Raw genomic sequence first — 71,787 nt, forward strand, 5'->3', positions numbered from 1 at the left:
AAACACTTTGCTACAGAGAAAACCCAACTGCTACACCGCCCGAGAGATGTGCCGTGGAGGGCTGGTGGTGGCTGGGCACCAAGCTGCAAAGGAAAAGGAAAAGAAGGAGCTAGTCTGGAACGACTCCCACTTCTGCTTCATCCAGGCTACCAAACTAGGTGGGCAAAGGGGAGAGAGAAGAAAGGCATCCACGTTCCTCAGCTATAGTTTGGCAGCTCTCCAAAGTGAGAAGCAAAACAGAATTATGTACCTTACAGAGGCACGCGCTATGCAGACATTCCAGTCCACAAGTAATGCTGCTGCATGGACTGTGTTTCAGACCAGATTATAAACTCTGGGCCTGACCTATGCTAAGCAAAAAGGCATCACTGCAACTGACTGTTGCTTCCCCTGAACTTCCATTGCCTCAGAAAGACTTGCCTTCCACTTCAGTAGGAAACCAGTGTGACACACGCTCTGATTTAACTCCACTACCTTCAGTGGACAAATCTGGCTTCAGACAGACTGGATGGCTCTGAATCTAGAGCCTGTGGAAGAGCTGAGATCCTTTCTTGGACATCTCTGTAGGCCAGGAGTTATATTAATACAGCCCCAAGTAAAATGAGAAGAAAAACCCCATTATCAACCGACAAAATCAAAACTGAACATCTGCCTTCCTTTTCTCCATCCCTCAAAAAGAAACCCCAGTCACAACAGGCTGGGGAAGAAAGTAAAAACCACACATGGTAAATTCACCTCTAGCCAGGTGTCCACATCACTCTAAAGAGTTTCCAAGGTTTATAGTGCAATTTCATTTGACCTGTAGTGGAAAGACCAGTCTCCATCACTTTGGGTGATAAAGCTCTGCTGATCCCTTTGAAAGGTGCATAAAACAAGTTCCACCAAAGGCTTACATTTTTAAAGGAACCATTCAAGTAATCAGACAGTGGCACTGGTATGGCTGAACAGTTGGATGTATCTGCAGAAACCAAACCCAATCTGCCTTGTGAGTATCATGCAAGTCTCTAGTTAGTAACTGCCTGCTCTTTTTCCCTTCTTGCATTTAGTAATATTGAGGAGATTCATTCAACAATTGGCTGTAATTCCAGCACTCACCAGGAAAATGCAGATATCCCATACAGAATATTGATGTGTGCTAACAAACCATGTGATAAATGCCCAGGCTCAAGGTGCCCAATGGGAGCCCAAGCAGTGAAGAAACTGCAGGGTCCAGGCCAGCCTGCATTATAGTACCTGCTAGATTTAATACCAAACTAATCAGACCGTTCACTTGTGAGCTTTTTAAGCATCTTCTTCCACACACAACTGTGTTCAAAATAATCGTCCTCCCCTAAGTTAAATATAAAAATAGATCCTCCATCTTGACTCGTATAATGCAGCTGGCAGACTACTACTGCTCTCCAGAATTTCCTGTCCTGTGCCTTCAAGGAGGGGGAGGTAGCTTCAAATCCAACAGGCTGTAGGCAAAAATGTTCCAGAAGATGGCAAACAACACGAAGATTAGATAAATAGAAAGGAAGATCCACCATAAAGTCTGATCTTGGAGTCTCTGCTCATAGTTCCTCAAGATAATGACACCGAGGGTGATTCCAACCACCACCCCTCCCAGGTGAGCCATGAAGCTGGGGTGTGGGCATGGAGGGTAGGCAGAGGGGTGGAATCGCAGCCACACAGCTCTTCCGAATTCAAAACTCACTGGAACAAAGAGGAAAAAAGAAATTAATTGTCTGTCCCTTCTTAAGTCCACCTCTTGCAGGCAGCACTACATCTTCTGGAGGGACAAAAAGAGTAAAAAAGAAACTGGCTTGTATGGCAAGCACAAGGAGGCTGGGAAGCCATGGTTATGTAAGGTCTACCCAGCAGTCTGGGCTTCTGAGAGTGCAGATAGGCAAGGGAACATGTCTCTGTCAAGGTTTATACCAAAAAATAAGAAAAAAAAAGAATCAGAATTTGAAGACAATTTTCTGTTGTTATTACACAACCTAATTTCTCTCATCAGGCCATCCTAGGGATGTATCTGGAAGATGATTCACTGATGGGTGTACAACGATATTGCCATCCCAATTAGAAAGTGCTCTAGGAAGCCTAACACGAGCATTATGAATGTATTGTTTGTGAATTCGAAGAGGAGATGCTTAAATCCCCGATCTTCACAAATGCCACTACAGATGCTGGTTAACAACAAATCCTCATTTAAAAATGCTTATGCTGAAAACCAAAATTGGCATTTGAGAGTGATGTGACTTCTGCTGGCAGAAGGTCCAGCTGCAAGTTCCTACCAAACCTGCTGCAAAGTTAAAACTCCCTGAATCAGCACAAACCCTTATGACAAAGACAAACAAGTCAGGACTGCACGTTTACCAGACAGTGCATGACACTCACTACAGATCAAGGCAACAGCCATGCGCAGCAGTTTGAATTGGCACTTCATTCCTGACCAGTTCTGGAAAAGAAACAAGGAAAACAAAGTGATGCTGCATGCAGACCTGCGGGCATTTTACATTCAAATCTGTACTGGAAGAGCATATTTTAGGCTTGATAAAAGTACCACCACACACACATGTTTTCCAGAGCACATACAACAAACCTTCAGCCTTTACTGCAGCCAACTCACATTGTCATCTCACACAGATCCCACTGGGGCTATATCACCATCATTTTTTATGGTTGTTCTGCTCTGGTGTTGCTACCACAGGACAGACGTGCATTCCTGGACCACCACACTGAAATCCTAACCATGGCAAACAGTGTTATCAGCAAAACCACTGCTGTCCAGTGGTAAGCTCAGGGGTTGCCCAGAAGGACATACTGGGCTTTGCCACAGCCCTTTTAAGGACCCTGGATGAGCTGCTGCTTCTAGATCTTCCAGAAATTACAATGCTGATATTCACTGACCTTTATGAAGTACTTCATGGGGTAAAATTGCTAAAAGATAGCATCACTTCTGTGACCAGGATTCAGTGTCAGTTTGAGTTTTATGAAAGGGGATAAAGGATATTCTACACAGCATCCAACAAATACTAAATTCCTTTACGTGATCCCTAACATGATATGTCGCACTGCAGACAGAAACAGCTCTGCAACTTTCATAGATACAGTCAGCTCCTTCTCTTCCAAACAGTTCTCAATTTATTCAAAAAGAGCTGATAGCTTGAAATATATTGATAAGTATTGAATTAACAGCATCTTTGGCTTCTCCTTACAAGCTGACAGTCACTGATGCACCAATCCACCAGCTAAAGTGTAATATTTCCATTCCAGGACCAGGCCACTGGGGAATGACTACTGAGCAAGCTCTGAATGACCAACAGCTTGGTCAGGCCCTCTTTCCAATCCCAGACCTAGGTGGATTCACTCACTTTCCAAGAGGTTAGAAAGTCATTCTGGTACTCACCATAACAATATTGGCCAAGTGAGCTGAGACAAGTGCATACACACCTCCAGAGGAGCCCACCACAGGCGCAGTCATATCAGTGACTGACACTGCCAGGGACCCTGGGAAGAAGAACAAGGGATTGCCAAAATTACCAGCCAAATAAAATCACTCTTTCCTACTATAACCTCTACTTCTGCGTTATCTGCTGCAGATCAGCAATACAGAGATAAATAAAAGGAATGGGGAAAAGAGAAATCAATCCAATTCCTTTGCACCTACTTGGAAAGACTGCAAGCCAGCCAGCATGAAGGAACAATGCATCTTTGAACCTATGCTGCATACTCTGACCAAAAACACCAAAGAAGATGGACAGGTGTCTTTGGCCTGTTCCTTACCTAAGGATAAAATAGAAGTAGTTCCTGTACTGGCAAGATAAATATTTGCAAAGCAAAAAGGAATTGAGAACTGATCACTTAAACCCAGGACTCTGATCAATGCTCAGCCTGATACTTATAAAACTGCAGAGTAAAACTTACTAGAAAAAACCTGATGGAAGCAGGAAACACAAGCTGGCAAAATGTCAGTTCAATCACATAAAGGTACCACTAACAGAAATACTTTCAAATGTAGACACTGCTTCTCTTTATCTCAATTAGAAGTTCTGCTCCGAGTTCCCAAATTGCAAACTTTAGAGGTAACTGAAAAGATGAAGAGAGACAAAGGCAGACTTGGTGCCACAAAGCAGGAGTAATTAAGATGTTTGTGATGAGCAGAAATGGGGAAAAATCACGGCAACTACTCTTGAGAGAGTCATCAGTAGTACAGAATCTCCAATAGACTTCTTGGCTAATTGTTCAGGTGATTCTGGGTCAAATTAGAGCTGAGGTTCCACCAGCCCATTCTGCTCATAGCTCCCTTCTTCGCCATATGGGCCTGAAACTTCACAGCTCTTAAACAATGCCATTATAAGGGACATGTTAATCAGAAGTTAATAAAGGAGTAATCAGAACCCACATGCCCAGTGCAGAATCCAAGCACTGCACTGCATCCTCTCAACCTGCATTTCCACGTATCCTTTTATCAAAGCCATACAAATGAGAAAAGCATAAAAGTAAGGAGTGGCTAATGTGGGATGTGTCCACATTTCACTGTTTATTCCTGATTGTTCAGGAGCTGCATTATCTTTATATTGCCACATCCTCAGCATGTGTACTCTTCTTCCTCCATTTCCTGGCATATGTCAAAGAACAAAGCACGTTAATAACTGACTACTGACTCAAACAGATAAAGATATCATGGAGCACTTCTTTGCCTGGGAATGTCTGACCACATTTAGAGTTCCAACTTGCACTAAGAAGAGAATTTTCCCTTTCCTATTAGCACTTTTATTTATTTGGCAATGTATAGGTTACCACTCTGCAGAGCCCTGGCTGTTTCTTTCAGCCCAGGGCAACCTGCCCTCTGGCCCTGCACATCCTGCCAGCAAGTCTGCAGATGTTGGCATCTGGGAGCAGACAGCAACTTGCAGTGCTCACCTGGGCTCAGTCACTGCAGATTCAGTGCTTGTTTGCTCTGCATACCTGACACAGACGTGCAATGTGTATGTCCACAAATCAAGCCCCATGACTTAGCAGACTGATCTACACAGAAAAGTTTGTGCCTGCAAAGTTGCAGACTGACTGGGAACCACTTTAATGGTTATTAAAATAATAGGCAAGGGACATCAGAGCTGGTCTGCTTACTTCTTTCTTTACATTAATGAGCGTGGTGTCTGTGCCATGCCTTGTCCTGTGCCCTAGTCCAATTATTCTTTTCACAGCCTCTTCCAGGAACACAGTCTATCTCACAATGATTTTATCTGCTCATTATTGACAAAATAAAATTATGGTGATTTTTTTTCCCAGTTACATAAATCTTGAACTACGTCAGTCAGTTCTTTGTTCTGAGATCCACTGTGAAGCCCTCTGCTGTTCTCACTCTCTCCTCTTGTTTTGATTAGATGTTGATCTATTGTCAGCTAACTTTCATCACCTCCAGAGTGCAGGAAATGCCAAACATAAACAAAAGCACAAACTAAAAATCAATTAAAACCTACAGCTTCATGATCAAATTAATTTCCAGATTCCTGTGCACAGCTCACAACATAGAACCAAATTATTCTTTCTTACCTAGGCTGTAGAAACCAGACAGTACAGGACAAATGAAAGAGCTGGCACAGGACCTGGGGGCAGGGAGGGCTGGGACAAAAGCTCTTCATGCAGCAATGTGGACAATGGAAGCCTGTGACGCCATGTTTCTTTTAGCCATCTATGGGTCATGAGGAAAGGTACGATGTGGCCAAAAGTCTCCTAAACTCTGAGCCTATGGGCAGCCAGAAACAGACATCAAGTAGCATGTTTCCTCTTTCAGCCTCCAAGGGAATTTCAAACACAGAAGATCAAACTGCTCTTCTCCTATACACAAACATCACAAAACGTTTCTTCTATGCAAAAGTCATCACAGACGATTTTCAGATGCCACTCTGGGCACGCAGAGGTGTAACCTACCTGCCACAACTCCAGCAACATACACAAAGCTGATCCTCGCAGCTCCATGCACCATTTCCAGGGGAACCCCAACCAAGAGCTGAAGGACAACATTGAGTCCAAGGTGTTCTATCCTGCAGCGAGGAAAAACAACAGTTGTACCCTTTTCTAACTCTGTCTTCCTTCTCTAACCTTGTGACTATCTCTGAAGGAGATCAGATAACATCTGTTTCGTGGGAGTAGATTGTAACACTAGGACTGACTGCTTACAAAGCAGGTAGATTTAGATGACACAACAGCACACCCTCAACACACAATGCCTGCACCTTCTGTGGGAAAAAGCACAGAGTAGCTAATGCACTGTAATTTTATGTCATGTTTTATACAAGAAACAAACTGCTCGCGGACAGATCCAGCAATACTGGGTTTAAGTTCTATGAATTGTCACTGTTTTGGTCTTTCTTCATGTTACCATAGCGATTTCCCATATACATCAGAAAAAAATGCTGATGGCAAGATGCACTAATGCTAGAACTGTCTCATGAAGGAGAATTTGAAGTTGGACCAGAAGACACTGCAGAAAACTGACCTTTCCAGATTTCTTAATGGGTTTGTTATCACTTAAATTTTTCTCTAGGAGTAAATTTCTGTCCCTGCACAGGATGCTCAATTCACCATCGTCAGCAATTAAAGAACGTAATCAAATCCAAAGATCATTCTGCTCAGTGCTCTTGAAGCTGTTACATTCCAGCACTCATTCTGATCCTGGATGTTCACAGAACTTGGGAATTAAATTAGGAACAACGAGCAAAGGTCAAACCGAGATCACAGAAACAAGTCGAAGCACCCAAATGCCCTTTTACATGGGGAGGAAAGAAGCTTCAGCTGGCAGATAGCGTCACGAGGCGGCTCCTGACATTTCCACACAAAGCACTGGGAGTTACTTTTCAAAGGCAGCTTTTGTGCAGGCTCAGCAAAGTTTACCCTCGACTCTAAAGTGACTGCCCCGATCCACAGCTGTTCTTAAAAGTCTTTTCCAGGAGTGATCCCATTCACTCCTCCTCCCCATCATGCTAATAGCATTGAAGGCTCCATAGTCAATAAGCACCCATAAAATATAATTAGCCTTTGCTGGTGCTGAATGCGTCATTCTTGAAATGACAATTTCACTGATTTATTAAAGTCTTTCTCCCTGCCTGGGACCAAACAAATGGGACTGAGAATCAATGCAAGTCATTAGTTATGGCAGTGTTACAAATGTGCGGGCCTCAGATAATCAACGTCAGCTTTCCATGAAAGCAGAAGGGCAGAATTTACAACTTTGCCTGGCTTTTCAGCCCTTGACAAAGCTCCCTGCATCAGGACCATCACAAAGTCCATGCATTTTTGGGATCTTTCTAGAGAAACAGCCAGCCAAGCCTTAGCAACTGCTGCCTTTTTGGACATCTTCTGCCTTTCAGTTGTTTAAAAAAAAAAAAAAAAAAAGCACAGACCAAGAGCACTAAATTAAGCAACAATCCACATTACCATCTTAAAGTCTCAGCTGGAAACAGGACAACAATAAACTCCATGACATTGTTTTAACCTCTCCTTTGAAAAACAAGAGAATGATGGACTTCCCCTACAAACATTATTACTTTTCTAAGATTTATCCACCTTCTTGATATGAAAGGAGATTTACATGTATGTGTTAGCAATAAACCAGCAGTTAGCCTAACTCCAGACACTGCAAGTAAGTCATGGGGTCTACTATGCCAGCAGGACTCATCACTGTTTTGAAGGTTAGCATAGCTAAAGAATTTACAATCCACAAAAGCAATGAGACTTTTGCACAACAACTTCACCACTGCTCATGGCAAAGCCAGCCACAGGAGAGAAGTAAACCTGGCGTATTTTTCAGACAGTAAGAGTGGAGAACGCAGAGCACTGCCTGCAACAGGCAAGGGCAACTTTGCACAGATAGGAAAGGATGCCACAGGGGACCCAGGAAGATATTTAAGTGCTGCAAAATTATAATTGTGCAGGTGCTTCTCTTAAATTAATTCCAGAGCAATCTGTGGTTATAAAAGTGAAACTGTAGAACAGCAACAGAAATAGAATAAAAATCAGATACAAATTAGTTTGTGTGAGTTCAAATTGTTTTCCTTCTTTTCTACAAACCCAGTTTTCCTCACCTTTCTAATTCTCATTTTGCATAACCATTTGAGCCCAACAGTCTGCACTCATAGACTTTATTGGAGGAATTTAGAAGGCAGAGTACAGATGTCACCACACTTAGAAGTTTCCTCTAACTTTTTTCCTACTCCCTCCTTGGGTCAAGTCTGCTCTGTTCCAACTATGATTTCTATCCAGATATCTATGGCACAGTTAAACATGGGTTGGTATTCCATGGCAGAGAAGGGACAACAGCTTCCTGGTGGAAAAAGGAAAAGATCTGCTTGATCTTTTTGGCCTTTTAAAGGAGAGCATTGACTGATGGGAATATAAGCTTTCTATTTAAGAACAAAAGTTCTTTATTCGGTTTCAAATTAAAAACCACTGCTAAAAAGCTTGTTACTCTGATTCTTCAATGACAGAATTAAAGAAAATTGCAATTATCTGCCAGGAATGCGTGAGTATAATGATCTGAGAAAGCACACTGAGGGGGTAGAGTGTTTTGCACAGAGGTGAACTTCTCTGTGACACTCACTCATCACCATGGCATCACAAACATCATATAATTAAGTCTCTTTGAATTCTGGGAGGACCAGCACAGTCCACAAGCACAGAATTAGAATCCCCATTCCTTGCATTCTCTTCATTCTGCTACATACCTCCCATGGGATGAAGGACAATACATTTTACTGTGCACCTTCATTTTGCCTGAGATGGACTATTCTCTGTCCATCTGGTCAGATGAGACTGTCAGCTCTTAAGGAACACTGCTGTCAGTACAGTTTGTACAAAATGGGAGTTCAGTCTTGTCTCAGATTTCTAGGCATTATTCAGTCCCTACAGAAGAGACAGCACTACTAAGAGATGCTATTCAATAGGCATGGGAAATTCAATTGACTTTTCCAACCTTAACTAGAGAGTCTAGCAAAAATACAATATGTAGTTCTTAAACGCCAGCACAGCATCTTTTCAGACTCATGGCATCCCTTGCACAGCTTCTCTACATACTGGGCTTCGGCCTGGTCAGTTTTAGGAGGTACATCCAGGAAAGTGCATGATAAGAGGTTGGTGTGATCCCAAAACTGCAGGGAGAGGAGCAGCATCTGTTAACTTCCTTATGTTGCTTCCTCCCCTTAGACAGCTGTGAAGGTTTGCCTCTCACGGCTCAACACTCCACAACAGCTTCAGATTTTAATAGAGTTCGTTTTATCTGAGCATTTTCCATTTTTTTCCAATTGATTTCTGTGTTGATTCAGTCATTTTTCTCCTTCCACCCTCTGAGGAACCTGAACTGTCTCTGTGAAATCTCTGCAGTTCCTAAGTACTCACCCTGCATGCATGAATATGTAGGTCAGGTACCTCCAAGCCTGAGCACGGAGTTGAGGATGGTAAAGTAATGCATTTTTCAGGTATAAGGGATGGGTGACTTGCAGCACAAATCTGTCTAGCACCACTCCATTGTAAAGAAAAAAGGCAACCTAGAAGAGCAGGAAGATTCCTTGGTTAGCAAATGCCTTCTCTCACTGAAAAGCACTTTGCAACTCAAAATCATGAAAGCAAGTCAACTGAAAAACAAATCTTTCTACCACCTGACAGCCATGCAGCATGAAAACTCCCTGTTCTGAGGAACCTGCAACATATCAGCCTAACATGTCCGCATGTGGCTTTTCATAACAGGTCAGACAACAAGTTAGAGAAGCTCAGAACCCTGAGAGTGCCATAGGATATCTTTCTCTATGTCTATTCCAGTGCATCACTTTAACTATCGTACAAAGATCTTACGTGAGCAAGAAATGAGTAGGCCAGAATTTTTAGTACAGTTTCTGTTCCCTCCTCTTACTTCTCATTCAGCGAGCAGGGGTAGCCACAAAGGAGTTTCCTTCTAATTCTATTATTTGAACTACTCTTTAAACTGCCCAGATTTTCACTCTTCAGAAAGTTTCCCAAATTCTGTAGTTTCATACAGAAGTTGCCTCCATTTACATACACACATAGGTAAGCCAAAAGAGCCATTTCAGCCTCATGCTTGTCCTTGTCTGGATCCAGACCTGTCCCATGATATCCTTTGTACCATCCACAGCAAAACCTGGGTAGAGTGGGGTGAATTCCTCAAATCAGGACACTAAGTAAAGTACTTGCCTCTACGATGGTGATGGTAATCATGAACCAGGGTGGAGGGCAGCAGGTATAGCTGTCGTAGTACCACTTGCGGTCTATCTCTCGTGGCAGGGTCTCGTACGCAACGTGTCGGATCAGCCTCTGAGGCAGGCTCAGCCCTGTTTCCTCCAGCAGTGCCTTGCTGCACAGCCTCCTGTTGCCCTGAAGGATGGCTTGGCGAAAACTATTCGACCTTTTGTTGCTCATCTGTGTAAAAATAAACATAGGAAACCATGAGTTCAAAGGAAGGTTAGCACCAATTTGGCAGCACCAGATTCATGCAGTCAGGTGAACCACCATCAGGCTTGAGCTGTAGGAACCAAGCCTCAGTCTGATCACAAGGTACCCAAGAAAAAACAGTTTCAAGACTTAATATTCAATGCCAATAAATGAGGTCAGGGTAGAACACTGGGAAGCAGAGCAGAGGCTGCTGATGCACCCAGCTGACCTCTCCAGCCCTTTCACCAGCTGCCTTCCCTTGGCTTCCCAGATATTATGATGCACTACATCCTCTTTCTCTTGGCTTCCCCAATGTATTGAACTTCCCTGTACCTGCCATCAACAGGGGCAGGAAACTTCTTGAACGTAGTAGGTACATTCACAGCACCTAACCCTTGCTGGCAAGGTCAAGGAAAATTATCCCCTTGTGTAAAACCAAAACAACTACGATGAGCAGTACCAACAGAACACACACTAAAGTGGTGAGCAGGCTGTCTCAGCTGCCCATGAACTTGCAAGAAGAAAGGATCTGTTCTCTAAAATGTTATACTCAGAGTGGGTGGATTTTGAGAAGGTGCAGACTTTGGAGGGTATGGCTAATTTGTACTGCGTTATCATGAGATGTGCGCAGATTTAACTATCTTTTGAGTATACACTTTCCCAATTTGGATGCATAATTAAGGCAATTGAATTCACAAATCAGGCAGATGGAACTTTATGTTAGCCTGCTTGGGAGGAAAAAAAATATCTGGTCTGAAAGTGCTCGCTCCAAAATTTATGTAATTGATAATTAGCCCTGATGTCAAACAAACCTGCTGCACCATAGCCACTGTCTGGACTGGCTGAACATTTGGCAGAGAAGGCTTAACAAGATAAAACCTCTAACTATGCTTCCTGCTCTGCATTACTGCTAATGTTGCCCAAAGAACTGAAACACCAGTCAGAGCAGTGTGAATTCAGCCGGGTGATGTTCCTGAAGGCAGTCCTCAAACATAACAACCACTCAGAAGGGAAAGGCCTTCTTGTTTTTGACAAGAGAAGGATATTGCAGGATCACCGTGGAACTCACATCTCAGACAAACCAAGTCTCTGGCTCTTTGGAGGAGGTGAGCAGCACTAAGTGACCTGTCCAAGGCCATACACCAGAGTTAGTAGAAGAATATAGGTTGCAAGACTTCTCTGATTACTAGGCTGCACTGACCTCAAGCCCTTCTGTTCAGTAGAGTTCTGCCTTTCTCCTCCAAGACAGGAAAATAAAACACAGGACTGTCTACATGATAAAATGGAAGCTTATGACAATAATTTCCTCCACAGAATAATGAAAGACAGTTGTAGCTTTGTTCTCTCAACTACCTGTTCTCACACTCAATTATTTTTACAAGGTGTTCCATATTGGTTGTTTTTTGGTCACATCTGGATGATAAAACACTAAGAGTTGTTTTAACTGGTAATGAAGGGAAAGCAGTAAATGTTGATATTACAAGAGAAAGAGAAATCCTTGGGCAACATGCTGGTAGCTCTGTGGGGAGCAAATGTGGCTGCTGGAGAAAGATCTTGCATGCCTCAAATACAAGCAAGGTTACTTCTATGCACCATGAAGTGTCGTCAATCAGTAGCCTGTCCAAAAAACAATATGGATGCACCACATTAACTACACTTATAGCTAACTTAGACATGAGGCCATAGGATCAGAGTATTTAGATGTGGAAAAGACATTTGAAACTAACTTCTTAGGTGGCTGGACAGAGGGTGTGCTAGGTATTCAAATTCACCAGCTCTTAGCAAAGAGACAATGACGAAATTGCCTGCAAATGAAATGGAGCAAGTCTTGAATTGCTGCAGTATTGCAAAGCATATGAAAAAATCCAACACCATGCGTATTCTTCACAGATTACAACACACACCATGCTCCTTCAAAGGGAGCATGACTGGCAGTGAGTATGCAAGAGGTTGCCTGTATCTACCAACAACAGCAGGTGCTGTGTCAGTAGGAGCTAGGTTTCGATTCACCTAGAAAACTGAAAGCCTTTGGTAATTACAACTAACTCTTCAGAGCCCTCAGGAGCACTAGCTAAACCTCCTGCCACCTTGGGCAGAAACACACAAAAAAATATTTATCAGAACTCCTTCTGAGCAGAGGCTATGGGAAAAAGGCCAGGTTCCCTATACTGCTATGTAGCCTTGGCATGGTTTTACACCCAAATTAGGCAGGGACACAGAGTATTGGAAACAGATGCTCAAAAGCACCCACAACCCTTAAGATATGAATGACTGCATGTACTCAGCACTTGCTAAAATTAAGCCTCTCAATAAGAAGACATCCTGCCAGCCTCAACCTGCACTCATTGACCACCATGCCAACAGGAAAGGAGCTTCCAAGAGGCAGCACAGCTGGCTTCAAGCAACTCCAACAGTCTTGGACCTACTCAAGTAACTCCACAGGCCTTAGAATCGTGCATTTCAAGCTAAGTGATGAGAAACCAAGGCACAGTGAAAGATGGAGGATTAAGTCACTACTGCTACTCTCACCAACTCTTGATAAGAGGTCTGTTTGTTTCGTAGACTGACTTGAAAATACCCAAATCTTCCCAAAGAGAAAGTCTCCCATATGGTCACAATTTGCTGACTTAATTTTGGAATCACATAATATTGGTACTTATGAGCCAAGTATTTAATCATCAGCTGAAAGAACACTAGCCCATTGTTGGTCTGTATGCTATTACAAGCCTGGAAGCTCAGGGTAGCCCACCCCACATCTCTTCATACAATTGATGTGGGACTTCTTTAATAAGCATGATATTAAAGTTGCAGGCAGATGGGTAGAGAAAATAGTATACTGGGAATTATGGAGAGAGGAAACAGCACATTCCCTTTGTCCTTCATGCCTGCAAATAGTTATTGTGCAAAGAGAAATTTCTCTTGCAAAACAGCCAGGTTGATGTGACCTATAACCATGCACTGCCATCTCTGCCCTTGGTCTTAACATACCAAAACAAAGGAAGGCTTAGCTCTGCTCAAAGGATGTCTCTGATGCAGCTGATAGGAAGGATAATTTTTGCCCACTGAGACATGAATCTGTTTTCCATATTTAAACTGCTAAAATTTAGGATGAGTCTCTAGAGTCTAGAGTGAGACAGTGGAAACTTCACAGGAGTACAAAGTCCTGCTTCTGTTCAGGACACATCAATCCAGAATTAATCTCAGATAACCTACAACTTGCAATAGAACCTGGTTAATCCTACTAGCAGACCGATTCCTCTGAGTTTCTTGGCTATCTGTTACAACTGTTGCTGCTCCAGCACAAGAACATGATAATTAATAGCCAAATCATACAGTATTTCCCCACCTCCTGTCACACAGTTTGTGTAGGCCACTGTACCCTTTATGGTTTTTATTCAGCCCTATGCAGGAGGTTTAGCAAACCATGGACTTCTGCCCACTAGGTACTAGCATCTTTGACGTTGGTCTGCAGCTATCTTTAAATACTCAAGACCAAGACAGGCCAGGCATTCAGCACTCCAGCTCTGATCCTCCAAGATGCAGAAAACTAAAATCAGAAGTGAGCACATGCTTTTTAAAAGCTTCTGTCAGCTCTAGTTTTATAACCCACTTTACTTACAAATACAGCTTTTCCAATCAATTCTGCTTTCAAGATTCACATTTATTTCCTTCCCTCACTACTCACTCCTATAAAATGCTAATGTGGGTAAAGACTGCTTTGCCCAAAACACATAGCTCAGCATTAAGTTCATCTGTCACAGATGTTCATATCCTCTGCACCAACCTGGTAGCACTCTCCTTTCCCAAAAAGTATCAAATGGAAACTGATTTTCTCTGACCAAGCAGTGGTTTCCTCTGAGGATTCATGGAAAGTCAGAAGCAGGGAAAGCCAAATAAATTATTGCTATTACTGCAGGAGTATTCCCTGCTCAACGTTTTGCCTATTCCAGGCTTCCAGCACTTCCATTAGAAAAGATAAACCATGTTTGTTTTTCCAGGTTAAGCACAGGAGTGCCTGCAGACTAACTTACTGCGTCAAACAGTGTTGTGTTCTGTCAACATGCAGCAAACTTTGAAGCCTCAAAGCCCTAACACACGTTCCATTTTTTTCACTGGTACTGGGAAGGATTCTGCATCTGAAGTGAATCCAGATTTTATTTTCTGAAGCATTTTTATTTCAAAATGCCTTTATAATATTTCTCATTCATTTATGTACTTTAGATACATACTCAATTGAAATGACCATTTAAGTTGACATTGTGTTTCTCAAGTTTCAAATGTATATGATTGGAAACAGCTGAGGAATCATGGCTAAGGATGAAAATTTCTGTGCTAAGTTTCACTTCAATTGGCACAGTGATTATTTGCCAGACTAGTTCACTTGGAAGATAGTGCTCTTTTCTGCTGCTACATGCAGCCAGTACTTAATGGACTTAGATCAATGCATAAGCAGAACAGACTCCAAAAGCAGCTCTTCCATGCCAGTTATTCAGTTTTAAGATACTCACCTGACCATCTGATACCTTTTTTCCCCTCAGGAGATGCACGTGGCTCTTGGAGTGTTAGAAATGATACAACAATAATTTTCTCCAAAATGAGAAGGAAAATAACACCAAGGCAGTGCGAGGAACATTTGTAAGGAGGGTATCTGGCTCCTGGATGTACTCCCTGGAGTAAGAGCTTTGCACCCTAGTAAGGGCTTTGACACCTTGAGAGGTAAGATATGGACAGGGACACAACTAGATGACCATGAATTTGTAGAACCATCTGTCTATTAAGAAAACATCCTTCTTAGCTTAGCATTATATTAAAACAGAGATTTTCAAACCTTTTTAAAATTAATTATATCTCTGAACTACAGTCAGGATAAGAACTCAAGAATCCTATAGTGTCAGTCAAAACAGTGTGAATCAAGGGCAGAGAAAGCACTTAAATGGGTGTCCCATTGGACACGAAGGAAAACCTGAGTCAGCCATAGGAGTCATCTTGATGTTTGTCACAGTGCCTGCCCTGTTTCAATCGTGCAGCTAACGGGAAGCACAAAACAGCTGAAGAAACACAAAACACAGCTTTTCCTACAACAAGCCTTTCCAGGTTAGTAACAGTGTTTATTGTTTATAGCTTTGTTCTCATCAGATGAGGCCACTAGAACTGTAATCCAGGGTTATTCTGCTTTTTTTAGACTTTCAAGCTTAAAAACTCACTAGAAAGTGAACAAGAACTTAGCAGGAAGGAGATATTCATTTAGGCAGACTTTTGCCTTGACTGAAGATTCCCCTGAGAATCAGAGATTTAGGGTTTATTGCTCATTTTCCCAGTGACTCAGGTAATAATTATATGCAGTTTCTGCAAAGCGTTGTTCAGCTAAGCCCTCAATGCAAGTTGTCAGCTGGTTCAGTAAAGGACAAGGAAAGTCACTGGAAGTGGAATTTATAGCTGTTTTATGACTGTACTGTAAAGTAATTCTATGCACCATTAGAAAAAAAAAAAAAAAAAGTAAAGTTTTAAAGGACCTCTCTCACCTCCCCATTATCTGGAGGAAAAAAATACAATATATAAATTCTTAAAAGCTCACTTCCACAAAGATAAGAAAGCCCTCCTGATGCTATCACATACATACTTACAAAGCCAGAAGATAACTTTTAACACTGAATTTTTTCTCTTTTCCCAGCAACAATTCTTTTTCCCCTCTTTTCTCTCATTTCAGCTCAAGACAAGTTGGAGGAAGTACCTCCAAGCAAAACTGCTACCACTGCAAGCACTGAAACTGCAAGGAGCAAGCTACTTTCCTTCCAGAGCAGAAAGGATAGCCACAAAAATCTAAAGGCACGCAGAGTCCTCACAAGGGACAAACCAAGCTCTGCTTTTATCACCAAAGTGTCTGAAAAGAGCAAATGGCTTCCAACCATACAATACTGACAAATGTCTTAAGATAAGAGCAGCTACATTTGAAGACATCAAAAGCAATGGAAAAGTAGGCAGCAGCTAGAGCAAGAGGGTAGAGAGCTGAGAGAACAGCAGGAGGGGTTCAGCATCTTGCAGAACTGGTCCTTCTGACATGACTGGCTATTGCCCACTAAATCCTGTGTCCAGCTGGAGATGTTGCCCCATCTTCACTCTGTTGAGTGAAAACAGCATATTGAGAGTTTGAAGAAAAGTTCTTTTACAGACACAAATTATGTGAACTTTTCACTTGGCAACTGCTGACAGCAAGGGTGTGCTCCAAGTTCTCAGCAGAAGGAAAACTCCCAAGTCAGAGAAGCTGCCTTAAAGTCCTCCTTTACCAGCACACATGGCCAGCAGAAGGTCTACAGAACAATGGCTGAAAATGCATGCATAGAAACAGCAAAACATCACATCCTCAGCCAGAAGTAGCTGCAAAGCTCTAAGACACATATATTTTAACAGTGACCAGGCTACATGCTATGTCCTTCACAAACCAAAGGGAAAAGCACTGTGGAAAATAAGAAGCCCTAAAAGTTTTAGATGTTGGAAGTTGGTAGCAACTGGAAGAAGAGAGAGAAAAGAGATGCTACTTGTAAGTAATGTTCTGGCATTTGCATTACCTATTGATTAGCAAGGGCAAAAAATGCAGATGAGGAGGATAGAGGAGCTGATGATAGAAAATCAATGGCTTCTTTACAGAAGTCATTCAATAGAGTGAAGGAAAGTTGCCTTCCTGCAGAAATCACTTCAGGTGGATGCAGATGGTACTATCTCCCATTTCCCAAAGGAGAATGCTGCCCACATCTTTCTCAATAGCTTACACAGCTCCAAGCTCAGTTGAGCAAGGAGGGAGAAAAAGCCCAGTTCTACTCCCAACACACTCATTGGCCTTGGGCCATCATTGCTCTAAAATAATTCAGAAGATACCTCTTCCCACTACCTAAGTGTTGTGCTGCTAATGCTTACGTGGTACTTAGCAAACTGCAGAACAAGCAGTTGTTACTATAGATACACAACTGACCACACTTTATTAAGCTGGAGCTGAGGGAAACCTCAAACTCACTGCGATCTATTTGATAATTTCTTCATTTGTTTTACTGCATGCTTAAACACGTTCAGGGGGCTAACAAGGCAGCTTGACTAGGTCCAGCAGATCTACTTTATGTCATTGTATCACCACAATTTCATCTTCATAATGACCACTGGTTGACTGAGTCTGTAACCTGGATCCGTGACAGCTGTGCCTTGCCAGCCGGAGCACTCACCAGGTTGACGAAGTCCTGGTAGCAGATCCTCCCCTCTGAGTTGCTGTCTGCAAGGGCCAAGAGGACCTCCAGCTTGTGGGGGTCCAGCTCTGAGCCATGCCTCTGGAGAAGGGAACGAAACTTCTCTGTGCTGATGTAGCCGGTGTTGTCAGGATCAAACTAGAATAGGAGGGGAAAGTGCCAGGATTAACCACTCTGTGCTGTGCAGAACTCTGACCTCCTATGTATTCATTATGTGCTGCAAACCTACAGAGATCCCGGGGGCTGCTGTACACTTTAGTGGCCTCCAGCCTCTTTTCACTGCCCAGGAAACTACAGAGCACCCTGCTGCAGAGATGAACAAATCCACATCTCATCATCCCACTTCTACACAGGCTTCAGCGAAGTCATCTCTCCTCACCTTCCCTCTGTATCGTTTCTCTTGGCTATTTTTCATATTTTATTCTATCTGGACTATCAAGCAGATGGGAGATGCAGCCTGTGAGACAAAGCATACTGGAACTATATTTCCTAACACAGTTTCATCCTGTGGATGAGGAACGTCATCCCTCCTCACATACTTTGTGTTCAGTTTTCATGATAACTTTCTAGACCATCTTCAACACCTAAGTGCTTTCAGTTCTGAAGAGCTCTTTAGAGATGGATTGGAAAGAGGCTTTGGATAGAAAGCAAAGGAGAGGAGCATTAAGTCAAACTAAAAATGGCAAGGCAGCCACATGCCAATTTCAGAACATAAATGAGACTTATCAGAAGGAAAGTCCTAGGTGAGATATGGAGGGAATCCCACTCTGACCGAAAAAAGCCACCGTTTTCTGTCAGACTAAATACCTCATCCCCTAAAAGCATCACTGAACAAAAGCAGACAGCTCTGCAAGGTTGTTCCAACTCAGAACCCTTGCAGCCCCTAACTGACACGGAGCTCCCCAGGGCACTCAGCCAGGGGCTGCCAGCACTCCGGTGGGCACGCTGCCCCTCGAAGCCCACGCTGGCACCACGCTGAGCGTGTTTGTTTCTTTTGTGCTTTGAAACGGAGCGCGTGCAAGCAGCCAGACAACCCTGCACTAGCTGCGGTGCAGTCTGATCTCTGCCAGCTCTCAGTTGCTGGGAGATTTGCCTTTGATTTCCCAAACTTGGCTCTGAGCAGCCTGGTGCTTGCTAGCCTCCTTTTGTAGATAATGATATCGAGCTTGTTGGCTGGACTGAATGGCTGTCAGGGGGCAGGGTGGTCAGGAGGGAGTCTTTTCATGGAAACATTTGGGACACAAAGGGCCTTGGCAGAGCCCAAAAGTTCCTGACAATCCTCACTCTTGCCTAAGAGAACAAAAGCTGAGCAGGCGCCAGGCCTTCAATCAGATGCAGTAAAGGCTGCCTTGGCAAGGGAGCGGGTGTGAAGAGGGATGTGGTGGAGGATGCAGGGCTGGCACTGCTCTGCCATCAGCAGAACAGCTACAGCACAGTGTCCTCGAGCACAGGCAGCTTGTTTAAAAGCTTCAGTGCCACGTGTGAGGACCTGGCTCCAGCTCCTCCTGGCCTAAGCCAAGCAATCTTCTCCCACTGCTCCTGGTCACTGCTATCACTGGCTGCTTTGTAGAGGAGGAGCTGCCTCAATGGAGCAGGAGAGGTCACAGGCCCTTGTTGGAAGAAGCTATTTTATCAGTGCAGAAGAAGCTGCTGGGGGACATGGATTACACAAAACAAGAACTACGTGACCAGCGGGCAGCCAGAGCTGGGTGCTCATCATCTACAAAGAGTTGTTCCATCCTCGTGAGGTGGCCTGGATGTACCCTTCCTGACAGCTGGCTCTCAGAGCCAAAGGTGGATTTTATCGGCTGTTTACAGTTAAACAAAGGCTTAATATTAATCCCTGGGCAAGTTCAGCTCCCCTACTCCAGGCACCTCAATTTAATGCTTTGAATTAAACTGAATCTTAAAACCAACCCAAATATTAGGGCTTCTCCACAAGGCTCAGCTCCAATACTTTCTGGCTCTTGCTGGGAAGTCTCAGACAGCTGAATTTTGTGGTGCCTAATCCCAGAGGCAAATAGAAGAAATGAAGTATTATTAGCATAATACCTGAGATGACCTTTCTCAAGGGGAATCTGCAGAAGCAGAGAGATGGTTCATTCAGTGGATGGATCTAACGCCTCCTGTACCACAGACAGCACTGTTTTCATCCTTGTCTCCTTAAGACATTTGGCCCAACCAGAGCTCTACTTAACCATAACACTTGAACTATATCTGGACATTTAGCATGTATCCTGTCTAGGACAAAACCTTTTGCTCTTTGAAGGCTTAAATGCCTCCCAGCTTGAGGGCCAGCGGGAAGAAGAGTGGGAATCTCCCCCATGCTGTGTGCTCACTGTCTGACTTTGTAGAAAGACCAATGGCCACAGCAGTGGGAAACATCAATATTCCTTCAAAGGTCAAAAGAGATACTAGTGCTGAAGTATGCAGGCTCCCGGAGCACAAAAAGCTACTCAGGTCACAAAACACTTTTCCCAGCCTTTGTTCTGCTTTAAAGCATGCTGAAAAGAAACATTTTGTGACCAAGAGCAGAGCTGACACAAGTACTTCAGAACTTGGAGCCAGCCCACAAGGACACAAGGTTCTGCTGCTTCTCCCATCAAAGCAGTGTCTGAAGGCACTGTCACTGTGTTAGGCAGCATGTTCCCCTCCTTCACGTTGCTATGTCTAATTTCCATTTTGGTGAAGTTATTGATAACAATTAGAAATAAGCCTGAACTAAAACAGCGGATGTGCAGAGCATGAAAGAGCAATAGGTGAACAGTAAATAAGTAGCATCTGAATTGATAATGTCTGCCTCAGAACAGGGCTGGAACACAGCATCCATGGACAGCCTGGAAACAGTGTTTTACTGTAAACCACAACTGTATGGGAATTCTCTTAATTTTGTTTAATTATTTTTTCTATCAAGTAAAATAAGGGCACTTGAAACTCATCTGTCACCACAGCACTCAAAATCCATCCCAACAGTGCAAACTGCTTCAAACCCCATTTCTCCTATCACAGCGAGCCACAGAAATCAAGGAGCTGAGCCAGCCCTGCAGAACAAACCTCTCCACACACAACAAAAGCAACCTGTGCCAGCACACTCACAACACTTGGGACCATCAATTACAAAAGAGGCAACTGACCTTCGCTAGGCGCTTCATGTACTTATCCATGATGATCCACTTGTCCCACAAGCTCAGTCCAGCACCTTTGTCTCAGAGAGGCTGGATGATGTCTGGCAGCCAGCAGGGCTGCACTGAGCCCCACAGGGCTGAGCCTCCCAGCACCAAGGCAGCCCACGGACCTCCTGAAGCTTGGTTACTTGTGCCTCTGCCCGTGTACTTGGACAGACAAGTGCAACATGAACCACTGCAGGGCTGAGGAAGGCTGATCGTCCCCCCTCCACCCCCAAACAATGGGATACTAACGGCAATTTCATGCAAGGTTTCCTCCACATTTCAATGACAATCGTTCTTAACTCCCTTGATCCTCAACCGGCTCTTAAGCAAAAATGTAAATATGTTAATGACTGTAGCAGCCATCTGACCCAAGATCTTAATTCCCAAGCCCAAAACAAGCTGGTTTTGTTTGTTTGTTTTCCTATTTCTTATTTTAGCAAATACCCCATAAAAGTAAGGACACCAACTGCAAGACAAAAATAGGAGGGGGCTCAAAGCCTGATAGAAATAGGAAACCAGATTAGGAAAGAAAATAATCTCACTTTGTTCCTTCTCTTTAATTAAAGACACATCAGCCACGGCTGAGCGAGCAAGTAGGGTGGAGGCTGATGCTGCAGACAGACAATGGGCGTCTTGGGAAAAGGCAGGCACTTCACACTGCACAGCCAGCTGCTTCTCTCCTCCGTGGCAAACAACCCTATGGGGCAGCAGGGCAGCTGGGGAGACAACAGCAGAACCAGGCACAGTGTGAGCGTCCTTGGCTGGGGTTGGAATTTGAGAACCAACCCAGGAGCAGAGCATTTCCTACCAACCATGGTTTCTCACACTGGAAGGGCTTTGTCTTGGCATGGAGAGAATGTATCACTCAGATCCTAAGTTCTCTTCACAGTGGGCAAGGCTCCGAGAAATTTATCTAGTTTGGATGCTAGCTGGGGGTGGAATCACTCCCTTCAAAACAGAACTGCTCCACAGTTCAGCAGCGCCTTCGCTTGTGGAAGAGATTGGCCTGACTTTCACAACATCTTAATGATCCCGCTGACTCTTCTAATAGGAGAAAGCACATGTGAGAGGAGGAGTCCTCATCCAGAAGAGAGGAGGCCAACTTGTACTCTTTCACCTCGAAATTGATTTTTTCACCATTGAGAGTCTCATGAACACGTGTGGCAAAACATCAGTGCTGTCTTCAGTGATGTACGCTCTCTTCCCTTGTTAATAATGAGTTCAACCATCACTGCTCAGTCAGTATGAAGTGATGATGGGCTGTACAGCTGTACTTTCAACACATGCTAGATTGCTTTAACCTGAGGTGAACTTGAGGACTGCAAACATCACCCAGCTATCAAAAGCCAGATCATACTTAAGCACGGAGGAAATACGCTCACTAACTCACCAGGCAGGGCCTCCAGACATCAGCCACTCCATAGGAAAGCTGCTGTAAAGAGAACAAAATACCTTCCAGCTCAGCGTTTGCACTGTTGCAGAACAGACAGCCCATCGACCTGGATTTGTATAACTGTTTCTCTGTGTGCAGGACATGGCAAAGTGGAAATGGAGGGAGCTGGTCTAAAATTCCCTTTTATTTGAAGATTCAGGAATTCACCACTGTTCAGTTATTAAGCAAAGATGAAAGAAGGTTTTGGAACCAGGTTTGATCTTTGGTATTGCAGACTTCTGGAGTGAGCCAACAAGTTCTCTCACAGTGACTTGACTTCCACGATGGAAAAGTGATGTAGCTGTGCCTGCATGACCCAGCACAGTGAGAGCCAGGTAGTAGTTACAGAGCATGACAGGGTGATAACTACAACAGCAAAGCACAATTAGCAAGCCACAAGACCAGGCAGCACAGGGAGAACATGAACACAGATGGCCTTCTGCCAAGGTTTCACACAGAGAAACTAATCAGCCTTTCCTAAACCAAAGCCAATGACAACTGGGACGAGGGCCCATGAGCCAGACACCACAAATGACTCCTGCCCTTACCTCCTTGATCCATAGAATTTCAGATCCTGGTCCAGTCAACTACAGCTACACAATGGACCAAGCAAAACCTGCATTCAGAGACCCCAGGAAATCTTTTCCCTTCTGGGAAAGACTATCATACTCAGCCAAACACACAAAATCCATGCTTCCACCACTAAGAACATTTTTAAATGCAGCTTTTCTCCTTCCCCTGTCTGTGGGTTTCTTGCCTCCTGAGAGGCAGAGAGGAGAGAGCCAAGATGCACTCACAGGGCCTGTTGAATCAGCTTTCAGTCCTCTGCTGCCTCGATGACCCAGCACTCTGAGCAGTCCTGCTGCCGTGCTGCAGATCAGCCTGCTGGCAGAACACTTACAGGAATCAGTCTCCAGCCTCAGCTGGGAAATTACACAGTCTTCAAGCCACCCGGAACTAAATTATTCAAAATATGCCACTGTGCTGGCTTTGAAACCAAAGCCACACCCTAGAAGGAAGCCAGGGTAAACAGAAGCTCCATTATCAGGAACGCTGATGAGGAAGAAGATGCAGCACTGAAAGTGAGGGAGATAATTACATGATTAATGAGATGGCATGGGTGGCAGGAGATGCCCTCCATTCTGCCACAAGACTTCATGCAGAAAGATGTGTTTATAGACTGGGCCTTCTCCTGTTCTGCTTCTTCCTCTTCTATTATTTATGTAAGTGCATTAAGACTAATGGAAAGAAGCTGAGGCACTTTAAAGCATCTTTATTTAATTATTTATTTATTTTTCAGGTGGAAATATGGTTTTTAATCTTGATCAAGCACTGGTCATATTGGACATTTTGCTGGATAGACATTCTCAGCCCATGCAACAGGCCAGGCAAGAAGGGCAGCTTACAGCCCACTCCTGGAAGTCATAAATCCAGCCCTGGAGCTGACTAACTGGACAGCCACAGGCCAAATCTCCACATAGCTTTGTCTCTTTGCATGGTTTGCTGGTCTAGGTCTAGCATTTCCAACAGCAACAAACAGCCCAAATACAGATGTTTAGAAGAAAAAGGCAGAGAACCATACAGGCAACAACCATAATTAGAGAGCCAGCATAATTGAGAGAAGTCACATTCCTCAGCAATAGAAAATTTAAAGTGACTCCCCCATCCCCCCTAAACCCAGAACTGCAACAAAACAAAGGAGAAAACAAGGCAGGATGGACAGACAGGAAGATCAGACTGAAGAAAAAGAAGTTTAGGATGTGGCAATACTTCTCTTATTCATACATTGCTCTTGCAACACTGGGAAGTGGGAAGAGAGTGGAAAAAAGTCTTCCCACCTGCAAGTGTAATCAAAGAGAAATCTTCCTCAAACAGTCCCACTGGGGATTAATTAGCCCACCAAGCAGGATCAACTTCTAGCAGAGCATCCTCGTGGAGCTTGCTGCAGACTGCTGCACATTGGATGGTCACAGAAAAGGGAGGGTGCAGACACAAAAGGAGGACTGGGGAAGGGGCAGGAGGAGAAGGCAGCTCAGGCAGGCTGAGAGGAAGCCTAAATGAATGGAGAAAGGCAGGCAGGGATGTGAATGAGCAAAAAGGTGATGAATGGTAAGGAAGGCATGGAAGTTTTACACAGGGCAGAGAGCAAAGACAGGCCTGAATGGGGAAGAGTGAAAGATGCTGCTTGAATGGAAGGGGGAAGAGGGAGGAGAAATGAGGCAGAGAGAGAGCAGAGTGGCACACAGTGAAACACTGCAAACAGAATAGCTTCCCACACAGATTTGACAAGGCCTTAAAGAGAGGGAGGCAAGTAACACAGCATGAACTTTAATCCAGGAGCAGAAAAGCTGCCTGGAGCAGACAGCATTACCATCGTCTACCCCTGTATAATCCCTCCACCATCAGACACTTTCTTTGCTCCCAGTCAACAGATTCTCATGAACCCAGCACAACTCAAACAGCAGCCACCAAAGGTCAGAGGGTGCCCATCAAAAGGAGCTGTAGCAAAACTGAACCAGTGACATGGAAATAGCAGGTGGGATAAAGCAGCAAGATAATTGCAAGGATCAACCCAACAGATGCAAGTGTAACACTATCCAGCTACATACAGTTTGCACGTGTGACATAGAAACACTGCTCATCACCTGTGCTGTCTGCAGAGCTTCCCACCAATTTCTAACACTGGGACGATTTTTTCCAAAACAAAACTTCTCCAAGTAAAACTTGGAGATTTCAGTCATGCCAAGGCTTTCCCAGGAATCTGCCTTACCGGGCAATAACATTTTCAATATTTTTCCTTAGAGAATTTTCATTTGTGTTTAGGTCAAGTGAACCCAGAGCAGAGGCCTAAATTCACCTAATGATACAGGAGGTTTACATATTACAATAGGTGAGACGAGTTGCCTGTGCTCCAGCCACCTCCATAAAGCACTGCCACGTAGTAACTGACTTGTAAAAACTGGAAATTGTTAAATACTGCTGGGGGGATTATTAAGTAGGGTTTAGAGCAGACAAAAGGTCAAAGCACCCCCAGGAAGTACACTAATGTTGATGACTTCCACAAACACGATATATCCAAGTGAGTCTCTGTTGGAAAGAGGAGGGATATGAGACTGATGTGTGTTTGCACAGGAATACATGAGCACACAGTGCCAGAGGGAAAGCAAGGGTCTGCAGAAAGGCTGCTCTGGCAGGCAAGCTTGAACGCTGCAGCTTCATAGGACAGTTGAGCCCATGAAGAACCATAATTGCAAAAAGAAGAGCATCTTACTTTTCTATCCACTAGCCTGATTACTAGCACATCACATTACTCACAGCACTAAGCAGAAGGGTGAGAGAACATGAATAATTCTCAATTCAATGAATGTGAGCTGTGCAGCTGCTGAGGTTCAAGCAAGCTCTAACAGCACTAGCTATTGCTTTGGGTCAAAAGATCATACCATTTCAGCCTGCTTCCTGATTTGTACGCCATCCCAGCTGCCTTCCTCTCCCATTAGTGCCTGCCTGCAGGAACAGCTAGCTCTCTGGAAGAAATCCAAACACAAGCAGGAGAGGTTACACGTGCTGTGGGAAATGACAACTCAAGGCAGTTCACTACTTAGTCTAGCTAGAAGCATTCAAGCAGGGTCAACATCTACTAAAAATAAATACATACATACATAAATAACATGCAGGAGAAGGATTTCTTAGATGGGATGGCCAGGAGCTCAGGCTTGCTTGAGGTTGCTCGAATCCACATCTCTGGGAAGCTGCAGCTGTCACCTCTGAATCAGACAGATTTGTGCTGCCAGCACCTAGTGACTGACAAGTCATCCCCTTCCAGAAAGGACTGCAGGATCCACGAAGGAAGGGACCAAACTGCCCCCCTCCCCACACACCCCAACCCACATCCAGATGGAATTTTAGCTCTTTTCTGCTCCCCAGATTTAAGTGTCCCATATCAGACAGCCACAGCAAAAAAACACTATCGCAGGCTGGTCGATCTTCTTATGCAAATGAACTCATGACACTTGAAATGAGTCCCTGACAACGCTGATTTTTGTATAAGTCAATAGTAAATACAGACTGAGCTGCTTTCTAAAGGTGGGATGCAAGAGGGGGCTGAGAGGAGGACAGCGATGATAAGGAAGCAAGTCCTGTCTAAAAGCAGTGATGTTCTCAGAAGCGCAGAGCTGACGGGCAAGGAAGGATGCAGATACTGCAAACAAAAGTCATTGACTGGAAATCTCAAAAACATTTGGGGAAGTGTAGCCACTACAACAGATCCACGGAGCTGTCCCCCACCTCACAACATTCATTCCACAAAAAGAGAAGCTTTCATAGCAACTATCCAGCTAAGGATCTCAGTCCACAGAATTCAGGCATCCCAGAAGAGCTGCCACAGAGCCTAATCCAGACATAACACAAACACCTCACCCAGATCATCCACACGCCCAGCCCTGCAATGACTGCTCTGCCTCTGGGTTATCTCAGCACTCTTCAGTCCCAGGAATCTCACATACGCACCCTATTGTTGTTGTAGCCTTCCAGGACCCGTGAAGCAGCCGTGGAAGAAGCCTAAACAAAAAGTCATCGTCCCCTGAAATCCTGTCATACAAACAAGTCTCTTCCCACCCATCACCACATGGACTGAATAGAGAGGGACTGAAACCCCCCCCCTCCACCCCTGCTTGGTGGTCTTTTTGTTCCGTGACCTTCCCCCACACAAACACAACCCCACAGCAATCAGACAGGCAACATAATGCACCAGCGCTGGCTTTCCCAGCCCTTCAAGACAAGCCGAGGAGGGAAGGGAGGGAGAGCTGGGGAAAGCCAAAAGGACACGGGGACTAAGAACGCATGGGATAGGCAATGAAATAACAAGCAATGTCACAATTCCTACTTGCACAGTTCCAGAATAAGAATGCCTTTAATGAAAGAAAAAAAAGAAATGCTATCTCAAAGAGCTTAAATTGACAGGGGAATACAAGCCAGTGGGATTTTCATATAGTAGTAATATTAAACGATATTTCTAAACCCTGTGTATAACTTTTAACTTTTCCTCCAAGCAGCCCTAAAAATTGAGCCCCATGCTGCAAGCTCCACTGGTTTTACTCATCAGTCTTTGACATTTAAATTTACAGAGGTATTAGACGTAAGGTTTTACTTTAAACTGCTAGAAGATATAGGACTTATTTATTTATTATGTTTTGGAACAACTCTTGCTGTTGAGAACACCAACACACACAGAAGCCCTACCTGGTACAAGAGCCTTAAAGTACAGAAAGTTTCTGCCAATTTGTCCTAATTATGGGTTACCACAATTGGAAGCAAGGAGTAAACGTGCCTTCAGGCCCCACAGCATCCTCGCGAGGAAACAGATTCAATTTGGTTAATGGTAGGACACATAACCCCCTTGGGAAAGGCCAACAAGAGATTCTGAGGTCTTGTCAGGGGCAGATCAGAAAACTAACACAGCAAGAGGACAACTCCTATCTCCTGAAACATCAGTGGATTCTCCCCAGCATCCTGTGCACGTAAAGGAAAAAGCAGACTCCACAGGAAAGCAAACCAAATAAAGCAAAAAGCAATATAATCTCTCAGGGCCTGGATTCAGTGAGCTTAGTGGGGCCTTCAGCTGTGCTTCAGGGCACTGGAAATATAGACTAAGTATTTTCAGAAGGGCAGGAGCCTGTGCTTTCAGAAATCCTGGCAGACAAGGTGGTAACGGAAAGCAAGCAAAGCTGCAGGAAAGCACTTGTGTGATTTACAGACATACTGCTCCCCTGGGGAGCATGTTACAGTAGGAAATGACATCTCAACTACTGGCCATGCCCTACAGTACTGTTATCATTACCCACATCCTTGATCAAAGCACTGCAATTGCACAGTAGAAAACCACTCCATGATCCAGGTATGACGACACTTCCATGGGGTGGTACAGCTGAAGGAAAGAGTTTTGTAGAGCCACACAGCTGCTGGGTGCGTGAGGCCATGTCTGAGTAGCTGGCCCCAGTGGGGGAGTGACTGTGACCTGATGTGAACTGGAGTAACTGGAAGAGCAGCAGCAATGAGCCTGCACACAACTGGCAAACTTCCTTGTGCAAAGAGACTGCCTCTTGTCAATCCACTCCAGCCTTAATCCTCTGTGGAAGCATCCCATCAGCACCATGCTAAGAGGCAATCTTTCAAGCCAGATGCTAACAATTAACGACAGCAAAGATGAGGGATGAGAGGACAGATGGAAAACAAATACAACCAGGTTCTGCTCATCACTGTAGAAATCTTGGAGGAGCTGGACAGCAGACATACAGGCAAGATTTTTAGTGCTGTTCAGCCCCACAGTAACCACTACATATAGACACGCACAGGACAGTGAATACACTGCACCTACAGCAACAGACATGACACAGTGACAGTCAGTCTCACTATTTCTTCTCATTTGAAAGAAAGTAGATGTGGCCCAGCTGTAAGGCTGCTCTGAGATCTGCATTCCTTCTGTCCCACACAGGACAGATGCAAAACTGCTACTGGTATGAGATCTGAACTATGAGTCTGGGTACTTCCCCATCAGAGAGGGAAAATCTGTACTTTTCATTCAGGTCTTTCTACGTACAAATGCCACCTTCAAAAATGGGGTTACTCACACAATAGCAGAACTTCAGCACAGTTACCACGAGAACTACTACAGTTACCAGCCATAGCAGACTGCAAATCCCTGCTGCCCCCACCCAAAGCTTGGTGCTTCGTAGAATCCTCAGGGAAAAAGGCTTGAATGATCTTCCTCCTTGGCACAACTCCACCATGGACATCACAACGTTCTCTGTATATATGCTGGTTCCATTTCTTATCCCAGATTTGTATTAAGTGACAAAGAGCTGAAGTGTTTGTGTCTCAGAGCTCAAGGGAAAAGTGAGAAGCAACAATTTCAGAGTGCTGCCTCCTAACATTACCACCACCTCACGTGCTTGAAAACTGAAATTTATCACATGAACACTTTCCCAGGAGGGGTATATGCTATGGTTGCTTTAATAAAATCCTCAAAAGAAAACAAATATTTCCGTGCCTTCATGCTTAAAGAAACACTGTAAAATCTAAATCAGGAAGTGTCCTTACTCTTCCAAAATTTGTAATGAAATCAACATGGGGCCCAAAGGATGCAAAGGGGCGGCCCTTCAGAGGGGCCATGATTTTATCTTGTGTTTAAAACCCCACAGTGGCAGATGAGTACTTACTTTAAAGACCAACGGAATCCTTTTAGTCACATACATCCCTCCATGAAAGCCTAATAATGAAAACACATCTACTAAAACTTGGCTTTTCCTGAAGAACAGTTTATGAACACTTCACCGATGACTTATTTCTATGGACACTGTGAATCTGAACTGCGATGCTTTGTTTCCAAATATCATTGAGCTTTGCATTTTCACAGCTTCTTTGGAATAACATTTGATACACAAACAGTGTAAGTGATACTCACAGATAAAACAGGCACCCCTCTATAACCATATGGCCTCTCTATGTGTATTGCTTTTGTAGCAAATATAGCCTGAGCCACTAAACTCAAACAAGAGATCTTCAGACAACTTAAAAATTCAAGCAAGCCAATGCCATGCAACATTAAATGCATTCATTTGTATGAGCATCAAATTCCATCTATTGATGGATCAGCCAACCTTTGCAGCTCCCAATTTACATATCCAGCCTGCAAGCTGCTGAGGGGCCACTGGACGTTACATCTGAAAAAAGGAAACTAAAACCCATCATCATTCAACTTAATGGTCACATTTTCTTCACACAAAGCACCACAAAGTTCATGACTTACAAACACACACCCCATGAAGGCACCCCAGATGCAATGAGGGACCGAACTCTCTATTCAGAGATTGTAACTGCAATGCATGCAGTGTTCACAACTGAAATGCATTCAAGTTCCATGCAAGGAGGGAACATCCTACATTCACCAGGTCACTAAAGCCTATGCTGCTGCAATTTTTAGGGATAAATTCCAGATAAACTCTAATCTCTTTTGCCAAACCAGACATTAAATATCATCATCCTTAACGTAACAGCTCTTTTGATCTTGTAACAGTTAAAGTAGCGCTGGTACATCTATTCTCTGTCATGGTACAGAGCAGAGATCTGATATCACACCTACAATTCACTTCTTTTGTGTGCACAGCTCTCTGGAAACAGATGAAAGAGAAAGCTTCTCAGCAGCACACACACTTCCTATCATCCTAGATAGGTGAATGATCCTCTCCAGTGTCCAACCCAAGGCAATTATAGCTAAAGCAAGAAGAAAGATTTCTATTTCAAGTCTGTTGAAATAAAAGTCAGCAGAAGGATGAACATGGGATAAACGTCACATAAAAATATTTTCCTTTTTCTTAACTGGGCACCATGCAGTTAGGCAGCACCTTGGGGAGTGAGGGACAATCACAAATCCAAGGGTCTCCAGCCCCTTTTAAAGTCTGTAGCAGCCTGTCTTCCACTGTAATGGGACGTGATCGGTGATTTTATTTCCTGCTCCAACTTGCGAAAATAAACGAACTGACACTGGAGAATGAGCTTTGAAGTCCTTGAAGAAGGCCCTGAAGTAAGGACAATTCCCAACAGCCCACAGCCACTGCTGTGGTATAAGCAAAAAAAAAAAAAAAAAAATCAATCTCACAGTGCGGAAGAATCAGACCCTAATATGAAACTAAAATGTTCAGAAAAAAAAATAGAGAAAACTGAATACAGAAGGTTAATGCAGAGTTTCATCAGCAGTCCTTCCCAGTCAGCAGTCAGGTGCTCCTTGGTCCAGCACCCAGGCTGTTGGGTGAGAGGCACACCTTGTTTACTCAGGCACATCTCACAGGCATCAGCTACTGAAAATATGCAGCAACGAAGGGCAGAGTTAGGTGAACAGCGAGGAAGAAGCAAACACCACTCATTTATTCATGGCCCTTGCTACTCTCACTTGTTGCCTGCCTCAGATGTCACAGCAATAAGCACCTGTTTAAGAAAACAGCAAAAAAAATCCCTGCATGTAATCCAATCAAGGCACACAATAAAGTCATAGAGGTTAATCAGATCTGAGCCATTAGGTCTCTTTCTGCTACTTCTGAGTGACATATCTGGCATGCAGCACCACTGGGATGAAGATGAAGGTCAGGCAGAAACATCAACTAGATCTAGCGAGCCCCAACATCATGACTTTTTCCCTTCCTGTAGGAAGTTTTCTCCTTCCTTTAAAGGCATGGAGTTTTACAGCAATCAGCCATGAAGTCTGTCAGGAGAAAACTACATTTAATACTCTGGGTTTGAAACAGAACATTTCAGAGTAAAAATAGCTCAGTTTTTCACTGTCTGCCAGATCTGGAAGGGAGGTGAAAATCTACAGGGACTTGATTTGATGTGTGAAAAAGCAGTATTCTATAGCAGTGAGTATGCACACACTTCTTTTAGGTCAAATAATAGCTCTGCAATAACACTCAGCTTGGAGGAGAAAGCCAAAGCTTGGGATAGATGTGTGCTATCTGGCACTGACTGCCATGACAATTCCAAGTGCATCCATTAGAAGAAGAGGGGAAAACTTTTAAATAAATATATATATTTTTAAATCTCATCACATCACAGTTTTTCTCTTAGAGATGGATTCTTTCAAATTCCAAGTATCTGCTCTGCTACTGGCAATCACAACAATTATCTTACCAAAATACGAGGAAAATACGTCAGTATGAGGTGTAGACACAGCACACAACCCCGTGCCCCATGACAGGTGAGTGCAGACAGGCTCAGGTTGTTTTAGACAACAAGAAAGCATTTAATGCATCTTTGCATCAAACCTCCACCCATATGTCAACTATATAATTAATAAGGATGAAAGAGGATGTTATCCCAAGCTGGTGTTCAGATCCTCAGCCAGTGGCAGAGCCTGTCATATACTGCTTGGCCTCGGAAGTCAGCAGAAGAAACATCCTTCATGCATCTACTACATGCTTGGTCATTAAATACAGGCTTGTAAGCCAATGAAGTCACTACTGCTTGCAAGTGCAGAGTAATTTTTTGCATGAACTAGTTTGTTTTGTGGTAGGCCCAAAATTTAATTAGTTTTCTCAGTTTTATTACTCCACATGGTCAAATAACAGCCTGGAGCTACCAGTCAGCTGGAACCACATAAGGTCCAGAAAATTCTCACTGTGCTTTTCAGGACTGTTTACTACAGCCATAAATCAGCAGTAAGCAAATGACTTTGTGCTCCAGCTCTTCTTGGCCACCAGCACCAATCCTAAATGATCCCATAAATCAGGGCAGCAAGGGCAACTCTCAGCTATGGGGACACCAAGGGAGTAATGTAGGAAGATCTGTTTCAGACACACATGGCAATCCTTTGAGAGACATTCCAGCTATCATCACTTTGGGAGAAGCCACCCTAAGCACCTGTCCTGCTGAAGAGGACTCTGCAGCCCTGACAGATTCAGCTCTCACATGATGTTAGGCTGCTACCTGCTACTAGTCAGTCCCTGCCAAAAAAGCTGTTTCCTATTTAGTCCATTGGGTAGATAAACTGGCCTCTGCACTCATTCATAAAAAGATGTGGCCTTGTCCTCTCCCCATGCTGTGGAAGACAGTTACTCCAGTCAGGAGAAGGACACAAACCACTCAGCACAGCCTCTGGGATCCAGGTTGACCGAACAGCACTGCAGTCACCCTCAAGTGGGGATGCCCAACACTTCCTCCAGAGGCCTGGGATACATCTCACACTTGTTTCTAATTGCTTTGCTAGACCAATCCAGGGCACACAGCATGAAGTTTTCCAGTAGTTTTTGTGAAACTTCCCATTTTCCACCTTAGAGAACACTGATCCTCTATCAAACAGTAAGCATTGAGAATGTGGCTCTCTGGCTGCAGGCTGCCATCAACAAGCAGTTCCACCACAATTAAACATCACAAACAAGCATGCCACACAAAGCAAGGCCTTCTTCATCACTGGTACCTAACCGTGAAGGTCACAGAAGCAGAAGGTTCCTCCTTGGGGAACAGCTCCCTGAAGAAGTGCATGAGATCCGAGCTTTGCTGGCAGTCACAAACAGCTTTGCCTCCAGCCTCCTTGCTTATTTTTTCCCCTCATGCAACTCAGGGAACTCCAGAGCACGCACCACTTACAGAGGATGTCAAGTATCAAAGAACATGAAGAACAGTTCCTAGGGGGAAGATTGATCTTGCTTGTTTAACATCAGTTTCATACATCATTACTCTTCTCACCAACAACACGGGGTCACTGCAGACAGCTGTTCCTAAGCAACAGGAACGTACACTAAGAATACATACATTCTCTGCATCTTGCTGGTGCTGGGAATTCAATGCTTAGAGTTGAAGGCACTCAATTCAAGGTCCACGTGAGATTTCTGCACATTCTGCTCATAATTCCCTTGCACAGAGAGCAACCTATTGGTTCTGTTAATTAGTACCTGCTAAATGAGGTCACTTCCAGAGATCCACAACTGGTTTGTGCTTTTCAAACAGGGAAGAGAAATTGCTATCAGGAAGTTCTGGGTTGGTCCCAGATGGGACAGCAGCAGCAGCCCTTGCACAAGACAGCCCAAGGCAAAAAGTCAGCTCAAGCCAGCTCTACTCCAATAGAAAACCCCCTAAGTAAATAAATAAATAAGATCAAACCCACTAACACACACACACAAACACTTTACAGACTTACAATGACCAGGTAGCTGCTGGAAGGGTGCAGTGTGCAGGCCAACACATCGTAGGATATCTAATGAGGTGGCAGGGAGAGATCACAGCTTCCTCAGCTGCTGCAGATCTCAAACATCCCCAATGCTGCATTTAATGTGCAAACGTGCCCACGTACATTTGTGTTCACTGCAAATAGAGGAAGGCAGCAAGAACATCATACTTCCTACCACAGAGAACAAACACTTACTCTCCAGGTCTGGTAGAGAGTAAGTTTAAAAGGCCTGTAAATGCCAAGTCATAAATGCTGATGGCTTGGAAAAGCACCTCCAAACTGTTTCAACTTGCTATGCAGCTGGGTTTGTTCCTCAGGAGACATGATGATCTCTTCCCCCTCTCTCCCTTCTACCATAACAGAGCACATAGCTAGAGCACAATGCACCAGCTGATTTGCAGAATGGCATCAAGCCAGTCTGTGTTTACAGCTTTTTTTTCCCCCCTCCTTCCTTCTTTAAACACTAAGGCTTAAACGTTCTGTTTGCTTCAGTGATTCTCTGTGTGCAAGACAGGATTTGAGAACAATGCATTAGCAAAGATCTATGGGCCTGAAACCCACCCAGCACATTCAGCTGAGATAGCAGAGAGCATGCTACCAAAGCCACTCACTGCAGCTGGGATCAGGAGGCAGCAGGAATATAGTGGTGTGAATGCAGCTTGCTGTCCCCCTCAGACACTGCTCTCTATCACACAGGTTTTCAGAAAGCTCAGACAGCAAAGGTACACAAGTGTGTAATGAGTAGGAAGACTCCTGAGGCTTTTACAAACCTAGAGACATAAAGCTGCCAGTAACTCACGAGCTGCGTAAGACTGACTCAGCCTCCATGTGCTTTCCAGTGTGTTTCTTAAGATTCCTTAAAACATTGCAGGAGATGCCTAGTTCTACCAGCACGAGCTTCACCATGCTGCATTCGTTGCACTGTCTGGTTCATGCTGATGGCTTTTACTCTCAGCTCAAGACTATTGAGCAAAGCCAACTGACAGCATACAGGGGAAGTGTGGTGGGGAGTGAGGAGAGGAGTATCCCAACAGCCAGGGAAAGGGGAGATGGTGTGGCTGATCACAAACCATTCGTGCTGCAGGACTCATAAAATTCAGGGGCTGGCTGGTGTTCAGTATGCAGTGGTATTGCAATATGAAGCAGGAACTTGGGGAATTTTTGCTGCTCACCCTGCAAGAAGTGGGAAGATTAATGATCTCCAGGTAGCTTTCTCATGCTGAGCAATCACTCCAGGCTATCGTGGCTGAAAGCCAAATCTTGGCATAAGCCTTGAAGTGCTGGGAGATTGCCATCCACCGTAACAACACAGGGGACAGAAACAGCCTAATCCAGACAGGGTAAAAGACAAGGCATTACCCAGCAGAAGTACTCACTGCTCAGTGCCTCAGTTTCCCTCCTTGACTGAAGGGAAGATAAATTCCCTTCTTTCCTTTTCTGGGGACTGCTGCATTTCAAAGAGCCTCTGACAGAAGGCAGCAAGGGGCTGATAATCCAGACAGCATCTGCAAACCAATCTCCTTCAGCAAAACCAGATCCTCTATTACCAGCCCATTCTTCCCTTCAAGTCTGTCCAGAGGGCAATGAATTTGAAGGGAATCTTTTTTTTTTTTCCTAACCCCATAACCCAATGTGAAGGAGTCAAAGGGTTAATGCTGCATGACAAAGGTCAGCACAGTTTAGGGAGGGAGGAGAAAGGCAAGCATTGTGGTCACAGACAGCAGCTCCCTGCGCCCAAAATGCCACTTGAGAAATGTAAAGTGATGGCGTTGCTCAGAAAAAAAAGGCCTGAGAGCCCTTCCTAAATCCCAGGGCTTAATCATTCATAAAAGCCCAGCCCCTTGAGTCATTAATCGTGTGCTCCATGGCTGGGTGCCTCAAAGAGCAGCAGATGACACATGCCCAGCTGCCACTGCTGCCCCTCCTCAAGGTAGCAGGGCAGAGGCAGGTGCACTCCCAGTGCCCTCTGCTCGAGACTAATCTATTCTCCCTCCTTGTCCTCTGCCTTTCATCTCCTTCAGCAGCCCACGCTGACAACTGTAAATGAGATTAGACTTCAAGGCGTGGGGCAGATGCAGAACCCCCTCTGTGCATTGCCAAGAGAGCCTCGTAGCTTTTAAAGTGCCTTTCCCCTTTACAATGCACAGCTTGGTAGAAGGGGGGAAAGGGAGAAAGTCTCTTGTCACATTCATAGAAGCATTCAATAAGCAGAGAAGGCAGATCCTGGTTTTAGGGCCTGAGTGCTCATCTGTTATCATAATGAACAGTCTTTCCACCAGCACCTCTGATTCTCCCTTCATATGAGAAGACAAAATAACAAACTTTGACTATTTCCTATTTCTAGTTCCCATATCCTTCTCTTTGCAGCACCACTCTGCTCCAACGTGGACGTAACGCTCTGATGAGCCCTGATCTAAAGAGAGCACAAGTCCAAAATCCAGGTAACGACCTGAAGGCAGCACATGACTCCTTCCCATGCTGCTTCTCACACAGACATCATTTCCTACTCCCCACCTTGCAGTTTCTCCTCTACCTGCTCCCAGTGATCCATGTGAACCAGCAAGGCAACACGAGCAGTCAGAAAGTGGTGAAACCACCAGGCATGAACCAGTGCCTAGAGAGAGCTCGGAGCCCTGCCTGGCGAGGGCTTCCAGACACGGTCAGCAGCCCTGAGCCAGCAACAGGAGCCAGGGAAACCTCTCAAAGGGAAGTGTGATGTTTAGTTCAAGTGTCCCAGTAAACAAAACGGAATTTCTTTTATAGCATGGGAAATAGCTCAGCTGTGTTAAAGGCTATCCTGAGAAAAGGGGCACGGCTCAAATAAAAGATCATAAAGTTCAAAATAATCCCCATCCTTAGTTCCCACCAACCACCATCACAGCTGATTTTATGGATTGCTTTTTGCAGTTTTGGTCATGAAGGAACCGGCCCTGGATTGAAGGCAGCATATCTTCAAGAACATTTTAATGCTTTAGAGACTGCAACAGAGCAGGTTAAGCTGCACCCACTGCTCGTAGTGTCAGTGTCAGCAACTGAACTCTTCCTGACAAGCAAAAACTCTTCCTGCCTGGTCCAAAACCATGCAGTCTCATTTCTGAGCTCAACTTTTCCATTAGCTGCCTACACAGAGCGGGTAACTTGGCATCTCTCTGCATTCCCCATAAACTCTGTTCATCTGTTGCCATCACACCCACGTGCAAGTCTCAGGAAATAATCCAGGATTCCTAAAGCAGCTGCAACAAAAACACAGCCTGGATTGACAAGCGATAGAATCAAGGTGCTGTGCCAGAGAGGAGGGTCTTCGGGGAGAGTTGTGTGCGGGGCTATTTAAAACAAGTTTGTTGTCATGGCTACACACTAAGGTATGGGTGAGAAGAAGTGAGGATGCCAAGATGAGGGCTGATAATATAAATTCACCCTTGAAATCACAGCAGCCCATGGGGATGGGACAGAGATGACATGAGCTCTTGGCATCCAACAGAGCTAAAAGCCACCTTTGGAAGGTGGGTTGGTCCTGATAAAGAACAGCATCCTCTTAAGTCAGACCCTTTCACCCAGTATGGCCGAGCGCTGCGTAATACCGATTAGCTACAGTGTTCTCTAAAGCAGGGACACTGAGGACACTGAGGCAAAGAAGGGCACCCCAGGCCTTACGAAGGACACAGCAAAGCAAGAGCACCCATACAGCTTGGATCCCAACAGGACACGCATGAAGGCAATTAACAAGGGATCTTAGCAGCACGCAGAAGCCTGAAACCGCCAGGACCAGCTACTGGGATTGTCTCACTTTTAAGATTACCTGGAGATGAGCAAAACAGAACGTTTTTGGCCACTGAAGAATAAGTGAATACAGCCACGGAGTGCAAAGAAAGGCAATGCCTCACTCAGCTCAGAGCCTGGATCCCACAGACCGCCGCGCTCAGCGACAGCACGGGCTCTGCAGAAGGCAGCAGACGCAGAGTTAATGCGTGCGTGGGGGTGTTTATGAGCACAATAAATAAATGTATGAAACCCTATAAAAGTTCCCATATAAAAGTGAGTTAAAGCTGCCCGAGGGCCATGGCCTCATAATAAATGCATCTCTCCAGCATGGCATGAAGCAGCAGCTGCACTGTAACTTTCCAGCATTGCAAAGCTGTCTGTCTGCCAGCTTCCAAATCCCTGGGTGACGCCTTGACTCCCCTAAGTGCAGGAAGGGCTTTGGTGCTCAGGATTTTGTTCTGGGGAGGGCTTCTCTGAACATCAAAACCTAGGAAGCAGAGCTGGACCTGCTGTTTTGCTGAATTTTAGTTTTTACTTCTTAAAAGAGGCAATCTGGCAGGAGATTGTGGCTTCAGTCCCTGACAGCTCCCAGTGTGACAGAACAGAGCCACATCAAAACAAATAGGAAAATTCTTCCAGAAATCAGCATCTTTCACTTCTCCTCCAAAATAAAATAAGAAACAATGTCACTTTAAGGCTGAGCAGCAATATTCACCTAGAAGTTCTGAACTTTTAATTTAAGAGGATGAGATGGGAGGGTCAAAACCACCAGCAACAAAATCCTTCGAATTGTATATGTCTATATAGAAAACTACTTTTATGTCAGTAAACCCAAAGGAAAATTTTGCAAATCTCCCTCCCTGCAACACCTGAAAAAAGTAAAAAGCATTACTACTAATTTCATTCTCACCACTGCCAAGGCCAAGGGAAGGGGACTGCTGACCCCTCCCCTGCACCATTTACCATCATACTAAATCACCCTGGAAATAAGAGACACGCAGGCTCCCAGCCTGTGAATTCCCAACTGCTCCAACACTTCCCCCAGGGCCTTCTCTTGCTCTGCTGCTCTCCTGGGAGGAGCTGAATGCAGAAGCCCACATGCCCAGCTGAACAGATGACTTAAAACTTTGGTCCCAGCCCACGAGTCACACTCACACAGGATACATAAATCTTCAGCCACTCCTTTCCCCCCTACACACACACACAAGGCCAGGCTGCACCTCCCAGCAGAGCTGCAGTAGGACTGTCCTCACGCTTCATGCAGATGCTGGTATGGGCTAAACAAAACATTCTCCTTTCCTAGCAGCACAGAGCTGCTGGGGATAGCAAGCTCGTACCACAACAAACAGCATCTTGCAATTCACTGCAGGGCTAATTGCATTGCAGAGCTGATACTGTGCTCCAGGAAGACGTCAGCTCCTCAGCTTTGCCCACGGGCAACAAGGACCTTATTGATGCATTCAGGACTCACGACCAGTAGTCACAGGTTGCATTCTCTTTGATAACAAAGCCTTACAGACAAGGCTTAGATTTCCACTGCACTCCTAATTGAAACATAGCTAATTATCAGAGTCCTGTCTTTGCAGCCCCCCAAAAAAAGTCATCAACTATTCAGACAAGTCCAGTGGGAAATTACCCACTCCTTTCTTTCAGCCTGAGGTAGCTACCAGCCAAGATCCCCATCTCACAAGGACTCAATGACTTCAAAGGATGCTTGTAGAATCAGACTCCAAATTAGGTCCAACACCAGAGACGGGAGGGAAATCCAAGTGGCTGAAGCAAACACTCAGCTCAGATCACAAACAGCTTGTCTCGAACCCACGTTTGGAGTAGCAGCATTTGCTACGAGCCCCGGCAAATTCAAATACACCACACAGCTTAGGTGTGATCAACAATTCTAGTAACCTAATTCCTTGCTGCCACTCATTTGACTGAGCAACATCAAATGTACTGCAGTGCAGACACGTGGGTTAGCAGCTGGTCATGGCTAAGCAGCTGTAAACAAGCACTCACCAGAACCACAGTCTGGTTTCTAGCTGAATGATAACAAGACCCCCAAGGAACCAAGAACACTCTTCTGCAGAGTGCACTGCAGCCTTCATGTCTGTAGTTCAGCTACACAGAAGCAAGATTATCTCCTCACAGAGCGGGGACGAGAACCCATCCAAACTTTAGTAATGCCATGACAACGCCAGCATCAGAGTAAGTTCACTCATAGAAGGTGACATCTCACGGACATGCAAGAGCACCGAAGTTGATGACATGCAGAGCATGATGCTGTTTAGAAGCAAGTCAACCCTAGAAAAATCCTTCAGTTTATAGCTGCTTCACATTTCAGCCTGGCAGATGGAAGGAACACCACAAAGCAAACACATCAGTTAAAGCAGCTAAAAGCATAATTTACAAACCAGAATCCGCAGCCCAAATTCTCAGCAGTTATAACTCAGAGCTCTACAGAGCTGGGTGCATTTCACCTGCTTACAGATCGGACCAACAGTGCTTATCTGATATGAACACAGCCTTTGGCAGAGAGCAGATGCTTTGCTCGTTCAGAAGTTAAAAGCAGCAGAACCTCTGCTGGGACAAATAGATGCAATCCTGCACAGGTCAATTTAGAAACCAGGGAACCGTTTTAAAGAATAGAGTGCTGGTTTTATAGCACTGGTCCTTGTCTGCCAGCCCCAAAGAGTAGGAGATCCTTTAACCCACTGAGCAAGGCTAGAGCAGCGTGGTGATCAGAGCGACTGCTGCAGAACCTCTGCTCAGACCTGTGCTAGGAGGGGTGGTCAGCCTGGGCCCACTTCTGCCCCTGGCAGCTCTGATGAGGAACAGAGAGGAAGGCCCAAAGCAGTAATGATGATAATGAATGGGAACGGGGAACATGGAGCTCCTCGATGGTACGTTAAAAGCACACAAAATCTAGTACAGAGGAAATTAAGTGGGGGTTACACTCCTCGCTCACAAGACAGAGACAATACATCAGTTGTTCACATACCTGATCAAATAGAGCTTTCCAGTGCTGAGAGGCAAAGCATAAAGGGAAGAAAAAGAAGAAAAAGAAGGTATAAGAGCAACGACATAAATATGCAGTAAACTGTAGACATATATTCTACAGAGAAATAACCAAATGATTTAGTGCCATTTCCAACATCCTTCTTCATCCCAGAACCACCTACCCTTCCGGGGGGAGGAGGCAGAGGGACTCTACCAACCACAGGGAGTAGAGTTTTCATTTACAAATCCAAATTAAGAGGAACTCAGAACATTCATGTGTTAATTCTGTTTTCTTCTGCTTTGTCTACTTGCAAGCAAGTTAAGGAATAAAAGGGTTTTTATCCACAAGGATCAAGACAGCTTGGTGTGTGTTGAGGGGAGGGAGGAGTCAGCAGTGCTTTTACAGACCACTGTGGCCCAGCACTGACCCACAGACTGCCCTGCCTAGTTCTCTGAGCCTTGCCCTCTGCCTGCTCCTAACTCTGGCAAAGATTTGCTGCAAGGCCTCTGATAACCCATCAGCTTTCTGTTCCTCATGCTTCTGCATCTAAAAAATGGATAATTCTTCTAGCATAACATAGAAGGGGCTATTACAGGGATTTATCCCCTTAACTCTTGTTCCAGATCTGTCTTAAAAGCTGTGCATAGAAAGAAGCTCCATTTCGATGCAGACTATCGTGTGAACGCTCTGCAAGTTCTTCTGACTTGGGTCCAGAAAGAACAAGCTGATGACTGACTCCAGTTTATGCACTGTACAAAGACCAACCTCATGCCACCTCCCACCCCATCCATCCTTGCTGCCTCACAGCCCCAGGGAATATAGGTAGTTCCTAATGAAGTGCTTAACTCTCTCTTATCTCCTGGATTTGGGGTCAGATGAGAAAACATCCCATGGGGCAAGTGACCTGGGTATCTACTGGTCTGTATTCCTCATAAACCTGCATGTTCTCAGCACTCCTTGCCTGAAGTGTTGTTCAGCACAACACTATTTCTTGCCTCACTCATCCTCCCAGAAAACCAAAATGAGAAAATTAACAAACGTGAGACTCACATAAGCAAATCTCCTCACTATGATATATGCAGAGCAAAGCTCTGGTGAGAGTCATATCCAGTTCTCTTAAGAATATTTTCTTTCCCCTGGTAGACTGATCTAAAGCTATTTGAATTGACTGGAGACAGTGGGGTATCAGGCCACTGAATCTCATTCCATCAGTTCAGCTGTTGGCTCCCACCTTCCCCATATCCCCATCCATTTTACAAACTCCCATTCGTCATCTAAATCAGCCCAGCACTTTGAAGAGAACATTTTGGGTCTGCCTGAATCCTGGCCTTGTGAAACACTGCTCTGAGAGATGTAATGACATCAGAGCTGAGCTGTCACACACTGTTGAGGCTGTAACAGCCAAATATCCTCTGTGTAATATCTTTGTGGCTAATGACACACAAAGAGCTAACCTTGTGTCAGCTCTTGCTGGCCAAGCAGAAGAGCTCACGTCAAACTCTCAAATGTAATAACAGAAAATCAGCCCCCAGTTGGGTCCCAGGAGAGCACGCTCCCAGCACTGAGCAGTCTGAATTCTCAGGGATGATGCTCTGTAGGCTGCTGGTTTCAGCAGGAAATCCTTGGCTGTGGAGAAGGAGGGCATTTACACCGCTTCCTGCTCTTCTGACTTGCAGATGATACATGATACCCCTGGCTCCTGCCATGTCATCTATTGCCAGGTCTCAGCAGCTTCCCATAAGCAATGCAACTGCGGGCTCTAGCTATGCTTCCTGCAGTCAACAGAATAAGGTACAAGAGTCAAATAACAGTGCAGGTCCCAATGTAAGCAACACTGTGAGCTGGATCAGACCCAAGCTGTCCTACCTCAAGGTCAAGCAGCATGTCAGTAGCAGAACTAGGATGATAATCTAGATTTCACTGAAAAAAGCTCACAGTTTGAGTCAGGAGCCCAATCCTGCCAGGCACTCAGCACTTCTCCTGGGCACAAAAGCACAACAATTGTAGAATACAAGGTCACAGTCGGAGGCAAGCATAAGGATTTGGAAACACGCTCATTGGATGTTCCTTGAAAGTCATTCTTTCCTATCAAAACTACATATTCCCTTGATTGGGAGTGCTCCAGCACCAACTGCCCGGCAGTTCTGTAGCAGAGGACAAACTGCAATGCATGATTCCCTCTGAACATACAGCACTAAGGAATACAGCCCGGGGAAAGCAGCTCGAGCAGGCAAGTGCACTTCCTCCACTGCCCTATGGGAGGAAAATTCAGCAGATTCTAGGGAACTCGGATGGGGTTGGGGGATCAGGAGTCAGCACTGCCCCTAAGCAGCCCCACGAGGGTGCCGCTAGCGACATCATAAAGGCAGAGGGCAAAGGAGATGTGCCATTGCTGGAGGTTTAGCTTTAACCCCGTGCAAGGTCCTAAAGCCAGCCCACTTCAGAAAGGTTCAGTATCACCGCTTCATCCTTCCGTAGGCAGGCGCAGAGCCTGAGCTTATCTCTGCAGGCTGAGCGGACACTTCCCAGAGTTTGCTGGGAAGGAGAGCTGCAAGCAGTCCTAGGATGCACCAGGAATGCAGGATCTGTTCGTATTCACTCCCCCCCCCCCAGACAGGTGCAGAGCGAGCTCCTGCCTCCGGCAGATGCACAGCGACCAGCTCAGCTCTGCAGGCTTTGCTGCTCAGCCCGGCAGGAGCTGATTCAAAGCACGCAGGACCACTTGGTGTCCTTCTAGGCTGGGCGAGCAGGGACAGAGCGGTGCCAAATTAACCCATCCTCAGGTGCAACCGGAGCCCTGGGAGTGGAGGGAGGCTGCGGAATTGGGGGAAAAACTTGCTTCTCTGATGCTCGGGAGCTGGAAGAGGAAACGGGGAGTGCTCTCATCAGTCACCTCTGAGAGGCTGGGACTCTGGAAAAGCCCTCTGTCCCCCTCCAGCCAAGGCAGCAGCCCCTCTCCTGCCCCTAGAGCCCCGCTGCCCGCAGCCCGGCCAGCCGCAGCTCGTCCGGGGCTGTGTCCCCTCCGGCTCCGGGTGGGGAGGGGACCCGGACAGGACACCGCAGTTGGGGCTCTCCGGGCTGGACGAGGAGGAGGAGGGACGGCTTTCCAGGACGGGGACGACTGCCGGCACCCGCATTCGCCCGCGGCGAGGGGAGAGCCGGGCAGGGAGCGGCAGGGACAGAGCCGGCGTCTTTACCTCGTCCTGGAGGGTCACCGGCCCTATTCCTCCTCCCCCCGGCCCGGACTTCATTTATAAATAGCTTGAGCCGATTAGCCGGGCCCGGAGGAAAGGGGCGAAGACATTGAGCAAAGGAAACTTACATCCTCTGCGGCCATAGGTAGGACATCCTCGGAGTCGAGCACCTCGATTTCTTCCGCTTCTGAGCTGGCAGCCACAGCAGGGGAAGAGCTGGCGTGAGGCTCCGGCAGCCTGTCTCCCATGCTTGGAAACGGTCCCCCTCCAGCCCCCGCCTCCCCCCCCCCCCCCCTTCTCCCCAGATCCTTAAAGAAATTAAACCTAGCTGCCGCTTGGCAAACTTTCAAGCGCAGCCGAGCCTGCCTTCATGACTCCCGCAGCCGGGAGGGGAGGAAATCCTCCATCCAGGGAACATCCAATTAGCGCGGGCAGGCAGCATCCCGGCGGCCGGCTCCGGACGGGGCAGGTAACCCCTCCCCGCTCCTCCCGCCCCCGCTGCCGGGCGCGGTCCCCAACCCCGGGCACGGCCCCCGCGGGGGGACCGGGGGGATCCGCGCGCGGCCCCGGGGGCTTTCGGAGGCTCCGCAGCCCCCGGCCCCTTTATCCCCGCCGGTGCCGTTTCCAGATGCCCTCGGTATCGCAGAGCAAGTGCGGGGAGACGGCAAAACGTTCGGGGCTACCGGGGCTTCTTAAAGCTAACTTCTGCATCCCCGGGGAGGATCGCGATCCGGGCTCGGCGCGGCTTTTTTTTTTTTTTTTATTTTGTTTAATCCTTCACCGTAATTATTTGTCCCGATGGGTGCCTTAATCAGCTGGAGCCTGGATTAGGAACTTGAGGAATGCCCTGACGGAAGGCAGAAATACGGCAGTTTCGGCTTCTTCCAATCAAGTAGGGGAATAGCAGGTTGGAGGGGGGCAGGGCTGATGCTGCCGCTGCTTTCTGCAGGCGGAGGAGCACGGGGCTGGGGGGAGAGGGTCCTGAGCCTCCGGCCAACACCGTGTGACACAGCAGCTCTAATACCACTACACGTAGACCTCAGCCACAAGGGCAGAACCGAGCGAGAATTCCCTCTTTGCCTAACAGATTTGCTTAAAAGACAACCAGCAACAAGAAAGCTAAATAATAATACCACATGAGCTCAGACAGAATACCTCCGGAGCTGCAATAGGATCTTCCATCCAGCAGAGCACGCAGCAGAGATTCCCTCTTCCATCCACAGCTGTCAAAAAACTCCACGCTGTGTAACACTTTTGATCTGGGTCAAATGAGTCCCACAACCCAGTGGGTCTGGGTGCTTAGCTGCAAGCCACAGCACCCAAACCACAGAGCAGGGAAGAGCACAGCCCTGTTGAAAGCAAAGGCCCAGCCATGCTGCTGGGCAGCTGTCCAGAGCCCCTCCAGCCTGCTCCTCCAAAACATAAGGGCAGGCCACCAAATCCAGCACTTTTGAGAAGCATCAGCCACTCATAAAACACCATCCCTGCCAAAATATTCCAGGCCACGAACAGCTATTATAAAGACAATCTCTTTTTGATTAAAAACCGAAACCTCATCAAAACTTCAAAACAGATGGACGGGAAAAAAAAAAAATACCATGCCAGCAGAAAGAAAGATGTCTTTAGGGAGGAAGGAGGAGAGTTTTAGATGTAAAGAGAGTAAATGAGATGTATTTCAGGGGTAACAGGTTCTGCACAGCTGGGGAACTGCCATGTCAAGCACTCTGTATTCCAGGAGCTAGCAGGAAAATGTTAACCATGAGTCTAACGTAAACGCAGTAAGCAACAAGGAGAGCTGCAAAAACCTTCACACCAAGTCCCCACGAAACTGGAAAACTGCTTCAAAATTATAAGTTCACTTTTCTTCTCTAAGGAATGTTTCCACTTGTGGCAATGAAGGCTTTGGTATTTTTTTTTAATATTTTTTTTCCCCAGGGAAATATCTCTGCACATTGCACATATGAGCTAGTGCTGCACTATAATTGTCACAGAAAGGAAATTAACAGTATTCTAACGAGGAGTTTTGTTACAGACAAATGATCATCTTCCAAGTCTGCGAGAGCCTCTTAATTTAGATTGTCATTTCTCCCCACTGCAGACCCTGGTGATTCTGCCTTGGAAAACAGTAATTGCTGGAGACACTGGGGAGCTGTGAGCCACCACAGAGCAGATGCAAGCAACACAAGGGGTTACAGAAGGGACTCAGAGAGATGAAGCTTGAGATAATAAACCCCAGTACATTTTTGCATTCAGTTACGTAGACAATCCTTGACATGCCTAATACCACAAACAAAATGTAGATACAGGTCCTTCCTGCATGGGAAGTGGCTATAAAGGTCAACTAATGAATATGCAATTTGAAAGCCCTCAAAGGGACCAGCCAACATCTGTTAGCCAAGCCTCCTGGAACCAATCAGAACAGTTGGTTCGTGGGTCCTTTTTCCACCCAAAGAAGCCCCAAAGGGCTTTTACAAAACTGCACAGCTCTCACAGCTGAAACCAAATGGAGGAATCTATGCAGCTTGATGACTGCATTGGAGCTCTGACAGAGACTGAAACCTGGAAGGTGATGTCTGAAGCAAAATGCACTATTTGGGATCAGAAGCCAAAAGCACCGTGCCCTAGCAAGAAGCTCAGCAGCACATACAAAGTCACAGCTGCATCAAGCTAGTCAGATTAACCCCTCCAGGCTCACAGCAGATCTTTAAGGACCACAGGCTGTATGAGCTGGAGGATGCTGTGCCCAAAAGGTAAAAGGAACAAAGGGTTCTCTGAGCGAGGACAATATCAGCCTCACATTTTAGGATTGATATGAATCAGACTGCATGACCTGCCTTTCAGCATCTCCCTCGCTCATGAACGCTGAAGAAACTCCGAGCAAAGCCAAGGTCCAGTCCCTTCTATCAGATCTGCCCCCCAGTGTTTGAGATGTGTCTTTGCACTTCTCCACTGCTACCTGAAGGGACAGCAGCACACGGAGGTGGGTTCACTCCAAATGAAAACAACTGTTTGAAATGAGACCAATCAGGAACTCAGGGTTAATTTTCAACATAAAATCAAGTCATACTTACAATTAATCCAGAGCTGGCAAGCTTTCAGGCAGGAGGTCAAAGCTGAGGGGTGAAGGATGTGTCTCCGAGGATGATTCATCAGGATCTGTGCTCTCCCAGTGACTTTGCAGCAAGGCCTGGCTACTCACACGTCGGGCTGAGCAGGGGAGGAGGACAATATTTGCTTTGGGGGAAAAGAAATGTTAGAAAACGTTGAAAGGATGAGAGGAAAGAAAACTGATAAGGAAAAAACACTGTTAGGAGAGGGTGAGTGAAAAGAGGAGTGAATGGGCTCTTCCTACCAACCAGCAACAGTTACACTTTTAGGACTTTCTTCTTTAGGTACTTAACGAGAGGAACACTTTCCTCTCACCTCAGCGACCAATGAGTGTAATTCTCAAGGGCCTGTGACGTCTTGGCAAGTGAACGTCATAATTTTTAACTGGGTGCCATAACAACACAGCTTTTCAGAGGGAACAAGAGCCACCGGGCGCCTGCTCCGGCAGCACTGAGCTCGTGGGCTCCAGGAAACGGCTGCAGGAGGAGGAGAGCGGGGGCTCGCGAGGTTCCGACCCCAGAGCCGCGCAGTGCACGTCCTCGTCGCTCTGCTCTCCGGCTGCTGCGATCTCCTACGTGCGCGCGCGGCTCGGAACGTTCCAGAAGCGGCGCGAGGAGCGGTGCAGCGCCCGCATCCGCGGCGAGTCGGGTGCGGTGGCTGTGCCAGCGGCACGTGCCCGCCCTCGCTCGGGGATTCACTGAAAAACATCGGCATTTTTTGGTTAATTACCTCAGGGCAGCGCGTTAGAGACACGCGCCTGAGCTCCCACTGCTCCTCGCGAGGCACTCGGGGGCCCCGCGGGACGCGCCACAGCCGCGGACCCCCCGCCGCTGCCCGGGCTCCGCTCGGCCGCCGCTGGCGCCCCCTGGCGGCCGCGGTGCGGCACTGCCGCTGCTCCGGGCCGAGCGCAGCGGTGGTTTATGGGCGTCACTTCTCGCGGCTGGGGGGGGAATAAAAAGATCAGCACCAACACAGTACACAGTTGTTTTATTGAAATAGCTGAAAAGGCCAGCAATGGAAAAATAAGTCTGTCATGAGGGCGGAATTAAGATTCATTTGATTGTTAGAAAAGCTGTGTCTACGGGTAACTGCAGCCAGGTACAGGATGCACTGTGAACCATGCAACTAAGAGACTACAGCAGATAGGCACTGTGTACTATTCCTTATGCACAGCTTTCGTCAGGCGTGACTGACATCCGTGAGAAACTGAACAGCAGCACTTCTTGAGTTATTGACACTTATAATATACAAATGTTCTCATCTGATTGATAAGGGATATAAAACACAGCGTAGTGGAAAATGAGTAACAGCTGCACACGGCGTGTGAAGTTGGTCTGGCAGTCGTCAATGTTTCTCCTTTTAAAAGAAATACTTGAGTGCTAAGCACGGTGCTGGGAATACAACATACAAAACCATAGGCCAGGACTTTGATCTGGAAATACATCACAGCGGGGAAAGTCGGCTCTTAGAAAGGAATTCACCACTCCTGGTTGAGTCCGTAGTCCAAAATGCTGCAGTCACTTGAAATGAAATAAATAAGCGATCCTTCGGGAAGCACGATCCCTGAATTGCACCTACTCTATGGAGAACCAAGTCCAGCAATCCAGCAGGATGTCACCGTGGTAAAGAGCTCAGAACAGTGCCCACAGTGCCCTCTCCATGTCGCACTGCTTTCCTATGTACAGGTTATGTACAGGGAATTCCCCTCAGGGCTCAGCCGAGCTGCTGGAGCTGGCTGCTCAGATGGGATCCTCTCCTCCCCGCACGCAATTTGCAATACTGGGGTTAGAACTATAATTTAAAATAATCTTATGCATGAATTACAAATATTAATAAAGTAACTCTGCATATATAAATATTTCTAGCGGAGTTTAAAGCATTCAGAATGTACATAACAGTTTATTTTCATTTGGTCGGGCCAGATGTGCTTCTTCTCAGATCATCGCTGCTTTATCAATGCTTTGTACATAGCAAAACCCAGAAATGCAAAGACAGTAGCACCAAAACTTGCTCGGAGCCAAAATGTAGAGCTCTTGAGGTCCGCTTGCGTCACGTGCCTAAAATTCAACACACAAACAAAAACAACACCCATTATTTGCAGGGTAAGAGTATCAGCTCGTGCTGAGCAACTCTGCTTTTGGAAACTCATCACTACACTTGTCACAGGCATGGAGCTCATGCTCCTGCTGCACGATACCCAAATGGCCATCCCATGTCAATGAAAAGCTGAGGACTCCACGTGCAGCCACAACCACGTCTCACATCAGGGCTCACACAGCTGGAGACACACAGCAGCGTGGATGGGGAGGGCTGCCTTCTTCTGAGTACCAGCAACAGTCAGAAAATAAAAACAGAAGTAGCTAGCACATAAATTATAGTCTGGAATGAGAACGAGCCCATTGCTGCTAAGCACAACTTCTTTCCAATTTGAGTTTGTGGAGTTTTTGCTCCTCCTTGTAAAGCTCTCCAGTCCCATTGAATATCTACTTATATTACTCCTCCAAAAGAAGTTTGCTGACAAGTAGCAAGTAATATTTTTCCAAAAGCTTGAACCAAAAAACCTGACAGTTTGTAAATCCCTTTCTTCCCATACAGTCACAAGAATGGCAATAGAAACAGTCATCCAATACCAAGCTGAAAGCAGAGAGTGTGCCAGGGAAACAGGCAGTGCTGATGGAGTCAACAAAAAAGATCCAACAACAGCATGAAGTGACTGGATGACACAGAAAGCCAGGCTTTGCAGACAGCAGGCAGCCAATGGCCCAGGTCTCCAAATGCTGCAGTTTGTGAGCATGCTCAGTTAAACACTGCTAGCCATCCTCAAAGTAGTCTCAAGTATGACAGCTTACCATAAAGCAGGAACTACCATTTAAGTTATCATAAAGTTATTATCATAATTCAAAGCACAAGAAGTTCCTAAATAATAGTAAAGAGGTTTGTTTTAAAGACAGAACATAACTTCACTAGCCTACGTGTTTCAGCCTGCTTTTGCCAACACAGGTTACTCAGTGAGAACTGCACGAATATTAAACCAGGGAGCAAACAGAGATCCTCAGCATACATGGTGCACAAGGGAGTTCATGTAGTGTGAAGTGCAGAGCTATCATTGACAAGCTGTTTAGTAAAGCAGCAGTTGTGCTTACTATCCAAAAACACAAAAGAGTTCAGGGTATTATTTAGTAGACATTTGCAGAAGCAATATAAGCCATACGGATAATCCGTGTACTGTAATAACACAAGCTAAGGAACAGGCACAAACTCTCTGGTGCGTTAACAGTGAAACAGTTACTGGCTAACAGTTACTAATCTTATTTAAGAATATCTTGCTGGGTTATGGAACAGATCAGACTCATGAATTCCTACAAGCATTAGTTCTACAGCTGCTTTTGACAGACTCTGCAAACTAGATGTCGAGTAGTTCACTGAGGGAAAGAAAGGGAAAAGGCAATGGCAAGGTCACCTTAGTTTGGCTGCTGTTACCTGTCTTCAAGCAAACGTGGACCAAGAGATGACTCCATGAAGATGGAATCTTCTACAAAGCTGACGGCGTGCACCTGCTGCATAATACTGCTCTCCTCGTCTGCTAACAGCATGGCACCCAACTCATCTATGTGGGCTCTTAACCTTTTTACACACATGCACAGTTTGCAGTTCACAGCACGGCTCAACAGGAGTAAGTATCTCATAAGCACAACAAAGCCCAAAGAATGTACCGTTTTTACCCATCTAACTTCTGATTGTTGTGCAGCTGTTAAAAACTTAGTGCTTGGGAGAAAACAGAAATACGTGAGTGGAGTTTGCATTTCTGAGGAGCAATGTCGAGCGTATGACTTTCAGTAACAAAATGCTATTGCTTTAAGGATGAGGAAAACTATTTAAGAGACCAAACCTCCTCCTACTCCATCCCCAAAGCATCAGTTCTCACATACCCACAGGACAGTCTTGCTCCACGTGCATGAACTATGTGCTCCATACACTGCAATGACCCTTAGCACAACAGCCCAACTGACACGTCTCATTACTGTTGGTAATTCAAATCAAGATCATATTGTGTCATTACCAACAGCTTTAGCATTGGTGCTTTGTTGAAGTAAAATGCTATAAAACTCAATCTGTAATTTATAAAACTCACTTATGCAAAACAAATCATCTGCGTGTCACAGGATGTTAACAGGTTACCTGACAAGCTCAGAATATTTGTGTAGCATCCCTCAGGATCAATCTGGTTAATTCAAACGCCCAACTATCTGTACAAAAGCATCCCTTTAAAAGTGCACATCACTGTTTAAATTGCAAATGAATGCTTTTGCATTGCCCTGTGAAATACTCTCTCTCACATCCAGATTTTCATTCCTATCTTTCATTTGCTTTGACTTCTGCACATGTCCATATTCAACGGTATGCAATAAACTTGCTGAGAATGCTTCATCCTTTCAAAAAGAATTAATATATTATCAGTCATTGTAAAATCCTCTTTCCATGTCTAAAGGGAGAGTAAATTGATCCCGATCTCTTCTTCCCTAAGTTACACAGTCTTTCATTTAAAGAAAGAAAGAAATCAAGGCAGGGATTTGCTTTATAACCTCAAAGAAAGCAACAGTTTGGGCCTGTGAACATCTCAGCCCAAATGCTGAAGGTCCAAAAATACTCACAGAAATTTAACAGTGCTTTACCACTTCAAAAATAAATTCCATTTTTCCTTATGCGTTCCTTCGAATCAATCCCAATTTTGTAACATCAATACTCAGTACTTCAAGGAAACCCTATGTCCTCAGTAAATAATATTTGCAATTTATTTCAGTGTGACTGTGTTTATGGAAGTAAATTTCACCAGTGGTAGAAATTACTGCTGCCTTGCTACTAAGGGATCACCTGACACTTTCACTAACTCAAAACTAGAAACATTACTCTCCCCAAGGAAAAGCAAATATATGCATGTGAACCTGAAGCAGTTAGCACTCCATAATCGATGCTGTATTTGAAGTTCTTGATTATGAGATACAAACCAGCTTTCAAACTTTTAAAGCAGACTGGTGTGTGCATTTCATCACAAATATTTCTACATATAAAAGGAGTCTAAATGTGGAGCCTACACCTCTGACAGAGAACTCAGATTGTATTGCACATTTTGGAAAAAGACAGATTTCCACCCAGCCCTTAGTAGGGGGTTAAGTAACTTGTCACTTGTTAAATGGTATCCTGGAGATCTGTACAGTTTATCTTTTAAGAGGCTCTAACAACTCACAAGTCTGCAACATGCACTTATCCAGAAGTTAACTGAGCATGCCTGTCATGGTTACACACAGAAAAAAACAGTGAGTTATGGCCAATACCAATCCCCTTCTGATAGCAGAAGTCACATGGCTACTCACACCAAAATTATAAGCAAGTTAATGCAGCCTGCTCTGACAGAACATAGGTCCTAAGAATAAAATATAAGCAACTCCAAAAACGACACACAACATGTACAGGCTGCTGCAGCTTCCCTTCAGGCAAGCTTTTTATTTCCCTAGGCTGCAAACCAATGCCAGAAGTTAGTTTTCCCCATGCTTTAGTTATCTAAAACGTGAGAAGTGTCAAGCAGATCTTATCTACAAAACCTAAAAAGAATGTAAAACATCAATTTCATACACCCTATTTGGAAAGAAGTCAGAGGACATAGCTTTGCAAAACTCTACTGAGTATGGTGCACTAAGCAGCTGAGAGAAGGAAGAATAATACAGGTGAGAAAATATTGCTATATTCTCCTTATTTTAGGGACACCCAAGTAAAGGGACAGCCCTCTGCAATCAGGAATGGTGATACGTTACTATAGTTTTGAGCCTATTATCTGCTTACAGCATTCCTACTGAAAAATAAAACCTGGATTATATCCTTACAGCTTTCCCACTATTATAAGGAACTGGGACTACTGCCTTAAGTTTAACTTCACAGAAGGAAGCTTTTTGTAGAAAAGAAACCTTGCAATTCCTGAATCAATTATGCTTTTGTATGGAAGCAGAACTTTGCTTATCTTTCATAGTATTTAAAATCTTTAAAAGGAAGAAAATAAAATGGTCTGAGAAGTCTCCCTCACTGAACAACACAATTATCATGTGTAACAATTATTTTGAAACAAACTCAGCAGAAAAGCACCACTGCTATACAAGCAAAACACAGCAAGTACTGACTTCAAACCAAGAAAGCAGAAAAAAAACCCACACTTGAAATCCATGCTCTGCAGTTACAGAATGGAAAAAAAAAGGACAAAAATGTGCTGATAATTAAAGGGGTCAGAATGATATACAGAGAAGCCTTGCTTTTAAAAAGAGGTAAAACAAGGTTTTAAGAAGAGATGAAGTGCCAGCCAGCCAGATACAAATGAACACCTAAAGACCAAATTGAAAACAAAAAGATACTACAGCAGTAACAAGTCTCATGCACACACGTACAGCGCTTTGAATGCAGTGCTTTCTTCCTCAAAGAACCAATGAAGTGTGATCCTGGGTAGTTCAAACCAACAATCCTGTTTCAGCAGGGCAAGCATCTCTAAACTGAACTTCCACATCTGCTGAACTTGTCTATAACACCTCAGGAAAATCTTGGAAGTCTGTCCATTGCAGAGAAACTAAAGGTGGGCGTGAATACCTTTTTCAGCTGCATACATTCTTCCTTTAATTGGGAATGTTCTAATGTAGTATTATATTTTTGCCTTGCTAACAGTGTTTAAGCACTACTTAGCAACAAACAATAGAGGAAGGAGTCTAATTGTAAAGATTTCATGTTACCTACTTCTACTGCCTGGAGCCTCAGAACAGGGGAAGGGCAGAATAACGTGAGGAGTCTCCTTCACACATTTTTCACCTAACTTTTCAGTTTCCTGACCTAATGGTAGACATCTGCAAGGGCAAAATTTAAAAAGTCATATAAATTAGCTACACCAGATAATCCTGCTTGATTCAAATGCTATCTCTAATGAAAAAAATATAAACAAAAAAGAAACATGAAAATGCCTCTAAAAAGCTAACATTTCTAAAGAACCTTTACCCTCCTAAGTTTACAGCTCGAGGTTCCCCGTTGTTCACACCTATCCCAGCTCTTGCATTCTTTCCTATATATAGAGTTGTTCACATTGTGTTGGGTTATTTAGTGATCACTATGCTCCATAAGGGAGAACTCCTGACAAGGTAACTAGGAAGCAAGTTGAAAAGACATTAGCCTGGTGGAAAACAAAACCTCAGCTACCAACGCAACGACTGCAAAGACCCAGGGGAATAATCCTTTCTGTAGGGTCAGTGCAGAAGGAGTTCTCTTCACCTTGAATTACAGGCTTCCAGGCAGTAGTAGATCCATATATTTAATCCATACTACCTAGTGACAAAGTGAGAAAACAGCACCCCTAGGCTTCCCAACAAAAGTTGCAATGCCTCCCAGCCTCGACAGCATCTCAGAGGAACAAAGTGCAATGTCTAATGCAGAACTCAAAAAACAAAACAACACAAACAACCACAGGCCCACACGGGAGAGAAACATGCCACAACGGTTAATGTAGCAATCCATAAACATTCAGAAAGCAAGGATGATATACAGAGGTAGCTTCAGCCTCCACAACGAGGACTCAGGATTTCCTAGCACTTATTGCTGAATGAAGTTTTAGACTGCTAATTTGCAAAGAGAGGTATTTTGCAAGGGATTTTTGTCTAAGAGATGACAGCTGTAGAGATGAAATACGAAGAGTTTCACTTTTCATTAGCTTAGGAAAATCTGATGAATGACATTTCCCCTCTTTAAATTCTCACTCTGTGGTTACAACAAACATCTTGGACTAAAGCAGCTTCACAAAGGTACTCAGTACTGTAAATGGGTACACTGTTAGGCCTCCTATACACATATAAATTGCATTTAAAAGGAAACACCCACTTTTATTTGGAGCATGTACATCTGAAACCAGTAATGAGAAGTAATATCCATCGACCAGATATTCTGAGAATACAGGATATTTTAGGGTATTTCAGGATATTTTAAGGATATAAGGTATACAGGATATTTCAGGATATTTTAAGCAAAGCCTTCACATAAACACATTTCTCACAGCCTAGGACTGCTGCAGACATAACCACTGCACCACAGAAATTGTTTGGTTTGAACTCCCATGTGCTGGGTCAAGGTGGCAAGTGCTGAGCTGTTAGTAAACCACGTGTCAAAAGCAAGGTGTTTTATAAGTGTGCAGTACAGGCAAGACAAGATATAGCACTGTTTTCAATGCTGAAAACCAGTTTTCTTTACCCGTTGCTTTTTCCAAAATATCTGCAAATGGAAATGGTTAACTGTTTGCCATTTCTTGCATATTGCATTTTATTCGGAGGAATTGGATGTTAAAAGCTCCAGATTTTTACACAACTTACCCATTCTATGTAAACCAGGCAGAACATACACACAGAAATTCTATCAGCTCCCAAAATAGCAAACTAGCAATTACAAACACATCATGTTATACAGCGTTGCTACAGTCAAGCTGTGCCTTTTCCTGCACTACTATTTAAATGAAAGTAATTTTATAATTGATGAGGCACTAACTCTAATGAATACTAAACAAACCTATGAAGTCTCATTTGAGACACACTACATAGACTTACACACATTACTTGCTGTCCATTACTAGCTCCATGAAAAGCACAGTTCTAATTCCTCCTCTGAGTACCTGAATTGATCAGCGAGTTGGTAATGTTTCATAGAAAGCATTGGATGAGCTCAAAAGAACTAAAATCACCTTTAAGTTAAATAGATTAAAGCTTTACCATTTTCTGACAGTTACTAAAATAAGTATCTGCCTATTTAGTGGATATGGAGTGAGAAATCTGCAGTATAGAAGGTTACCAACTGCTTTTTCATTAAAAAAAGAAAAAAAAACTTTTAAGAGCACACCTGGTACCTAGTAAATAAAGTTAAGGACCTGTTAAGAACTGCAGTGAAGAGTTTGTTCTTTACAGATTGCAGCAAGTCTGAGTTGAGGAAGTTCTGACAGATGCAAAATGTACACCTGTTGCAGGCGCACATACAGCGTAACCGGGCATGGCTGCGAAAACACACAGAAGGACACGAGTTGAAATCTTGCTCATATCATCAGGTGCACATTAGGACTGTGCCACAACCAAGAGAGACTTAGGAATAAAAAGGTACATTTGAATGAGTAAGGAGAGGAGAAAAACACTGGGGAAGCAAGGGTAACACTACAGCTGTGCAGAATCTTAGGGTTTGATGTTCTTCATCTTGTACATTTGATCATTACCACCACATAGCTCTTAGTAGCAAAGCACAAACATGAATGAAAACATTTGCTGAATTTATTCACGATTGTAAGGAAAACATCTAAAGGCTGAGTACCTCTGCACAGCAATAGATAACACCCCTTTTTCAAAGGAAAGTAAGCCACATTTTCTATCACTTTGAATGCACACTTTACAGGGTGACAGTCACCTCTGCTTTTCCCACCCTAAGAAACACACATGCTTCAGAACTAAGGGAGAAGCAGGAATGTTGGTAAGACAAGGCACTTGGTTGGTGCTATGCTTTTTGTGGTTTCCAGTACTCCAGCGTAACAAAATAAGAGAACAAAAACTAAACACTTTACAAATCTAATTAAATTTGGTTTCAAATATATGTCTCTTAAAAAAGAATCCTGGATTTTATGTGAAAGTGACATCAGTTCTATTTACTTTAAAGCAAATGTCAGCTGTCATACTAGACTCCATCTGCTGTAATATTTATTTAGCTCATCACTGTATTAAAAGTTCCACCCACCAAAAAAAAAAGATGCAAACTAAGCTTAGCAACAGTGAGATGTGCAATGAGAAAGAACATGAGCTTGAAAATGTTGTACCTGAAGCCCAAAAGGTACTTATACAGAAGTTACATTAAAAAAGAAATACCTAAGATCTCTCAAGTTCACGAAGCATGAACACTAAGCACCCTCAAAACAAAAAGCTTCAAGCACTGCGTCGGGGGAAACTGTTATCATTTAGAGAGTGTCATTACTCATAATCAACAATGAAGTTGAAGTATTTGCAAAAATGACAGCACAACTTATATACAATTATCTTAAAAATACTGAATAGTGAGATATGAAGTGACACCTTCAGAACAAGGGCGTAACAGAACTCTACGTATTAACAGAACAGATCTACCTAAGAAGTAAGGTGTACTGGATCAATTAGTGTACTCTTTAAAAAACAGCTTACACAATAGCTGACACTGTTTCATCTGTTGGATTTATACCAACTTTCTCCATATGAAATGACTGGAAGGTAAACACAAGTCACTTCTGTCTCTCTCTGTTGCTAAACCTCAGTGAGGCATTTCCATCCTCGTGGTTAACAATGGCATGCAGCTACTGTGAGTGATCCATGCAGTATGAAAAACACAATGGTCTGAGTACTTACGGATACATTGCCATAGTTGTCAGTTTAACAAAGATATCCTTACTCGGCATATCAACAGTATTACAAGTAAAGGCTTGAGGTGGAGGCATTTTGTGTTTTTTGCAGAATTCAGCAGGAGAAATACTATATTCCTGTCTAACTTCATGCAAGTCAGACTTTGCAGCTACCACTAAGCATGGTATTCTGCTATCCATGAAGTGTTGCTGCAAATTTAAAGAAAAAGAGTCATTATATGATATGCAGAGTCTGCAAAAGCCTAAGCACTACCAATTGCAGCACATTAAGATACATGCATTGCACTCAAGTCAGGCACTTCTACAAGCAGAATATTTTATACAGGTCATAGTTTTGTATTAATAGCAAAAAGGCATTTTTAGAGCACAGCCATATATAACCAGCACTACTAAATAAAATGAGCTTTAAGAACTGGAACTTGATGTATAGGGCAATAATTGATAATGCATATATATGTCGGTGTGTATGTGCATTCACTGACAAAGTATGTGTGTGTGTATACATACATGAAAAACAATACACAAACCTTAAAAATCCTGACACAGTACTCAAAGGATTTAGGGTTACTGACATCATATACCAGGCAGACAACATCACATATGGTCTCAGCATCAGTCAAAAATTCTGAGTCACTGACATCATGTAGCTGGAAAAACAGTGGGAAAGGGGAAAAAAGCTTTGTTATTTTGTACTTAATCTGTTATAACTATTTTTCTCATTACAGCTCACTGTTATACATCCTTAGAACTAATGGACTGACAAAAAGCAGAATGAAAAAGAATTAAAAGAAATTTACCAACACAGACAACATATACAAAAAAGACATCATTCCTTTTACAGAGGAAAAATGACAATTCACTGAATTTTAAGTTTAATTAGTCTCGTGTATACAATAATGAGGCAATCTTACCAGCAAATACTTTTCTTGTCCATACACATACACAGTGTTTATGGCATAGTAAGATTTGTGTTCTGCACGTATTTGCCTTTGTCTCTGAAAATGCAGAATTTCATGTTAGATCACTGCAACTTTTGCCTTCCATGTAGATCTGAACAGCTGCTTAACTCCACTTATTAATGCATGAAAATTACAGGAATCTGTGGTGTTGGGATTTTTTTTTTTGCAAGTACATACATAGCTGTAATCCAAAATATATAAGTAATTATGCAATATCCATTTGTCTATTTGGATACTCTTAAAATTAAAAAAATAAAAATCCATAATCTCCAAATTCAGTATCAAATTACAGTTCTAATGTCAACTGAATTTTGCTGTCTAAAATAAAAACATTTGCATATGAATATAAGCAAAAAGTTTCTTACTATTAGATTTCTTCCAAGAAGAGCCTGAAGAACTCCACTTTTCCCACAGCCTTTCATTCCAACAACATTGCATCGAAAAACATTTCTCTGAGTCTGTTTTTTCTGGAGATCTATCTTTTTATCTCTTGTTACTTTAGAAAAGAAAAAAACAAAATGCATGCTAATGTCTTGTAAAAACACATGAACTAACTGTCCCATTACATCACAATGCACACCAAATATTCTCTTAAAAATATTAAATCAAGAGCTCGACTTTATCAGAAATTAAAAGAGTGGAAGTGAAAGAAGATAGGATGCTTACTTAAGATATTCTTGAGCAGATTTCTGAGTTTAAATTCCTTAATTGAAATAAGTCTATTTGGTTTTCATTACCTGTAATTGCTGATGCTTGAGATTCTTGTTCTGCAAGTATTGAGTAGCCTAAATAACCCAGGTACTCCAGGCAACGCTGTACATCTAAGTATGTGGTCAGACTACCAACAGGGACAAAAAAAGAGTATGAAAACTGTTAGATCCCATGAAAACAATTCCATCAATGTAACAACATTTTCCTCCTTTCTCTAGAGTGACACGATAGTAATATTCACTGTACTACCAAAGGACACAATAATTATGGAGGTAAACAGAGGACATGACTTTAATAATCACAATAGTTCACAAAACATTATTCACAGCTTATTTCTCACAGTAATTCTCATTCTCCATGTCCTGTAGGTAAAAAAAAAACTAATTGCTGAACAGCATTACTCTTAACACCTCTAAAAAGTAGAACGATGAAACACAGTCAATTATTAAACTTTCACTCTTTCAACACCATTTTCAAGAGGAATCCACAAATATCATGGTTGTTGAGAACTTTGACTAAAATGCAACAGAGCACACTTACGTCCACTGAGAGAGAAATCCCTGGTAGGTAATCCATCCCCTTTCATTCGTACAAACAGTGTTGTTAACATCAGGTCCCCATGGCATATAAGGAAAGACTTTGAACAAATCTTTGAGTTCATCAGGAGACAAAGCACAATCTCTATCCTGAAAACAAAAATATGATATCAGAAATAAATACCACCTATAGTGATACATTTCTGCTGTACATTTGCAAAATTCAATAAACTGTCAACCAAAAAAAAAACCCAACTGAGCTTTCTCTTTCTCTGTGTCTGATATCTTCACGATTAAAATCAAGAGTAAATACACGAGGAAGTTAAAAAACAAAACACAATAATCTGTTGATTGAGTTGAGGGTTATGGTTGTACCACCAGCTGTACCATCACATGACTTAACCCATAGACAGTGTCTGAATGAAATGACAAAAAGATGCTTTCTGTTAGCAAAATTGCTAGCAAGGTAAGAATGCATACACTCAAACTACAAGCTTACCAAATCATGCTTATCAAAAATGCTTTGAAGAAACAAGTATGCATGATGATTTAATTCCGTTGTGCAGTCTGGAGGAATTTTTAGCCTATTTGTCAAAAACAAAAGGTTTTAAGTAAGTCTGGAAAATACAGAATGCTATAATCCAAAATAACTAATTTCACAATTGCAGCACTTGGTATTCGACCTTTACATTCAGTTTTCATAATCTCTAAAGTGATCAAAACACATACTTTGTTTTAGAAATGCTATAATTACGAGTGGATGTATTTATATTACACTATATTCAGTCAGTGTTGTATGGGGAGTTAAAAGACAGAGGTAGCAGTATGCAATTTGACAATCTTAGACAGGAGTTACTCCTCTGTAACTTTCATACAAAGATTGTAGCTGACAGGTCAGAGAGTCAGAGAAATCACTGATGTAACAATAAGCTTCAAATAAACACACTGCAAAACACTTCCCTTCTCCCAAAAGGCAGCATAAATTTAATGTGTGTAAGATAGAGAAAGCTCAAACAGGAGATACATACAAAGGGAATAAGTACTCTGGTGTAAGCTCCAAGTCATCGTCGTATCCAAAGCGACGCAGAACAGTCCATGTTGTTTCATGCCTTCCTCGCTGAATGAAAAGTGTGTGTAGAAAAAGAAAACCTAAAATCAAATGACAAAACCTTAAGACCCTTCATCTGCTCTAGATATTTTTATAGTAACAGTCTGAAAACAAGGAATATACATTTGACTTTCAACCAAACGTGTAATATTATGTAGTGATCTACACAGACTGTGGGCTCAGAAACCATGTTATTTGTAAAAGTATTTTTCAAACAACTGTTTACTTAAAATAATAAACTTGGTTTCCTGTTCCCATTTGCTCTTTCAGTACCAGCATTTTAGCTGTATAAAAATAAAAACAGTACTATTTTCAGTGCATTCCTGTTTTGAGCAGGGAGCTTGGAGACATCTGCTTAAATAAGGCTTACCTTTCAAAGTTAACCCATTATCAGCAACTCCATCACTTAGGTTTTTCCTAACTACATTCTTTACATCTTCCAAAGCTTGAGGAGCCAATGGTGTATTAAAACAAATTCTCTATCAAAAAACAAAAGAACATTTTAGGAACCTAGCTACTAAGCCAGTCAAAAATCATGTCCAGTGTAAAACACAGCCTTAAAGGTTCTGATAAGCTAGTTCAGGGCAATCCAATTAGCGGAAGTTAGTGGGAATAAAGGAAGAGAAACACTTCTCATTTTGTTTTTAAATACAAGCACATTTAAGTTGCTGTGGGGTTTTGTTTGTTTGTTTTTTGCATTTTTGCTCTAGAACTACAACTTGAACTATGGTTAGAAATAAAATCAACACTACTTTAGTTTCTATAAGCCTGCTCCTCGATGCTAGAACTGAGACTTTCTAATTTTCAGGTTTGACTTCCTTTTCCCTTTATTACTGTTCCCTGAAAAACAAACACTTGCTTTTCTAGCATTATAGGAGTTTAATCACTAAACATAGTGAAAAGAAGCAAAACAGTCACCTGGAAGAAGTTGAGCTCTGCATCATTGAGAGTACCATCATTATCCTGATCAGAAATTCTAAAAATGCGCGTGAGCGCTTTAATACAGGCAGGTTTCATCTAAGGAATAAAGCAAAGTTCAGTACCTTCCTAGGTTTGAATATAAAAAGCACACTGAATGACACCAGGCAGCTTGAACACACTGAAACAAATACTAGCCTTCATTCTTCTTTTTTTTTATTTTTTTCCAATTAGACATTCACACACACAGGCACAAAATAAGAAACAAAACTGTGATCCAAAAAATTAATATGCAAAAATTTAAAGCAGTCATGGCACAATAAATGTATTTCTATTCAATTATTCAAGCTGAAGGTTGCAGTACTTAATTTAAAAATACATACCAGTTAAGTTCAGTCATACTGCTTCAAAGTGTTAAAAATGATGGATTTTTAAATCACTTTGTGTGTGTGTGTGTGTATAAAGGCCTGGCTATCTCAGTGCCCTGCAAAAATGAACAGCTCTAGAACTATAGCCTACTCTTTCTAAATAAGCAAACTATCTACATTCACCATTTCAACTAGGACTTCAGAAAGCTTCAATCAACAAACACTGTAAATCTTTACAGAGTTTATTGATCTACCAAGCAAAGCATTGATCATAATGACTACCACTAACTATGACAAAAGAACTGCTGGGATACCTTCCAAGTGAAGGAAAACACAGTGGTAATTCTCTCCCAGCAACTAGTGTGATGATGGACTCTTCTCTTCACAGAGGTCACAGATATTGCATAGAGATTGGTTTTCAAAAACCAAAATTTCAGCACAACAATTTTATCACATTACTAACACATACAGATGATTCTGATGGAAGAAATCAAAAGAGAGTTATTCTCCCATTCTCCACTTCAAGTATTTATGACTGAGACAACTTTCCTACTGCCCAGTAATGCAAGAGGGTGGGAGTTAAGTTTGTAGTTTATTTATAATGGATCATGAAATAAATGTGCTAAAAAAAAATCATACTCCTCCATCATATGCTAACTACCTACAGTATTTTCAAACTGCCACATCATTTGTTTTGGATCCCTTTTGCCAAAGCCTCACAAGAAGCTCAGAAAACTTCCTTCCCTTAAATCAGGGAAAGACTGGAGCTCATTCCCCAAAACATATAGAATTATTATGTAACAAATTTCTAAAGGAGAAATGAACTGAATGCATGTTTTTTTTTCATCATTATTTTCAAACTAAAGCTGAAAGCTTTAAGAATTAACACAAAACAAAGCAGTAGCCAGGTTCTGGAATGTAACACTTGTCATCTGGGGAGGACAAGCAAGAGAAAGGTAACAGAAAATGCAAAAAACTTCAAAATCCACTGAAAAGAACAAAACAGCAGTCAGCTTTTTTCCTCTATGCTATTTATTTTTTAATTATGTATAAATACCTCTTTCTCCTCTGGGCAATAAAGAGGACCTGTAGGATGCAGAACAGCTTTCTGTGCATAGTAGAATAGTTCAGATATATTCTTCAAGTTTTTAGCTGAACACTGAAAGAGAAATTATTAGATTTGATAGTTTTTGATTATTTGATTATTTATGCTGAAGTTCAAATAAGAATCAAGATTTTAAAGATCTGGTCTCCCCTTGTGGGTACAGTGCAGTTTTTGACAAATGTCAACTTAGGCCCTGTACAGGTTCAGTAATTAATAAAGAACATATAAAGAGTTGTATCCTCTTTATATGGAAACTCAAATACCCAAAGATCTCCACTCCATTTTTAATGCTTCACAATTTGTTGCTGGCTTAACGTTACTTTTAAAACACTTAAGGAAAAGATTTGAGGAGGTTCTAAATATTATTTTGCCAGAAACATTTCATTATTCAAAAGCACAATCTTTTCTCAAGAGAAAGAACATACAAACACACCATGAGAAGAATATTTACTTCAAATAGAATAATTAAATTTGAACAACATCAACAAAAAACTTGTTACTCTATTAAAATGCTGCCATATATTTTTTGCAAGAAGGTATTTTTTGGTACTCATTCTAACATCATAAAGGATTGTATACCTCTACACATGTTTCTATCTCTGTATATTGATTCATAATGGGAAGAATAGTTTCCATACTGCTATACTCCACTAGATCAGACTTGTTTCCAACTAATATAAGAGGCAGCCTGAAAAAAAAATAAAATTAAGAGCTTTAAAAACAGAGAGACAGAAATGTCTGTCTTAATTTAGCGTACTACCACCCACCAGAAACCACTGTATTATTTTCATGATGTAACTAAATATCACACAAGGCCAGTAGGCAAAATGAGATGACAGCAGTAAATTAATCTGAAATACAATTAAACAGAAATGTACTGATCACTGTTATTTAAAAAAAAAACCACAATGTTGAACACAAGTCTTATTATTGTGATAAAAAAAACAGCATCAGTAGAAAACCTTTACAGACCATGCAATCAAAACGAGTTACATCACCACAAACATAGACACACCTGGTAAAAGCTGCCAATGCAATTCAAAATAAATAGCTTTGCTGAAATGTACAATAGACCTACATACTTTAAATCTTGTGTTGCTTGAACTTCTTATTATCAACTTTTAAGTTTAGAATTTGATTTTCTTAATTAACATCCTCAACACTGTCCACTGATACCCATCGATGTGAAGCCTAATTCACACTTCTTATCTTTATTTATGCACCTGCTATCTTTATCTGTCCTTTCATTGATGAGAGGAATCCACCGACTTGTTACCTAAAATGGGGATAAAAAAAGAAAAACAAACAAACAAAAAAACAGTTTTAAATTTAATCTGAGCTGTGCACAAACTTGACTATAATGCTGTTTCTTTCCCACAAAGTCATATATTTAGCCACACACAAAAAAAAAAAGAAAAACTGGAGTTGCTTAATGAGCAACCTTTAAGATGACTGAAAGGACTGAAAACCTACATACAGAAATGGGCCAGAAGCAAATGAATGCATGAGTGTACTTCATTAACAACTTGACCTCAAACACTACTGTTTTATTCATTTTTAATGAATAACATGGTTTTCACCATGCCTAAAAATCAGCATTCATATCAAGCAATCAGATAAAACGTTTTAGCATACCTTGTCAATAGAATTCTTGTTGTTAACAGCATATACTATACAAATCACATTTGCCTGAAATGAAGATAACAGAAATTCATTGTTAAAGAGCTTTTTGGAAAAGAACACTTCCAATATCTGTCAAAAACTGTATCTCTGACTCGTTTAAGGAACTTAAGGCTCAACCATCAGTTAGAATCTATTAATGTAAAGCAAAGAATAAAGAAAAAAAAGACAAGAACCTGTCAGTTCCTTGGACTTCTGATTAAGAGTTCCAACCTGTCACTTGCAAGCACAAAGCTTAAGCTCACCTCACTGAAACAACAGTAGTACCCACTTTTCTTATTTAGAGCAAAGGTTACTATTGCTCAAAGCTCAAAACAACACTAAATGAAAAGCAAGAGAATTTTTCTAACAGTAGAAAAATCAAATGGAAAATTTTCTCTGAAAGCAGATTTTCTACTAAACATTAAAATACACTCACCTGGGAGATTTCATGATAAAGTTGTTCATCATTTTGTTCTGCTTCTGCAATTCAACAGATGATCATTAATACTAACAATTTTTGCCAGGAAAACTGAAAACATTAAGAAACTAAACTAAGATATTTCACAATGCTCATAAGATAGTGATGTTATTTAAACAGTTTCTTATGAAATGCACTAAGAATTTTTTCTATCATAACAATCATGAAAAAGATCCACTAACTCCTAAGGCAGAAATGATCTGATGCACAGAGGCTCCTCAGCAGGTATTTCAAAGAGGACTGATTACATTTGCAGACAGGTTCTCTCTGGAACAAGTCAGTTTGCACCCCCTACTTTTATCAACAGCCCATTCCTGGGGCAGTAAGTAGCATCACCTGTGCTACTTCCACCACAACATATAACACGTTAATTTTACTGTAGAGCCAATGAATATTTCCATTGAGAATAAGCAGAGCAAGCCATCATCACCCGATTTAGTCTTATCCCATGAGTTGCTATTTTCATCTAGTCTTATCCTATGCTTCAACCTGCTCCCAAACAAGTATGACTACTGACAGGTTACTAAGGTCAATAAACAATTCCATACCAACTCCAATTGTATTGCATAGTTTTTACCTGAATAATCCACGATGTGAGTTGGCACTCGTTCAGGGGTGACATCAGCCGGAATGGTGATTTCTTCAGCACGTGGTGGAACCTTGGATTGTAAAGAAACAGCAAGAAAAAGCCTTTAAAAAACAATCACTGAAAACTTAACATGGTATACAACCATATTCCCATCAATTAGTCATCTTGAACTGTAAGAGTCTATTCGTAGTTCAAGCCCTTGGATATTTTGTCATGTTTGAAACTCGCTGCTACTTCCTTTCTCTTTAATGGTCTGCTTACTGAATAAGGCAGATGCTGTGTTTTATATAACTGATACTTTTCTCTCAAGAGAAAAAACATATCAAACTATTCAGAAGAAAGTTGAAAAGAGAATGGAGGGCTATGATTCATTAAGCACAGTTACAAAGAACCTGTCCAAGAATGGGTCCTTGAACATTTTAAGAACAAACAGAAACTAGAGCTCTTCTTTTTACCTGCAAGCTTGGGAATTACATTCAACTAAGTAAACAATCTGATCTTGACTCATGAACTGTGGTAACCTAATAATTTGCATTAAACACAACGCTGCATAGTTTCAAAGAACAGCACATGATGTCTATTTTAAGACTTGTGATCAGAAGAAATAAATGTCCGAGTTCATAAGTAAAAAGCTCAACTATTCAGAGAAGTTGTAGTTTTCTTTGTGGTATAACTACTTGCTGATTTTTTTAATGAATAAAATATAGAAGTAGTTTTATTTTGGAAGAAAGTTTTCTGGTTGCTTTTCTGTACTCCACCATAACTAGGAAATCATTATTCAAAAACAGAAATAAATGCAGCACATTGTGTAGCTACAAAAGAAGGGCTAAGTTATATATCAGCTTTTCCTCATTCTCATTCACTCTTCTATTCATTTATTCCCCTCTTTCAATACAACAGTTCTTCAATAAACAAACCAAACCAACACATACCACAAGTTATGGCAAAATTCTACTGCTTACAAAAACTGACATTTCTCAAGTATTAAAAAAGCTTAATTGGGCATTTGAAAAACAAGAAAGCAACTTAGATAAAATTTAACTGCCTATTCATCACCAAGAGGCATATTCAAACCAACCTAGATCACTTTTCAGAAGTCAGTTACTGAAGTTTCAGGCTTCATTTTTGTTGTAAATAAAGCATTATTTTAAAGCAGAGCCTATTACTTGCTCTCTGAAAAAAGCAGAAATCATATGAAGGAAACAAATAAGGACACTCTACCTCTTCTGGAAATTCTTCACTGACAAGAGACATAATTAGCGATGTCTTCCCAACTCTGGCTACAAAGGAATTAAAAAGAGAGATTAGATAATTTGGTTACATTTAATAGTTGCATCTCATCTGAAAAAGAGACAAATATAACATTTCCTAACTGACCACATTAAAGGCTCTTTATCTGCTGTTTAACCATACTTAAAATGGATAGTGGTAGTGCTCTCAGAATTCTTCAGCCGTAAAACATTTGATTCAGTTTCACAATTCTACATTTCATCCACAAGGGAACCCAATCCTGTCTTTGTCTTACTCAACAGAATTCATGGGTTTTAACCTTAATACAGAACATTTAAAGTGGAAAAATAAACCATGTTCCTATCAAAAAACCTCACCTAGTGAGGCAAGTTATTTTGCTGCCATGGCTGCATTTCCACTTTCCTATTTAATTGAATTGTTAGTATGAGATGAAGAAGAAATAATTAAATTCTAAGAGTGATTTGTTTCCAAGCAGGAAGTAGCACTGTAGAACTGATGATCCAGTCAAAGTAAAATCAACTTATCCAAGTCTGTTTTTTGGTACAGTAACAAAGGGCTTTCTGACACACAGAAATAAAAGCTTCTCTTCTTCATGGTACGTTAAAGAGTATTTACTACAAAATTATGAAAAGCAAAGTCAAGATTACTGTCGGGAGGGAAAACTGTTCTCCATACTAAGAACAGATGAATTCCCCTCTGTGGTATTAACTGGAGGAGACTAAGATGAAGGGTTTCTAATAGCAAGATAGTTGTGCTTTCATCACAGATACTTATACAAGCTAAAACAAGAACTTACACTACCGGGTGTCCTCCTGCACAAGCTTCATCCTGACAGAATCAGGAGGGCTTTAAAAGCTCCCGTATTTCCTCAGATAAATACCTTCTTGATAAGCAAATTAACTGATTAGGTAACTACAGAAAATACTGGAGCATATTCTGCATCCAACCAAGCCAGCTTCTGCTTCAAATGGAGTAAAGCATCTTGGTTTTGCAAAGAACAGATTCATTTTCTTAATTTAATGCAACTGAAAACAGAAAGCTGTGGACTGTATTTTAGGAATGACACTCTAAGTACAAGCTTCCAATTGATGAGAAGCATTCTACAGTTGTTTCTGTGGAAATCCATAGGTTCAACAGTAGAGATTAGGTTTATTTTGCTCAAATCTGGGTCAGACACCTGTCTTTCCCATTCTGTTTGTAGTCTTAGAAGTAACAGCCTAAACAACACTGGCTGACGAGGATGAGGAAAACAGCACTTCATCATGATTAACTGGTCTTCTTTTCCTTCACACAGAGAAGCCTTTTAGCTCACGCTGTACAGAAGTAAAATGTTGGATAGTGATGCTTACACCCTGGGTACTAGGACTAAAAACACCTTGCATCTGAAAAGACCATCACTGGGGATGAAGAAAAAACACTGTTTCGGGAACAGGCTTACAGCAGAAGGTCTTGTCATGATATTTCAGAGTCTGAACCTGTCAGACTGTGTCCACCATCTGGCAGCTACTGCATGTTCTGCACTGATTTGTTTCAGGCAAGTAAGTGTATATACAAGACATGAATACAGGACAGGACTAGTAATGTTACTAGCAACATTACTAGAAAAACAGACAAGGTTTTCTAACTTGGAAAACAACTTTCTCCCTTCTATTCATTACAAACTAAATTAACGAAAACACATACACAATCTGACACATTCCATTGATGCACTATGCCATCAGCATTTTAAAAACTCTTAATTCAGATGATTTTGCACATTTTTCTTCCTGTTTTTCACTAAGTTATCTTCATTCACACAAACCATTACACATCTGCTATAAACAGAAATTAACTAATTTTAAAGTAAGCCAAGGGTGGGCCCAATTTTAAACAGCACGCTCTGTGAGTCAGCTGTCAGCCTGTCCAGTACAAAACTAAAGTCTGCACCCCCAGATCACTGCCTAGAAAAGGTAGATCTCACTTGTGTGTTCTGAGGAGGAATTCAGCTGTGTGTTCTGCACACTTTGAAATAAACTAAGTTTTGTAAAAGCAGACAAAACTTCATAAGCTAACTTGTCCTGCACAGTATTATCCCCAGGAGGACTCCTCCCCAAAGAAGTGATGGAGGGGCACTGCAGGCGTTGTACTACGGGAGTTCAGTTCTCAGGAAGGCTTCGCTAGTCGCACTACCTTCTTAGTGTAATTAGGCGGTTGTAATAATGACACTGGGTAATTACGTGTTACTCTTTTCTCGTGAGAAATTTTAGAGCGCTTCACAAGCTAACCAGAGGGAGCCTCCGTGGTGCTGCTGCTTCCCTCCGCGCGGAGCTGTACTTCTGGCATACTCGGGCCTACTCGTGAGCACGGGGTCGGGGTTTCATGGCACACCGAGAAGTGGAGCCCCTCTGTAACTACGGCGAGCACACAGGTCCGCGGCGCGCACCCAAGGTCACCCGAGCCGGGCTCCCGCTGCCAGCCCCCAGCCCCACTGCCCGCAGCCATCGACCCCAGATGCGCCCCCGATCCCCACACTCCTCCAACACGGGAGCGAAGCTAAACCGGCGCGAGGAGGTTCGGGCGGGACGCGGCCACGCGCGAGGGGAACACCAAAGCCCCGTTCCCAGTTCGCGGCCGCCCCAGGAGACGCCAAGTCCGAGGAAAACTTCCGCGACCCCGGAGCCCCGCAGAGCCCGCCCGCCTCCCGCAACTCCGGCCCCGCTGAGGCCGCAGGCACACAGGGCCGGGCCCGGCGCCCCGAGGCAGGGCGGCCCGCGCGGGGCTGAGGCACCGCGCCGACCTCTGACAGCCGCTCGGCCTCAGCGCCCCGCCCCGTTCCCGGCCCCTCCTGCACTCACGTTCTCCCACCAGCAGGATCCTCACGTCCTTCTTCATGGCCCCGCTGCCTGGCCCCGCCGCGGGGCGCTCACATCGGGATCGCCGAGGGGAAGCGGAGCCGCCGCGGCCTGCGCGCCCCGCACACCGCGACCCCCTCCGCACCACGCCCCCCCCCCCCCACGCAGAGGGCGGCTTACGGCGGCCGCCGAGGGACAACCTCTGAGGGGCAGCAGTGCGCCTGCGCGAGCGCTTCGCGCGCTCCACCGCTGCGCGCCACCCTGAGGCGGTATACGGCGGCGCTGCGTTGCGCGCCCGCGCTGAGGGGGAACTGTGGCCCGAGCGCCCTTATCCGGTTATGTACCTTAATGAAGCCGGTGTGCCAGCCAAGTAGGACACACACACCCACATACACACACACCCACAACTACAACTACTCCGGTGCGTAGAAACGCATTAGAAGTGATGTGAAACTCTCGCTTTCAAATTGTGTGGTAATTTCTGAACAAAGTGTTAACAAATTGCTGCTCCTGGGCACTCCAGCACGAGTTATGGTTGGGAAATCAGAGGTGCCCAGTGGGTTGGTTATAGATGAGCTGGTTAAATCGCCCATGCTTTATTCACATTAAATGTACTTTCTTTTTGTTCACCCTATTTGCCAAAGCATCCACTACATTACATTCAGGGAGCACTGGAAATGCCACTGTGTTCCTCAGAGAGGTTTTGCCTCTTGGGAACTGTTTTCAGTTTGGCTGCGGCCCCTTCACTCCACACAGCAGCAGAGATCTCCCCATAGCCACACACACCTGACAATTAAAACAGAAATGCTGGCTGTATGCTGGCAAAGAAACTCAAATACAGCCCCTTTCATGACACAGTCCTGTCTGCTGGTTCTTTGAAAGAGTGGGCACGTAGTTTACTAGCTGGTACAAGCGCTTAAAAACAGATGCTTCCAAAACACAGCGTGAAGGAGTTTAACTTCTTTGCATGACTCCAGACTAAGACTTTCTAGATACATGTGTGCATAGTGTTAAAGTAATGAAAGTTAATAGTCAGGTTTTGCTCATTTCCAACCAGGTTGGAGAGTTATTGTAAGCAGAGATGGTGAACCAGTCCCATTTTGTGCCATTCAGCTGTGTGGAGCTGTAGCACTGTACAATGGCATTATGTTTCATTTCAGGAGTCTCCTGTGCTATAGCCATGCAGTAAATACCACCACATAAGTGATTTGTGAAGATGGAAAGAGCTGGAGGTGACTGAAATACCAAACAACTGCCCTCCAGGATGTTCAGCACTCATGGCTACGTGATGAGATGGCTCTAACCTCCTGCAAAGAATGAAACGTACTGGGATTACATCATTTGCTCATTATAGATTTTAACTGCAAGAATAAAAAGAGCAAAGAAACAGCAATGGAAAAAGAAATTAAAGAGAACAGCAGAGAGAAGAAAAAGAAGAAGGAAACAGGTAAGGAAAGATATACAGATGTTTTATGTTTACAGCCCTCTAAACAACCTCTCATGGCAATCCCTTCTCTTCTCTGAGTACTGGACCCTTCCCAATTCTAAACTATCCTGAGGGCTTGCTGATTTAGGCACGACCTAGAGTTCAAACGGCCCATCCATCCAGCACTAAGATCAATTAGTTATTACTATATTAGACCAGCTTAGCACTATTCAGCTATTAGTTCTTTCAACATAGCCATGCAACCCTCGACTTGCAGACACCAGCAGTGAACTCCACACACTGCTTCAGGTAAACCTATCTGACGAAGTGAGCAAAACACAATGCTGTTACCAGAATGGCCCCACTGAAGGGCATT

At 43.4% G+C, this 71,787-nt stretch overlaps 2 protein-coding genes across 7 annotated transcripts; both read right to left on the reverse strand.

Moving 5' to 3' along the window:
* Window positions 1-837: 837 nt before the first annotated feature.
* RHBDL3 (rhomboid like 3) lies at window positions 838-44,177 on the reverse strand. 2 transcript variants are annotated; one of them, XM_065735549.1, is made up of 10 exons: window positions 44,058-44,177; window positions 40,736-40,759; window positions 25,706-25,789; window positions 17,643-17,801; window positions 10,195-10,419; window positions 9,385-9,533; window positions 5,923-6,035; window positions 3,395-3,495; window positions 2,383-2,443; window positions 838-1,695 (listed from the first exon to the last, which is right to left on the reverse strand). In XM_065735549.1, exons 1-10 carry the CDS (start codon window positions 44,175-44,177, stop codon window positions 1,424-1,426), a joined length of 1,308 nt encoding a protein of 435 aa, XP_065591621.1. In that variant the 3' UTR covers window positions 838-1,423. The 2 variants fall into 2 exon arrangements, with proteins under 2 accessions (XP_065591621.1, XP_065591622.1); XM_065735550.1 differs by lacking the exon at window positions 25,706-25,789.
* Window positions 44,178-48,007: 3,830 nt separating this feature from the next.
* RHOT1 (ras homolog family member T1) lies at window positions 48,008-70,119 on the reverse strand. Of its 5 annotated transcripts, none has more exons than XM_065735466.1 (21): window positions 69,989-70,119; window positions 67,125-67,183; window positions 65,892-65,973; window positions 65,273-65,316; window positions 64,810-64,863; window positions 64,398-64,450; window positions 63,754-63,862; window positions 63,127-63,228; window positions 61,702-61,800; window positions 61,154-61,262; window positions 60,704-60,824; window positions 60,175-60,259; window positions 59,680-59,825; window positions 59,166-59,266; window positions 58,794-58,924; window positions 58,381-58,464; window positions 57,997-58,116; window positions 57,456-57,658; window positions 55,970-56,092; window positions 50,518-50,661; window positions 48,008-49,094 (listed from the first exon to the last, which is right to left on the reverse strand). In XM_065735466.1, the coding sequence occupies exons 1-21, from the start codon at window positions 70,023-70,025 to the stop codon at window positions 48,977-48,979; spliced, it is 2,124 nt and encodes a 707-aa protein (XP_065591538.1). In that variant the 5' UTR covers window positions 70,026-70,119; the 3' UTR covers window positions 48,008-48,976. The 5 variants fall into 5 exon arrangements, with proteins under 5 accessions (XP_065591538.1, XP_065591537.1, XP_065591539.1 ...); XM_065735465.1 differs by having other exon boundaries at window positions 50,518-50,802; XM_065735468.1 differs by having other exon boundaries at window positions 49,011-49,094; window positions 50,518-50,617.
* Window positions 70,120-71,787: the final 1,668 nt, after the last annotated feature.

The sequence above is a fragment of the Cyrtonyx montezumae genome, unplaced genomic scaffold (assembly GCF_038088225.1).
Source record: "Cyrtonyx montezumae isolate F1298 unplaced genomic scaffold, pur_monq_1.0 scaffold_19, whole genome shotgun sequence".
Taxonomy (NCBI): Eukaryota; Metazoa; Chordata; class Aves; order Galliformes; family Odontophoridae; genus Cyrtonyx; species Cyrtonyx montezumae.

What these genes read in the sequence shown, in the direction of transcription:
- RHBDL3 (XM_065735549.1), bottom strand. Translation starts at nt 44,177, where the DNA reads ATGGGAGACAGGCTGCCGGAGCCTCACGCCAGCTCTTCCCCTGCTGTG. An exon ending in TACATATTCATGCATGCAGG is followed by an intron (nt 6,036 to 9,384) that starts GTGAGTACTTAG and finishes TCCTCGCTGCAG; the next exon opens with GATAGAACACCTTGGACTCA. An exon ending in GGCTGTTGCCTTGATCTGTA is followed by an intron (nt 1,696 to 2,382) that starts GTGAGTGTCATG and finishes TCTTTGTTCCAG; the next exon opens with TGAGTTTTGAATTCGGAAGA.
- RHOT1 (XM_065735465.1), bottom strand. Translation starts at nt 70,025, where the DNA reads ATGAAGAAGGACGTGAGGATCCTGCTGGTGGGAGAAC. An exon ending in TTTTTGATAAGCATGATTTG is followed by an intron (nt 59,826 to 60,174) that starts GTAAGCTTGTAG and finishes TTTTGTTTTCAG; the next exon opens with GATAGAGATTGTGCTTTGTC. An exon ending in TCAAGCATCAGCAATTACAG is followed by an intron (nt 58,925 to 59,165) that starts GTAATGAAAACC and finishes TCTTTTCTAAAG; the next exon opens with TAACAAGAGATAAAAAGATA.